This window comes from Hypanus sabinus, chromosome 7 (assembly GCF_030144855.1).
Source record: "Hypanus sabinus isolate sHypSab1 chromosome 7, sHypSab1.hap1, whole genome shotgun sequence".
In the NCBI taxonomy this organism is placed as follows: Eukaryota; Metazoa; Chordata; class Chondrichthyes; order Myliobatiformes; family Dasyatidae; genus Hypanus; species Hypanus sabinus.
Genome location: NC_082712.1, coordinates 14,297,792 through 14,359,289, shown reverse-complemented (window position 1 = coordinate 14,359,289; position 61,498 = coordinate 14,297,792). Strand labels below are relative to the sequence as shown.

The 61,498-nt window shown below is 44.4% G+C and overlaps 1 protein-coding gene across 8 annotated transcripts; it reads left to right on the top strand.

Moving 5' to 3' along the window:
* The first annotated feature begins 5,466 nt into the window (after positions 1-5,466).
* On the top strand, positions 5,467-40,090 carry c7h5orf34 (chromosome 7 C5orf34 homolog). 8 transcript variants are annotated; one of them, XM_059974228.1, is made up of 14 exons: positions 5,467-5,522; positions 7,406-7,629; positions 8,836-8,925; positions 10,794-11,419; positions 12,561-12,656; positions 13,143-13,244; positions 16,507-16,627; positions 20,242-20,333; positions 24,537-24,603; positions 26,050-26,238; positions 27,280-27,413; positions 28,454-28,561; positions 33,985-34,025; positions 36,794-40,090. In XM_059974228.1, the coding sequence occupies exons 2-14, from the start codon at positions 7,435-7,437 to the stop codon at positions 37,048-37,050; spliced, it is 2,118 nt and encodes a 705-aa protein (XP_059830211.1). In that variant the 5' UTR covers positions 5,467-5,522; positions 7,406-7,434; the 3' UTR covers positions 37,051-40,090. The 8 variants fall into 8 exon arrangements, 5 of the variants coding, with proteins under 5 accessions (XP_059830211.1, XP_059830213.1, XP_059830212.1 ...); XM_059974230.1 differs by lacking the exon at positions 5,467-5,522 and having other exon boundaries at positions 6,277-7,629; positions 36,794-36,928; positions 39,612-40,090; XM_059974229.1 differs by lacking the exon at positions 5,467-5,522 and adding an exon at positions 6,280-6,936.
* Positions 40,091-61,498: the final 21,408 nt, after the last annotated feature.

The following is a 61,498-nucleotide window of genomic DNA, read 5'->3' as shown; positions in this document are numbered from 1 at the left end:
CTTCAACTCATCCAATGGTTAGAGGCAGCAAAATCTCCAGAGACACCCCCGACAAACACTCTCCTTATTTCAGCCCATTATGTCCCAGTCTCTTCCCACTCACCCTCCTCTGTCTAGCTTCTTGAGTAGTGCCTTCCACCATGAACCATCCATTCTGCTTGGAGAATTGATTGGTGGCTTTGTCTCAGACTAGCAGCAGTTCCAGGCAGAATTGAACACAATGAAAGTAGTCACCTTTCTTCTTCAGCAGACACAGCATCTGAACAGTGCCTTTATTTAGCAGTCTAATTTACTTGAATTGTAGATGTTTACAACTTTCTTTAAATTGTACATAACAATGCATGAAACAACCTTGTGATTTTCCTTCCCTTCTGCAATTCCTGATAAATAAATTTTGATGTGTTTGTATATGGTTTGTGGTCTATGCTTTTTGTAAATATTTTAACAGCTTACTTGGTAGTCAACAAGAGTTGGCACATTAATCACGTTATGGCGATCAAGCAAGTGCTGTGAGTGAGGGAAAGTTTAGATGGCTTGAACATGAAGTCTGTGAGTCACAAGGCGACAGTTCAATAGAAATGGTGAGGTTGGGAAGAGTAAAAATGAAATGAGTGGAGAAGGAGTTTGGGAGAGAGGATATGGGCTGTGTGTCTCAGTCTGCAGACAGCTGTCAGGTAACATAGTATTAGCATAACACTTTACAGAGCCAGAGCTGGGTTCATTTCCCACTGTTGTCTGTAAGGCATGCTCTCCCTGTGACTGCATGGGATTCTTTCTGGGTCCTCCCAGATTCCAAAGATATATGGGTTAAAGTTAATGAGTTGTGGCCATGCTATGTTGGTGCTGTAAGCTTGATGACACTTACAGGCTGCCCCCAGCATAATGTTTGACACAAAGCATTTTATTGTACATTTTGGTGTATATGTGACAAATAAAGCTAATCTTTATCTTAATATGAGGGGTGTGTACTCAGCAGCAAAGCTCCTTTGAGGCAATGACTAAAGCTGCGATACCAGTCTTCTCTGTTCATCTGGGGGGGGGGGGGGGGGTTGCTGTTGATCATGGTGCTTGACCGTAAATGCTGGAAAGATCTTTCTCCATTAAAGATTCTACAACCACAGAATCAATCACATCAATCAGCACTGACCTATGTATTGAAAATCGCTACACAATGGCAGTAAAGTGCAATACATAAAATTATCAAGTTACAGAAATAACGCAGAAGATGAATAATGAGTTACTGTTCACAGGTTTATGGCTTGTTCAGAAATCTAATGACGGAAGGGAAGAAACGCAAATTATTGAGGCTCTTGTACCTCCTTCCTGATAACGAGAAGGGGGTATATCCTGGGTGGTAAGGGTTCTTAATGATCAATGCCACCTTCCTGAGGTACCACTACCTCATGAGGATCTCCTCAGTGCTGGGGAGAGTTTTACCCGTGATGGAGCTGGCTGAGTCTACAACTCAGTCATAAGGTTGTTCTGAGAGCTTGGCAGCAACTTGTTGAGTCAAAAGGCCTATGGTATGAAAAATTATTGGAATCTTTTTAATCCATACAAGAGTCAATGATAATTCAAGATTGTTTAATGTCATTTCCAGTACACAAGTGTAAAGGAGAATAACTGTTACTGATGCAGCACAAAAAGAAACAAGATAAAGAACACAATAAATATGTACATAAGATAGCTTATATCCATAGATTATATGTCCATAGTGACACTAGGTACAAGAATGTCTGTATGTAAAGTGTCTGATAGGGAATGATCAGAGCAACAGGTCCACAGTCGATGCCATCTCATTGCCTCTTCACACAACCCTGGAAAATCTAGACAGCAAAGAGGCATACATCAGAATGCTCTTTATCGATTACAGCTCAACATTCAATACCATCATCCCTCAAAACTGATCAATAAGCTCCTGAATCTGGGTCTCAAAACCTTGTGCAATTGGATCCTGATTTCCTCACTTGTAGACCCCCATCATTTTGGATTGGCAATAACACCTCCTCCACCAGCAGAGGTACATCACAGGGCCGTGAGCTTAGCCCCATGCTCCACTCGCTTTACACCTGACTCTGGTTAAGCACAGCTCCAACTCCATATTCAAGTTTGCTGATGACATCACTGTTGTGGGCCATATCGAAGCTGGTGATGAATCAACAAACATGAGGGAGATTGGGTGGTGTCACAACAACCTCACTCAATGTCAGGTCGACCAAGGAACTGAATGTGGACCTCTGGAGAGGTCCATGAGCCAGTCCTAATTGGAGGATCCGAGGTGGAGAGGGTTAGAATTCTTGGATGTTACAATTTCAGAGGACCCAGTACGAAAATGGTCTACTTCTGCACCTATTGTCTATTGAAAATGCAATTGCGAAGAAACACAGCAGCGCCTCTACTTCCTCAGGAGTCAGTGGGGATACGGCATGACATCAAAAACTTTGAATAATTCCTATAGATGTGTAGTGGAGAACATATTGATTGGTTGTATCATAGCCTAGTATGGAAACACCAATACCTCTGACTGAATGGAAGATCCTACAGTCCTTCAGAAGCCCTCCCAACCACTGAACACATCTACATGAAATACTGTCAAAGGACAGCAGAATCTATCATCAGAGATACTCACAACCAGACTATGCTATTTCTCACTGCTGCCATAAGGTAGCCTCAGAACACACACTGTTAGTTTCAAGAACAGTTAGCTACCTCTCAACCATCAAGTTCTTGAACAAAAGGGAATAACTACACTCACTTGCCTATCTAGTGAATTGTTCCCACAACTAATGATCTCACTTTAAGGAATCTTTATCTTGTTATTTCATGTTCTTGTTATTTATTGCAATTTATTTAAATTTGTATTTGCACAAATTTGTTGCCTTCTGCACTGTGGTTGATCTTTCGTTGATCCTGTTATAGTTACTATTCTATGGATTTGCTAAGTATGCCCACAGGAAAATGAATCTCAGGGTTGTAAGCGATGATATCTATAATAAAATTTACTTTGAACTTTAAAGTAGTCATTGTGGGTTAGTGGGTGGAGAGGTGGGTTAGTATGTGGAGGAGTTGATCAGCCTCACTGGAGAAAGTACAGTGGATTCTGGTTAGTTTGCCATTGGTTAAATGGGCCAACGATTTATTTGGGACAACTCTTAAAGAACAAAGCCTAATCAAGAAAATAGCTGCGATTCTCTTCGTATATTGGAGGACATTGTTAATTGGGATAGGACACTGTTGCTGAACAGTTTCTAACTAGCATCAGTAGTGCACACTTGTGTGGCTGTAGACACTACACTGTGCTTTTTTTAAACTGGTATCAGTTGCGTGTGTTTGTGTAAAAAAAAGTGACTTTTGTCAATGATGGTTGGCGAGAAATAAGCAGAAAGACAATTCAGAACTGTTTTGCTCACAGTGGTTTCAAGCATTCAGGCTTGGAGCCAGAAAGAGACAGATGAAAATGCAAATGAAACTATTTCACTATTTCAACAAGTTAGGTACTACAAAGAATTTGAAGGTATCGGCAATCAGCTTGAAAATCATCTTACAATGAAAATAAATATTTGGCGGATGCAATCGTTGATAGCATTATATGAAGGCAGTCCATTATCTGCACTAGGTGTTTGTACTGATTTTGTTCATTTACACACTTCAAAAGGACACGGCAGGATACACTAGATGAGTTCCTCCACTGATAATTATACAGTTTTATAGTGCTGTAGTACTATATTCTAATTTGTTCTGCATTCATTTAAATACACCATTTGTTACTCAGTTTGTATTGTTTTAATTTTTCAACTATTTGAATGAAACTTTGGCTAACTGGGGCAGCTGCTTAATTGAGGCCAAAGTTCACTGGTCCTGATGCATCCCAATTAACTGGAATCCACTGTAATTATTTTTGTGTCAGGTATTCCTGGCATGGATGTGACATGGGAAGAGTGGTGGGAAAGGGAGGTTGAATCAACTGAAATTATTTAATTATGATGCTGGTTAAAGGGGGCAGACTAGTCTGTTCCTGCTATTTTTTTAATCTTGTGTACAATATTGGAAATTAAATAGTCACTTCCTTCACAGGTGGTTGCTACAGATACTTAAGACAGATCGGAAGAAACCCTGTAGCCAATGCGACCATTTAACTAATGGCTGAATAAAAAGCAGCACGGGGAATACATGTTGCAAATATACAGCAGATCAGGCAGCATCTGTGAAAAGAGTTAACAGTTAACATTTCATGGCGTGCCCTGTTCTGGGCCAGCACACAGATGCAATCACAAAGAACACCAGTGGAGTTCTGGGACCCCTACTCTTTGTGATTTTTATAAATGACTTGAATGAAGAAGTGGAAGGGTGAGTTAGTAAGTTTGTAGATGACACCCATCTTGGTGGTGGTGTGGATACTGTAGAAGGTTGTTGCAGGTTACAGTGGGATATTGCTGGGATGGAAAGTGGCAGATGGAGTCCAAATGAAAAAGTGTTAAGTGATACACTATGAAAGGTCAAACTTAATGACAGAATACAGGTTTAATGGCAGGATGTTTAGTTCAAAGTATACAATATACATTCTTGTGATTTATCTTTAGTGGCAGTCACAAAACAGTGAAACTCATTTGATCCTATTAAAAATGAAGAGCATCAAACACTCAATGTGCAAGAAAACAAATCACGTAAACAAGTAAGCAAATAACATTTACAGCCTATGCTCATCAAAGCCAGTCACAGCAAATCCAAGAGCCCGACAGTTGCATGGTTCAGCGCAGAGATGAGTAAACCTCACCAAGCAGCTGTTCAACACTGGCCTTGAAAGCCCAGCTTTTTCAATCTGGCCCTACCAAACCTCAGCTTGTTACTCCCTCTCAGACCCAGGGCCGGTGTAGAGGAACAGAGGGATTTTGTGGTCCACATCTATAGACCCCTCTCTAAAGCACAACTATATAATTAAATAGCGTTAAAACATTTGTGTCTACGTATGAAATGTTATGTGGGGGGGGGGGGGGGAGTTATTTCTGGGGCCCATCTGCACTTTCTGAACATTCTTGTCAAATTCCAGTCTCTGAGACAGAAAATGGCAAGGTCAACACCCGCGTCCACCACAAGGAGAGTCTACTCAGCCCGGCAGAACCAATTCTACCACTAGCAGAGGGGCAAAGGTGCCTTAATCTCCAAATGGGGCTCAACAACCGTGGTTGGCAGCTCATCCAGAAGATCTAGAGATCTCTGATCTCAAACTTCCGATACCCAGCAAGTCTGTTAGCCTCTGTGGAGAGAGACTGAGTTACCGTCTCAATTTGACCCCACTCCCAGGGTCGTATCCCACCCACCCGAAAATCTCCACTCTCCCTGGACCGGGCCGAACTTTACCTCGGGCCCGGCGCCTGGAGCGCACAGCCTGAAAAGCGGGCCTCACTCGCGTTGTCCGGGTTACCAGTCGCGGCGTGACGCAACCTCGGCGTGCAGCCAATGGCAGGCTGGCGTCAAGCGCGGGCTGGGGAAAGGGGACCAAGGAAGAGCGGGCTGCGGCGGCGGTGAGTGTGGTCCGGAGTCCGGGCTCCGGGGGAATAGAGAGAGAGGGGGTGGGGTGGGGTCAGAGGGGTCCGGGGATGAGAGGGGAGGGAGGGATCGATCGATCAGTGGGGTCCATGGAGTCCGGAGTTGGGGAGTGGTCAGCGGGGTTCGGGTGGGAAAGGGATAGGAGAGAGGGGGTCAGTGTCCTGGGGAAAGGGGAAGGGGGCAGTGTGATCTGGGGGTTGGAAGGGGAGGGAGGAAGGGGTTATAGTGGGGTCCGGGGTGGGAAGCGAAGGAGGGAGGGTCAGTGGGGTCTGGAGGTGGGGCGGGAGAGTGTGGTCAGTGCGGTCCAGGGGGAAGGAGGGGGTCTGGGAGGGGAGGGTTGGAATGGTCAGTGGGATTCAGGATGCAGGGATGAGAGGGATCTAGGGGATAGAGGACAGGGGTGTGTTCAGTGGGGTCTGGGGGGAATCCAGAGCAAGAGAGAGGGAGTGGTGAGTGGGGCCAGGGGGAGGGATAGAGAGCGGGAGTGGGAGGGGTTAGTGGGTCCAGGGGGTAGAGTGCAGGGTGAGGGTAGGTGAGTGGGGTCTTGGGGGAAGAGAAAGTGGGGGGACAGTAGTGAGTGGAGTCTGGGGGGGGGATGGAGAATGGGGTGAGGGAGGTATGCGTGGGGGCATGAAGGGGTGAGTGTCTCCTGGGGAAGGAGTGGGGTCCGGGGGTTAAAAAGTCAATTTGGAAAGATTGAGAATGGCCTCTGCTGGACAGTGGGTCCAAAGCCTATCGCTGCGGCAGGGCAGGGCCAGGGTTCTCGTGGGGGGGTGCGATCTGGTGTTTGGATGGTTTAAATGCTGGCCCAGGTAGACTGAAAAGGCAGGGTCAGACCGATTCTCCTCACTCTGCTGCAACACTTACTCGTACCTTTGCGGTGCTGAGGCTTTGTGTTTACAAGCTTTACGGCAACTTGGCCTGCTGTGTGATGAACTGAGGCTGTGGGACTGCTCTGGATTCCTGGTCTATGGACTCAGTTTGGTTCTTATTGTTTGCATGAGTTGTGTCTCTTCTCTGCACATTGGGTGTTGGTTTTTCTTTTTTTAATTGGGCTCTTTTGGGTTTCTTGCTTTGTGGCTGCCTGTAAGCAGATGAATCTCAAGACTGCAATTTATAAATACTTTGATAATAACTGTACTTTGAACTTGGAAAAAAATATTCTCTTACGTTCATTTGGTGATCTACAATCCTGCACTGTTCTGTGGATTCTGCAGTATTACAGTGCCCCCCTCATAAAAATAGAAATTAGTTCAATGTCTATAAAATTGTTTTCAAAAGGCCTGAGTTCTTTGTACAATAATAATGCAAGTATTCTTTTTTCTTTCCGTATGTTACAAGGATGTTTCAGGGACTGGAGGACCTGAACTATGAGGAAAGATTGAATAGGTTAGGACTTTATTCCCTGGAGTATATGACAATGAGGGGAGCTTTGATAAAGGTATACAAAGTTATGAGGGATATTTGTGGGGTAAGTGCAAGCTTGCTTTTTCCACTGACTTTGGGTGAGGCTTGAACTAGAGGCCATGGGTTAGGGGTGAAAGGTAAAATGTTTAAGAGGAACATGAGTGGGAACTTCTTCACTCGGAGGGTGGTAAGAGTTTGGAGCGAGCTGCCAGCAGAAGTGGTGGATGTGGGTTCCACTGGAACATTAAAGCGAAGTCTGGATAAATACGTGGATACAAGGGGTATGGAGGGCTCTGGTCAGGGTGTGGGACTATGGAAGGCAGGATCACAGGTCAGCTTGGACAAGATGGACCAAAGGGCCTGTTTCTGTGCTTTAGTGCTGTATGTCTCTGTAGATGTTATTTTTAAGCACTGTTTACTTTGAATGTGTAACAATGAGTGTTGGGAATAGTTTTCCAGCAGACGCCCCTTTGGTTTGCCATGGCCTTGGTGAGTCTGATGGTCACCTACGAGGATGACTCTGTGGAAGTTCGGTTTACAGATGGCTCCAGCCTGCAGCTCTCTCCTTGCGGATCAGAGTTTATGGTTGAGAAGGGTCCTACACAGAACTTGCACCCTTTGCAGAGCAGCTGCCGGGTCCGGCAGCGAACGCCATTCGTCATCAGCATTTACAAGGTGGGGCAGCCAACTCCTGATTTCGCAAAGCCTTGAACTGCTGTTAGCAACTGTAATAACTCTAACCCACTTTATAATTCAACTCATTTGAAGTAAATTTGGACAAGAATCTGGATGAAGACTCTTGGCCCAAAATATCGACAAGTTTATTCCTCTCCATAGTTGTTGACTGATCTGCTGAGTTCTTCCAGCATTCTGTGAATGTTAATCTACATAAGAACATAAAAAATAGGAGCAGGAGTAGGCCATCTGGCTCATCGAGCCTGCTCCAGCATTCAACAAAATCATGGCTGATCTGGCCATGGACTCATCTCCACATACTTGCCTTTTCTCTGTAACCCCTAATTCCCTGCTATGCAAAAATCTGTCCAACTTTGTCTTAAATATATATACTAAGGTAGCCTCCACAGCTTCATTGGGCAGAGAATTCCACAGATTCACCACTCTCTGGGAATAGCAGTTCCTCCTCATCTCTGTCCTAAATCTACTCCCTCAAATCTTGAGGCTATGTCCCCTAGTTCGAGTCTCACCTACCAGTGGAAACAACTTTCCTGCCTCTATCTTACCTATCCTTTTTATAATTTTATATGTTTCTTTAAGATCTCCTCTCAAAGTTGTCATTGTACAGTACGTGCCTCAACTACCCTAGCAGCTGACCTCTCTCACCTTCAACCTATACCCTCTCGTTCTTTATTCCCCAACTCTTGGAGAAAAACTGAGCGCACTCACTCTATCTATGCACCTCATGACTTTATACACTTCTATAAGATCACCTCACAGTCTGCTATGTACTAAGGAATAAAGTTCCTAACCTGTCCAACCTCTCCCTATGATTCAGTCCTGGCAGCATCCATGTAAGTCTTTAATGCATTCTTTCCAGTTTAATAACCCCTTTCCCACAGCAGGCCAACCAAAACTGAACATAATACTCCAAAAGTGCAGTCTCACCAGCTTCCTGTACAATCGCACCCTGACATCCCAACTTTTATCCTTTATGCCCTGACTATGAATACAGGGATAAGGACCATCTGCAGGCAGAATAGAATTAGTTTAACTTGCCATGATGCTTGGCATGGACAATGTGGGCTGAATGGCCTGTTCCTCTTCTGTGTACTAGGTCTTTCATAGTAAATGCTGACTTTCCACCATTTTTGTTTTAGGTGCAAACATTGTCTGAGTATTCTGTGCTAACTGTCTTTCTTTTAGGAGCAAGTGCTACATGCATTGGAATTCAGGAATCGGTTTGCTTCACGGCCTTACCTCCCCGCAAATCTGATCACTGCAGACAAGCTGTTGGTGAGTTCTGCAGCCTCTCTGATGATCAATCTCCCTGAACCATAATCCACACACAGTATCTTGCTGCACTAGGCTCAGAATAGTACATTGCACAAAAGGCCAGTCGTAAACACAAGAGATTCTCTGGATGCTGGAAATCCAGACCAACATAAAAAATGTTGGAGGAACTCAACAAGCTGCCTGACCTGCCAAGTTCCTCCAGCATATTGTGTGTTACGTAAGGCCAGTAATTTTTTCCTAAGATCAATCCTAGAAACATTGGCTTTCTCATTTGGCTTCATCAGTTGTATCTCACAAATAAAGACTGCACACAGAATATTAATTTATTTTTTCTGTGTCATTCCTGAGAGTTCTTTATTTCAAGTTCAAGTTTATTGTCATTCAACCCGTATGCATGTATACTGTCAAATGAAGCAATGTTCCTCTGGACCAAGGTGCACCATACAGTACATATAACTCGCATACGTAGCACATACAGTAATGTTACCACAAATAAATTAACAAATAATAAGGTGCATTTATGAGACAAGTTAAAAAGTAAATGGTATAACACTACTGCCACTTCATACGTGATGAGACCTGAGTGGTGGCAGGGATTTCACTGGTCTCACATTCTGGAGGAAGAACCTGTTTCCCATCCTGACAGTTCTTGTCCTAATTTCTATGGTATCTTCTGCCTGATGGTAGGGCTCTAAATAGATTGCTGGACAGATGGAAGAGTTCTTCAATGATGCTAAGGGCTCTGTGTAGGTTGTGCTCTTGATAAATTTCTCTGATGGGTGGAAGAGACCCCAATGAGAGACCTCTCAGCAATTCTCACAATGCTTGTAATCAGATGCCTTACAGTCCTGTACCAAATGGTAATGCAGCTGGTCAGGACAGCCGATGGTATAAATTACTTATTTACAAATTGGGTGGTGTTTGCAATCCATAAGACCATTCAACTTATCGATCTATTCGCCATTCAATCATGGCTGATTTTATTTTTGAACCCAATATTTCCTCCTCCTCCTCCCCCTCCCCATAACCCTTGACTGTATTACCAATTAAGAACCTTTTAGTCTTTGCCTTAAAGAAACCCCGTGACCTCGGCCTCCACAGCCCTGTGTTGCAACAAATTCACCAACCTTTGGCTGAAGAAATTGCTCCTCATCTCATCTCTGAAGTGACATCCAGTATTGTGAGTCTGCACCTTAGACCCTAGTTCCTCCCATTGATGCAAACATCCTGTTCACATCCACTCTATCCAGGTCTCTCAGTGGCTTTAAATGAAAGCAGAGGTGTTGATGTTGGCAGAACCGAGTCTGCAGGCCCCAGTCCATGTCGACTTGAGGCCTGTCCTGGGATTAAAGGACTGTGTATGTCTGTGGGTAGTGGGGAGGAACAGGGCTTGTTTTTGCTGATGTTTGTAGCTTCTTGTGCTCTGCATTGTTCTGCCAAGCATTATGGACATACTATGTTGGACAGGATGTGTGGCAACACTTGTGAGCTATCCCAGCACATCCTTGAGTGTTTTGGTAGTTAACACAAGCAGCGCTGTTCAATAAATTTGAACCTTGAAATGATCTCCATCATCCTTCTGAACCCCACAGCACTGACCTAGAGACATGAAATGCTCCCCGTGTGGGATTGAGAGAGGTAATAATTGGGCATGATAGAATTGTGGAGCTGATGCGATGGGCTGAATGGCCTTATCCAGCTCCTAGATCTTATGGTGTTAAATGATCCACTATCATATTAATAGTGATCTCAGAGTGTATGATCTTTCCTGTGACAACTTGATCTTAAAAACTGCTGTGTACATTTAAGTTTTTTTTCCTCTGATTAATCTATGTTCAAACTTCTGCTCTTTTCCCACGCCTTTGCAGAATGTGTTCTACGATATTTCTAAAGTGAGGTGGCCCGGTGCCAGTAATGAAGGTGCGGTGACAGTTGCTGGTGATGGTCGGGTTACAGTCTGCTCTCTGGGAGGTTTCGCCTTCCTCCACTTATCTCCCTCTCGGCTTGAGTTCACTGTGGATTTCCTGGCACGAGTCAGCCAGTCTGCCTCGAGCAAGTCACATCGTAAACTGGAATCAGCACAGAACGATGAACATTACAAAAATCAGGAAAATGTGGAGCCCGTAGGACTGACCTCTGGGCACGATGTTTCGGAGAGAAGAGCCCAGAGTCGGCAGAGTGAAGCCTCAGCAGCCACTCGTCCCCATGGTTCACACCTCAAGGGCAGAGGGCCAACAGGGATCCATTCCAAGCACATGTACCAGTACACCTGGGTGGTTCAGCACCACACTGTGTCCTGGTGCCCACCAGAGTGGCGGCACCCTCTGCATCTGGCACTTCACTATAATCGCCAGCAGGATAAATCACCAGACCCAAGTGGGATGGGTGACCACACGGGCAGTCCTGGCACACTGGTGCCTGCTGCAGTGCCAGAAGTGACAACTGTCCTTCGAGGTTCACTGCCCCTTAACTGCCCAGCCCCACATCTTCACAGGTAGGTTCTCTTAGCACTTGATCAGGGGCTGTTTACCACACCCTCTCTGTAAGGGGCTGTAAGCATTTGGGGGCAGAGGCACAGTATATCTTTATTTCTCAAGGGTTGTGCATGCTCTCTCTCAAGTCGAGTTTATTGCCCTGTGCATAGGTACATTGTGCCACAGGTACAATGAAAAACTCGTTTGCAACAGCGTCGTAGACAGGTACAAAGTTCAAAGTAAATTTATTGTTAAAGTAGATATCATCATCATGTACTGTGTCGTATGATGTGGGCAATCGTGGTCTATCAATGACCATGATTGTTCTTGGCAAATTTTTATGTAGCTGTTTGCCATTGCCGTCTTCTGGGCAGTGTCTTTACAAGATGGGTGACCCCAGCCATTACCAACATATTAGAGGCCATTACCAACATATTAGAGAATGTCTGCCTGGTGTCAGTGGTCGCACAACCAGTTGTGATATGCACCGGCTGCTCATACATATATGTCACCACAAACAACCGTGAGGTGTGTTTCCTTGCGGGCATACACAGTAAATCCAAGAAATGTAATAGAATCAAAGAAAGACCGCACCCAACAGGAGGGACAAACAGGTAAAGTGCAAAAGGCAACAAACTGTGCAAATACAAAAATTAATAATAATAAATATCGAGGACATGAGATGAAGAATCCTTGAAAGTGAGTCCATAGGTTGTGGAATCAGTTCAATGTTGGAGTGAGTGGGTAAAGATAACATACAGAACATAAAAATACATAAAATTATTATATAGAGAGATGAGAGAAGAAAAGACTGCAAAAGCAAGACTGAAGTGCAAAATCAAAACAAAGATGCGATCAAAGACACGTCTATGATAGTCAAGAGCTGTTCCTGAATATGGTGGTGTGGAACTTCAGGCTTTTGTACCTCCTGCACGGCAGTAACAGCAAGAGATTGGTGTGGGCCAGTTGGTGGTTTTCTTCCACACATCTTCTTGAGGTAGCATCTCATGTAGATGCTGTCAGAGGTGGAGAGGCATGTGCCCATGATGGACCAGGTTGTGCCTCTTGTGTTGGAATGGCTGGATATTGAAATGCCTACATGTGCTATTGTCTAATTGCCATACCTAGTCATGTTAAAACCAGTCTGGATTCTGTTACCAGCTTCAGTATCGTGTGGACTGCAGCCTACCATAGTCGAAGTTGTGGTAAGGCAAGGGTTACCGTAATATCCAGGCACAGAGCGTACAGACAGCTCAGGCAAGAAACAGTTGCTTTACTAACTTCAAAGTATCATTAGTTGTCAGCTTGTAGTTTCTATTGATTTTAACACCTGTATTGTCAAAGGTGACTGAGCTTGCAAATAAGAAATTCAAACATACTGAGTTTACCAAATGGTCAGTATCTGTAACTCCTAGTTAATTGTGCATAAAAGTGGCATTTTGCTGTTCTGAATTCAGAACCGTGTGGGTGACAGGGGCCATGCTGATCTCAATGCACAAGTAAAGTATGTTTGAGTTGAGGAGTGCATTCAGTGTCCAGTTATTTTACTATCGGCGACGACACCGTCTCTCTAAGTTGTCAAACTACAATTAATGAAGAGGTAAGAAAAACATTAACTATGCAGAGCATTTTTAGAAAGCTCCTTGGTATTTAGACTATCATAATAGTGATAGTGATGCAATTCCCTTTGCTTGCTGTTGATTAACGATGCCGGTCAGTAGTGACTCCTGTTTCTGCTCCCAGGTGGCGATATAGAAATGTGCTGAATCCAAGAGTGCTGGACCTGGAGAGCTGCCTGTGTTCAGAGCCAGTGAAAATGATTTGGTACCAAGGGGTGGTCTACAGGTAAGAGCCACTAGGGACTTGAAATGATGCTGCATTAACAAGGCTGTTTCCATTTCAGTGGGGTATGTTGAGTGTTAAGAGTTGGAGATCTGTGTGTGAGGGTAGAATGGGACTTGTTCTGCTATTGTTTTGTTGTATTCTGTATTGTTCTGCCAAGCATTGTGGCTATTTATGTTGGCATTAGACATGTGGTGACAGTTGCAGGCACATCCTTGAGTGTGTTGGTTGTTAACGCAAACGGCGCATTTCACTTTACAGTATGTTTTAATGTGCTTGCGATAAATAAATCTGAAATCTATTGTGGTGGAATGGATGTTTAAGTGGCTCCGTGGGGTGCCAGTCAAGCAGGAGGAGGAAGGAAACTATTTAATCAGGCTGATTTGTAGTAAACAGAAAATCTCTGAAGAGTCAAGAGTCTGATTTGCTTTAGTAATGTTAATTAAAGTTCAATTTACCAAAGACCTCCAGTTGATGGGCTGGGGGGAGGTATGGCACTAACACTATTGAACATCGTGAAGGTAGGCATAGAGCATTATGGACCCTTCTGCCCACCACACTCAGCATATAGTTAGTGTTGACTTTCCACTGGCTTGATCATGCCAAGAAAGTGGCTTTCTCTCAATTTGTCCAGGATATTGGTGCCTGCTAATCTTGACAATTATGTCTGTGAGTGAACAGCAAATCGCAAGATGAGAAGCCACTAGGCCTGCCCCTTTTATTACTGCAGTCACTAGGTGGACAGGACCACCAGACCATTGGTTCAAATCAGTATTTAAATTAAAAACTGCACATGCTGGAAATCTCATATGAAAGCAGAAATTTCTGGAAACACTCAGCAAGTCGAGCAGCATCTTTGGAAAGAGAATCAGAAGTTAATGTCTCGGGACCAAGGCCCTTTGTCAGAATTATTCAGTTGAGTTATAGTGACCTTCACCTCAAATTGTCCCTGCTATCCAAGTTGCCTACCTGAGGTAGTCCCATTTAGAGTTATTCAGCACTACAGTACAGAATCAGGCCCTTCAGCCCATCTACTCCATGCCTGTCATTCTGCCTAGTGCTATCGATCTGCACCTGGACCATACCCCTCCCCCATCCACACACTTAGCCAAACCTCTTGTGTTGTGTTGAACTCGCTTCTATCACTTCCACTGACAGCTCATTCTACATGCCCACCACCCTCTGAGTGGAAAAACTTGTCCCTCAGTTCAAATCTGTTGTTGGCTGAATCAAATGATGTGATGAATCAGCATAAAGGAAGGAAATTGAAAACCCGACTCAGTGGTGCCATAACAACAACCTCAATGTAGGTTGAGGTTAATGTTAGCAAGACCAGGGAGCTATTTATTGACCTAAGGAGTAGGAAACCAGAGGTCCATGAGCCAGTCCTTATCAGTGGATCAGAGGTGGAGAGATCAGCAACTTTAAATTCTTTAGTGTTATCATTTTGGAGGACCTTTCCTGGGCCCAGCATGTATTACGAAGAAAGCACCTCTACTTCCTTAGGAATTTGCAAAGACTTGGTGTGATATCTAAAACTTTGACAAACTTCTATCAGCGCTTGGTGGAGAGCATATTGACTGGTTGCATCACAGCCTAGAATGGCAGCACCAATGCCCTTGAATGGAAAATCCTACCAAAAGTAGTGGATACGGGCCAGTCCATCATGTGTAGAGTCTTGCCCATCATTGAAGACATCTACATGGAGCGTTGTTGTGGGAAACCAGCATCCATCATCAGGAACCCCAACCACCCAGGTCATGCGCTCTTCTCGCTACTGCCAAACAAGTAATGGATACAGAAGCTTCAGGAGTCACAACACCAGGTTCGGGAACAGTTATTACCCCTCAACCATCAGGCTCTTGAACCAGAGAGGATAATGTCACTCAACTTCACTTGCCCCATCACTGAAATGTTCTCACTTTCAAGGACTCTTCATCTCATGTTCTTGATATTTATTGCTTATTTATAATTATTTCTTTTTTTTTCTTTCTCTTTTTATTTTCACTTTGTTGTCTTTTCCACACTGGTTGTCCATCCTGTTGGTGGGATCTTTCATTTCCTATTATGGTTATTGGATTTATTGAGTATGCTTGCAAGAAAATGAATCTCAGGGTTGTAAATGGTGACATATATGTACTTAGATTATAAATTTAATTTGAACTTTTTGAACTTTGAACTTTTACATCTTTCCTCTCTCACCCCAAATGTGTGCCTTCTAGTTTTTGACCATTCACCTTCTCTATAGCCCTCAGCCTCCTTTTCTCCAGGGGAAGAAGCCCCATTCTGTCCAGTCCCTCCTTATATCTGGGGTCTTGTAGTCCTGTTAAAACTCTTGTTAAGCTTCCCTCTGCACTTTCCAGCTTTAATGACTTCTTCTTCTTATGGCAACTAGAAAGGTTCCTGACTGGAAACGTTATTTCTGTTTCTTTTTCCTCGACTGCCTGATGTGCTGGCTTCCTACATTGTCTTTGTTTGATTCAAGTCAACAGCTTGCAATTTATTAGTGTGTAATTTTAAAAAATGTGATTCACCTAATGAGAGTTAATGAGCAAAAGATTTACAGTATTTATTTGGAGATACAACATGGTTAAAGGCCCTTATACTGCCCATGTGACCATTTAACCTACTATCCGGTACACCTTTGGGATGTGGGAGGAAACCAGAGCACCGAGGGGAAAACCACACAGTCACAAGAGAACATGCAAACTCCCCTTATAGACAGCAATGGAATCGGTGACCATTGTAATAGCATCACTGCTCTCCCGTGCCGTGCCCCCACTTGTAAGGAGATGACGGATGGCTTTTAAAGACGATCCTGGATACTGTTGGGTTGGCATATTAGTGAGGCGGATAGCATAATACGGTTATAGTAGCAGTGACTCAGGTTCAGTTCCCAACGTTGCCTGTAAGGAGTTTGTATGTTCTCCTTGTGACTGGGTTCTCCGGTTTCCACGCGCATTCCAAAGACATTCAAATTAGTAGTTTAATTGGTCACATAGGTGTAATTGGGCTTCATGGGCTTGTTAGGCTGGAAGGGTCTGTTACTGCGCTGTATCTCTAAATTTAAAAAAAAATGTAGATTAAAATAATAAAATTTAAAAATTACTTGATTGTCAATTTCCCAACTGCCAAGGTGGGATTTGAACTTGTATCTCTAGATTACCAGTTCAAAGTTCAGGTTGCTACTTAAGCACTGAGATACTGTCAGTGATGCTTGTGACTTCCAGGTGTCAGTCTGTTCAAATTTCTGGTTCTTCTTCAGGGTTATTGCTGGGTCAGTGACCTCTGTGGAAATTTACCCAGGAGATGGTTCTGTTCTCAAGCCCCACGATGCCACGAACAGCTACTTCACTCATTATTGGCCAGGATGCGCTGGTGAGCAGGTAAATGAGTTCTAACTTTCCATGAACAAAGCCGTGCTTTCTGTTTGGTTATCCAGTGGCTCTGAGCTTTAATGGTCTGACCTGGTCTGGTAGTGAGGCAACAAAGACCCCCAGGGCTAATCCTCTGTGCTGTTTGCGATTGGGTGGGAGACGGAGAACCCCAGGCCAGGGACTGAAGTGTGTGGATAATAGAAAGGGCAGCACGGTAGCATAGCGGTTAGTGCAATGCTGTCACACCAGCCATCACCAATTGCAGTTTGTAAGTTCTCCCTGTTTCCTCTCTCATTTCAAAGATAAACAGGTTAGGGTTAGTGAGTTGTGGGGATACTATATACTTGTGCCAGAAGTGTGGTGAGGTTTTTGGGCTGCCTATCTAAATCCATGTTAATTTAATGCAAATGATGCGTTTCACTGTATGTTTCAATGTATATATGACAAATAAAGCTAGTATTTATCTTTTGTTTAAAAATAAAGCCAGTTTGGATTCAACCTCTGGTTCGTCATTGCCTCCTGGTGGAAAGTGCATTGTGTGGTTGCCAGGCAGTGTAATACATCCTCTGTATTACATATGTGGAATGGTCACTTGGATAAAGTACAAAGGAAGGTAGATCGAGATTTCAAAGTTCAAAGTAAATTTATTATCAAAGTAATATATGTCACCAAATACAACCCTGAGATTCATTTTCCAGTCGGCTTTCAAATTAGATACAAAGAAACACAATAGAGTCAATAGGAAAAAAACTGTACCCAAGATGAACGAACAAACAATGAGTGTGATAAAGAGAACAAACCGTGGCAAGTACAAATAGTAACAAACAAAATAATAAACAAACAAACAAGCAATAACTTCAAGAGCATGAGATGAAGAGTTCCTGAAAGTGAGTCCATAGGTTGTGGGAACAGTTCAGTGATGGGGCAAATGGAGTTGAGTGGTTATCATCTTTGGTTGAAAAGCCTGATGGTTGAGGGGTGATAACTGCTACTGAACCTAGTGGTGTTGGTCCTGAGGCTCCTGTTCCTTCCTGATGGTAGCAGTAAGAAGAGAGCATGACTTGGGTGGTGGGGTTCTGATGGGTGCTGCTTCCTGAGGCAGCACACTTGGTGGATGTGCTCAGTAATGAGGAAGGCTTTACCTGTGTTGGACTGTGCCATATCCATTATTTTATTTCCCAAGGGCATAGGTGTGTCCGTACCAGGCCGTGGTGCAATCAGTTTATATACTCTCCAGCATGCTGCAATAGAGGTTTGTCAAAGTTTTTGATAAAATGCCAAATCTTGGCAACCTTGTAAGAAAGTAGTCATAGAATCACAGCCCTTTAGCCCTTCTAGTCCGTACCAAGCCAGATACACGGTTCAGGACACTAGTCTCATCACGCACAGCCTTTTGATTCCTGACTTTGTCTGAGGTCTTACCAACATCTGCCTCCACAACCTCTCCACTAACTGTTCAGGCAATCTGGTCCCCATCACCCTGCAACTCCAGGTTATGTATGTTATTCAGACATGGGAGTTGAATAATTGCCACCTTCAAATTACCTCCCAGATCAAGAATCTTCAAAATATGGAGAGAAGGAAAGGGCAGTTTAGTCAAGAGTCAGTAATAACTGGACCACACCATCTCTGGTCCTTTTAATAGCACCAGTTTAGTTCTACTAATCATTATAATCTCAATGGCAAATCATGTTAACGTGCAGCGACATTCACTCATATAGCTAAGATTATATTTGAGTGAAGGGTGGCACGGTAGCATGGTGGTCAGCATAGCGCTATTACAGCGACAGCAAAACAGTTTCAGTTCCCGCAGGAGTTGGTAAGGAGTTGGTAAGTACGTCTTCCCTGTGACTGTGTGGGTGATCTCTGGTTTCCTCCCGAATTGCAAAGATGAACAGGTTAGTGGGTTAATTGGTCATGTGGATATAATGACTCGTTACCGTGCTGTATCTCTGACATCTCTCTGCCTGTTTCATCTGTGTACAAACTCCCTCATCTGCCTGTAACACAGACTCACCGGGCACATCTTGTCACTATCTCCCAGCTCAATACAGGCCCAAGCTAAAGACACACATGCAAGATGCAGGAAATCTGAAATAAAAATAGAAGTGCTCTGAATCAGGCACAGTCTAGATTTCAGGTTCAGAATTAAGATGCATTTATTTGTTTTATGCAGGGTACTGTGCAAAAGTCTTAAGCACATATATATATAAAGCTAGGGTGTCTTAAGACTTTTGCACAGTACTGTATTTGGCAATGCGGAGCAGAGAGTGAGTTTGTAAATGTGGCAGAAGCGAGGGATGTTGGGAATGGTGAGGGTGGGGCGCCGCGGAGGGGGTGTGAGACAGGTGGCAGAGAAAGGGAGCCAGGGGCAGAGGGTGGGCTGGGTGCAGACACACCCAGCCCTGAGACACCAGGCAAGGTCATTAGATCCCAAACAATTGGTTTATTGATTAATACAGAATGTCTTTCTGGTGCTTTCCACTCCCTCTCCTCTCCCTGCTCTCTTCCCACTCTCAGTTCTCAATAGAGAACCATATCAGAATCAGATTTATCATCACTCAACGTATATCATTTTTTTTGTAGCAGTAGTACAAAGTATAAGACTTTTGCACTGTACTGCAGAACAAACGTAAACACATAGAGATTCTGCAGATGCTGGAATAGGGTCGATGTTTTGGATAAGATCCTTCATCTGATGAGTGATCTAATGTGTCTGATGAAGGGTCTCAGCCCAAAGGATCAAATCTTTATTTCTCTCCATAGATGCTACCTGACCTGCTGAATTCCTCCAGCACTCAGTATCAGCAAGTCCAAGCAGCTGATTATAGACATCAGGAAAGGAAACCCGAGGTCCATGAACCTCTCCTCATTGGAGAGGGTTCGCAACTTTAGATTCCTAGGTGTTAGTATTTCGGCAAACTTGTCCTGGCCCAGCATGCAAGAATTACGAAGAAAGCAGGGCAGCGCCTCCACTTCCTTAGGAGTTTGCGGATATTCGACCTGACATCTAAAACTTTGACAAACTTCTGTAGATGTGTAATGGAGAGTATATTGACCTGCTGCATTACAAGTCTGGTATGGAAACACCAATGTCCTTGAACAGAAAATCCAACAAAAAGTCGTGGAACGGTTATTATCTCTCAACCATCAGGCTCTTGAACCAAGGGGAATAACTTCATTTGCCTCATCACTGAACTGCTCCTACTCACTTTCAAGGATTCTTTACCTCATGTTCTCAATATTTATTGCATATTTTATTTATTATCGGTGTTTTTTTTTGTTGTGTTTGCTTTTGTTGTGTCTGCATGCAATGCCCAAGGTGGGTGGTCTTTTATTCTTTCTGTTTTAGTTATTATTCTTTAGATTTGTTGAGTATTCCCACAAGAAAATGAATCTCAGGGTTGTATGTGGTGACGTGTGTACTTTGATAATAAAAGTTTATTTTGAAGTTGCGCTGTAATTAGGTTGTGTTTGTTCAGACTCTTGGGGTTGCTGGGGCATTATGACTCGAAGAGCCTACTCTGTGCAAACCTCTTGCAGGTTTATCAGATTTAAATCCAGGTGTTCCCAGTATTTCTGTGTGTGAGCTTCACTGGATGTCCTTTCTGTTTCTGGCTCAGGGAGAAGAGAGAATGTACAGAGTGAGCAGCCTTCCTCCGGACATACCAGGCTCCAAATACTCCATCTGTTCCTTGGTCACGCATGCAGTCAGGTACTCTGCTCCCAAAACTTAAACTACTAAATTTAAAATGTGTTCTTTGTTGTGGGTTCAACATTAGTGCCTATCCCTAATGGCCCTTGAAAAGGTGATTGAAACTACAACGATTTTTCCCATGCTGCTAGACCATTAGATGTAGAAGCAGAATTAGGCTTTTAGCCCATCGTGTCTTGTCATGGCAGATTTATTTTCCCTCTCAACCCTATTCTCCTGCCTTCCCCTCATAACCTTTGACACCCTGGCTACTCAAAAACCTATCAATCTCCACTTTAAATACAAGACCATAAGAAATAGGAGCAGAATTAGGCTGTCTGACCCATCAAGTCTGCACTGCTCAACCTCCTGCCTTCTCCCCATATCCCTTCATACCCTGACCAATCAATAATATATCAACCTCTGGCTTAAATATACATAAAGGCTTGGCCTGCACAGCTGCCTGTGGCAATGAGTTCCACAGATTCACCACTCTCTGGCTTAAGAAATTCTTCTTCATTTCTGTTACAAAGGGATGTCCCTCAATTCTGAGTCTGTGTAATCTTAGCCTGTCCCACCATAGGAAACATCCTCTCAACATCCACCTTTCACCATTTGATAGGTCTCAAAGAGATCACCCCTCAATCATATAAACCATATGACACATATAACAACTATAGCACAGAAACTTACCATCTCGGCCCTTCTAGTCCGTGCCAAACGCTTACTCTCACCTAGTCCCACTGACTTGCATTCCATCTTTTCCTTCTTAATGACTTATTTAGTTGCCTTCTGTTTGTTCTTAAAAGCTTCCCAACCCTCTAGCTTCCCATTAATTTTTGCTCTATTAATGCCCTCTCTTTGGCTTTTATGTTGGTTTTGATTTCTCTTGTTAGCCACAGTTGTGTCATCTTGCCTTTAGAATGTTTCTTCCTCTTTGGGATGTAAATATCCAGTGTTTTCCGAATTGTTTCCAGAAATTCCAGTCATTGCTGCTCTGCCGTCATCCCTGCCAGTGTTCTTTCCATTTGATTTAGGCCAACTCCTCTCTCATGCCTCTGTAATTCCCTTTATTCCATTGCAGCACTGATATATCTGACTTTGGTTTCTCCTTCTCAAATTTCAAGGTGAATTCAATCATATTATGATCACTTGCAATATTAAGGATTCTCTTACCTTAAGCTCTCTGTAATCAATTCTGGTTCATTGCACATAGGGTAAATGCAGGCAGGCTTTTTCCACTGTGGTTGGGTGGGTCTACAACTAGAGGTCATAGTTTAGGGTAAATGGTGAAATGTTTAATGGGAACATGAGGGGAAACGTCTTCACACCCAATCTAGAATAGCTGATCCCCTATTGGGCTGAACCATAAGCTGCTCTGAAAAGCCATCTCATAGACAGTCTAGAAATTCTTCCTCTTCGTCCAGCACCAACCTAATTTTCCCAGTCTACCTGTGTATTGAAATCCCCCATGATTATTGTAACATTGCAAATGGCATGCATTTTGTAGCTCCCATTGTAATTTGTAAACCACATCCTTGCTACTGTTTGCAGGTCTGTATACAACTCCCATCAGGGTCTTTTACCCTTGCTCTTCCTTAGTTCTATCCACAACAATTCAACAACGTCTGACCCTCTGTCACCTCTTTCTGATGATTTGATTTAATCTTATACCAATAAAGGCCATTTTCCTGTTCTTTCGATACAATGTGTATCATTGGACATTAAGCTCCCAGCGATAATCTTCCTTCAGCCACAACATCATTTGTGCAAATCTGTAACTGCAACAGTTTCATCGACCTTATTCAGTAGACTGCATGTATCAGATGTAATTCCTCCAGTACTGTCACCTTTTTTGATTTTGTCTGCCCTTTACATTGCAACTCATCCTGTTGACTGCAATTTTCGCCCTGTCATCAGCCTCTCCTTGCTTGGAGTCGTACTACAGATGCCTTTGTAAACCAACTACTTCATCCTCATCAGTATCACTCTGGTTCCCATCCCCCTGTGAAATTAGTTTAAACCCTCCTGAGTAACTCTAGCAAACCTGTTCACAAGGATTTTGGACCCCCTTGGGTTCAGGTATACCCGTCCCTTTTATATTGGTCATACTTTTCCCAGAAGAGATCCCAATGATCCTTAAATCTCCTCAATCACACATTCACCTGCCAAATCATCCTGTTCTTATCCTCACTGGTGTGTGTTACAGGCAGCAATCCAGAGATTACTATCCTGGAGAAAGTTTTGCAGCTTTCTACCTAGCTCCCTGAAGTCTTCCCTCAGATCCTCTGCACATTGTCTACTTTTTCATTGGTGCTAATATGCACCAAGACCCTTGCCTTTCAGAATGAATCGACCTTATTCAGTAGACTGCATGTATCAGATGTAACTCCTCCAGTACTGTCACCTTTTTTGATTTTGTCTGCCCTTTACATTGCAACTCATCCTGTTGACTGCAATTTTCCTTGGCACTTTCCATTCCTGACCTTGGCACCAGCAAGGCAACATACCATCCGGTTGTTTCCATCATGCCCACACAATCTCTTCATTATTCCTCTGACTAAGGGATCTCCTCTCAACTCTGCAGTCCTCTTCACCTCTCTGCTCTTCTGAGCCAGAGCGCCAGACTCGGTGCCAGAGACCCGGTCACTGTGACTCCTCAATGGCAGGTTGTCCCACTCAATGCTATCTCAAGTTGTATACTTATTATCGAGGGGAACAGCCACAGGTGTACTCTGCACTGGCTGTACATTGCCCCTCCTTTTCCTGACAGTCACCCAATTACCTGTCCACTGCAACCGAGGAGTGACTACCTCCCTGTAGCTCCTATCTATCACTCTGTCATTTTGAATGAGTTGAAGGTCATTGAGCTGCAGCTCCAGTTCCTCAATACATATTCTCTCAGGAGCTGCAGCTCGGTGCACCTGGTAGAGATGTGTTTATCCGGGAGACTGGAGATCCCACATTCCACACACAGTACAAAACACTGCCCCGGAGCCATTCTCACTACACTGCATTGCCCTAACAGACAAGAAATGAACAAAAAGAGGGAAACCTACGGGATACTTCACCTCGTCCAAGCATGATGAGTGAAAACCACTCTAAACATTGGCACACTCACAACAGTGGCGGCTCCATTTGCACTTGCCTTATTTTTATTGGCCTTTTCTAACGAATCCCTCTTAGTGACTGGTTGCTGTCCAACTCAGTGAAACTGCCACGAAGCTCTGCCTTGTAAATCTTGATCGTTGATTATCCAACTCGGTGAAACTGCCGATATACCCAATAACTTGGCCTTCACAGCTCTCTGCAGCAATGAATTTTACAGAATCTCCACTCTCTGACGGAAGGAAGTGTTCTGAAGGGATTTGGAGGAGTGTTGTTTTCATTGCTGATACTGGCAGAGGTTATGGTTTGGGGGGGTGAGTTCTGTCAGAGTAGTCTGGTCAAGGAACCGCACTTGTTAGTGATATTCACTGTAGCTAGGGCAGGCAGTTAGCGTAACTATTACTGTGCCAACAACCCAGGTCCATTTCCGCCACTGTCCGTAAGGTTTTAGTGCATTTGCCCGGTGACTGCAAGGGTTTCCTCCCGGTGCTTCAGTTTTCTCCCACTTTTCAAAGATGTATGGTTAGGGTTAGCAAGTTATGGACATGTTGTGTTGGTGCTAGAAATATTTGCAGGCTGCTCTCAGCACGTCCTCGGACTGTGTTGATTGTTGACACAAAGAAATTTCACTGTATGCTTCAATACAAATGTGATAAATAAAGCTAACCTTTCATTTTTAGTCTCAGCGTTCCTCAGTCCACCAGGTGGGGCGGCAGTAGCATAACGGTTAACGCTAGTGATTACAGATCCGGGTTCATTCCCTCTGCTGTCTGTAAGGAGTATGGATATTCTTCCATCACCGTGTGGGTTCCCTCCCACAGTGCAAAGTTGTACAGGCTTGTAGATTAATTAGTCACAGGGGTGTAATAGGGTGGCGTGGGCTTGTTGGACCTGAAGGGCCTGTCTCTGAGTACATAAAATAGAATCTACAGTGACCAGTGAATGGGTTTGGAGGATGTAGAGTGGCGAGAGAGGGGTGGAATGGGGAAGCATATTTTAAATAAATAAATCTTTCATGTCCTCACAGCTGTGTTCTCCCTGAAGTAATAGCGTTGGTAATAATTGAGAATGCATTTACCTTTCCCTGTTTTCTCGGCTGTGTGTCATGTTTTGCAGGATTCTGCAGTTCCAGAACCAGTTGAAGCTGTCTCTCAAACTGCTCGGGATGTGCTGCTGGCAAACGGTGAGTGTCCCTACTGCCCTGGCCCTCGGCTTGTGACAGAGCACCCTCTTCTGTAACGCAGGATGGCCCTGGCTGGCCAGGCAGCCCACAGTGAGATTGGGGTTCGATTCCCATCGCTGTCTGTAAAGAGTTAATACAGCCAAGTCATTGGGTATATTTAAAGTGAAGGTTGATGGGTACTTATTGAGTAAGGGTGTCAAAGGTTACAGGAGAATGAGGTTGACAAGGATAGTAAATCAGCCAAGATTGAATGGTAGAGCAGACTTAATGGGCTGAATGGCCTAATTCTGCCCGTATGTCTTCTGGTGTTCTATAGACCATTCCACCTCCAGGCCTCTGGGGTGGGTTCAAAGTCTGTCTGGTGACCAGTAATCACTGCTAATGGATTTGTCCTTTCTCTGTTCCAGTGTTTTTCTTCCCTTCCTACCCTGATGCTCATTTCTGTTGCTGGATATGTCTGCCAAGTGACCATTCATTGCAGAGTGGAGGGTCTTTCCAGTCAGGCTAATTAAGATGGGTTGAATGGTCCATAATTATCTCCTGTGAAAGTACACTTGCATATTTACACATATTTTATTCAATATCCGTACTTTACCCTCTAACTTCATTTTTATATCATTCTTTATTCTTTATAATTGTCAAATGTTTATTTTTATTTAGAAATGGGTGCAGAATAGGTCCTTCTGGCCCAACAACCCTAGCCTAATCACAGGACAATTTACGATGATTAATTTGGACTGTGGAGGGAAACCCATGCAGTTCACAGCGAGAACATACAAACTGCTTACAGATAGCACCAGAACTGAACTCCGAAATCTGGAACACTTTCCCTGTCTCTCCCCACCCCCCTTGATTTGTGATAATGTTGCAGTAACCACTACACTACATGGCGCCCCATGTAAAATGTTTCTTGTTGCATGTTGCACCAACACACCACAGCAAATTCCTAATACTATGGTGAATATACTGACCCTTGACTTACTGGGAATGTCTGATAAAATCATGTTAAATAAATCCTCTTTTTGGTAGTGTACCTGGGTCTCTAGATTGGGGAAGGATGCCCGGGTCCCTGTAGAATTGGGCTCACAGAGTTCAAGATAGTTTAATGTCATTTCCAGTATACAAGCGTAAAGGAGAATGAAATAATTGTTACTCAAGTTCCAGTGCAACACCAAAAAAACCCACAATAAATATAAATAAATACTGTAACATTGCTTGCATGACCATAAAGTGAGACTAGGCACAAGGTGACTGGCAGGAAGTGATAAAGTAGTGCGGTGCAGGAGTGGTGTGGCACAGCAGTGGAAACTGTGAGCAGTTTCAAACTCCTGGGAGTGCACATCTTGCACAACCTCTCATGATCCCTGAGTCAGGAAAGCTCACCATTGCCTCTCCTCTCTACTTTGAGGAGTCTGTAGATAATGAATTTCCTGTCTCTCTTTGCAGGAGGAGTTCCAGCCAGGCCATTCTAACCAGCTCCCACTTGTTCTCACTGAGAAAGTGATTGAGAATGTTGGAAGATTCCTGGCATTCTCCGATGGACGCGTCCACATCAGTTTCTGCAACGGTGTGAGACTGAACACGTCCTGGGACTCTGGGTCGCAGCACAGGCGAAAGGAGCAGGCCTCGTCTTCGGTCAGTTTGTCAGCGCAGCTGGTGAAGTGTCAGAGAATCAGGTTTACTATCACGTACAGTACTTTGTGAGATTCGTTGTCTTGTGGCAGCAGTACAGTGTAATACATAAACTAGTAATAAATGATTACCATTAATAGCATTAAGATTATAAAATAGTGCAAAAAGAGCAAAATAGTGAGTAACACAAACAAAAGAGGAACTCAGTGGGTCAGGCAGCATCTGTGGAAGGGAATAAAGAGTCGATGTTTTGGGCTGAAACTGGAAAGGAAGGGAGGAGAAGCCAGAATAAGAAGGTCGGCGGGGGTGGGGGGGGGGGAGACGGGAAGGAGTACAAACTGGCAGGTGATAGGTGAGACCGGGTAGGTGGGTGGGAGGAAGGATTAAATGAGAAAGTGGAAGAGGTAAAGGGCTAAAGAAGAAGGTGCACATGCCAGTCTTCACCAAGGGACCAGGAGTGGAAAGGGAAGGCTGTTTCAAGTTCCTGGGTGTCAATATCTCTGAGGATCTTTCCTGGACCCAATATCGATGCATTTACAAAGAAGGCATGCCAGCTGCTATATTTCATTGAGAGTTTGAGGAGAATTAGTATGTCACCAAAGACACTTGCAAATTTCTACTGAGGTACCGTGGAGAGCGTTCTGACTGGCTGCATCACCATCTGGTGTGGAGGGGTGACTGCGCAGGTTCAGAAAAGGCTGCAGAAAGTTTCAAACTGGTCCGGCTCCATCATGGCTATCAACCTGCATTGGGAACACAAAGACAAACACTCAACAGCTTCTTCCCTTCTGCCATCAGATTTCTGAAAGAACATTGAACCCATGAACACTACTTCACTACTCTTCTCTCATTTTGCACTACTTATGTAACTTAATTCTTAATATATACATCATTGTAATTTATTAACATTATTTATTGCAATGTACTGCTGCCACGTTGCAACAGATTTTGTAACATACTTCAGCGATATTAAACCTGATTCTGATCATCAAATCTGCTTCTTCAGTGCTTGCAATAATGCGAGTCTTCGATTTTACTTTTCAGCAGTGGAATCCCTTGATCTTGCCTGTGGTGTTAAGTGAACCAGAAACAGACATGAAGCCTGGTTGGTTCCAGTTACTGTTCCCAGATGGATCCTCCCGAGTGGTGCAATTGCATTCTGCTGGAAGCTACAAGAGGTGGGAACCAGTACTTCTATATCGTGCACATGTCTCATTTCACCTCCCCCACCCCCCCATGTCCCACTACTCCTGAAAACACACAAAGGAGGAGTGCTTGTTGGTCACTTGAGACCTCAAGCCTGCTGATTTAAATATAAAGATAAAAATTAGCTTTATTTGTCACATTTACATTGAAGGATCGAACCATCCAGTGAAATGTGAAACGTTGACTCTTTATTCCCCTTTATAGATGCTGAGTTCCTCCAGCTTTTTGTGTGCCCCTCAAGATTTCCATCATCTCGTGTTTAAGATAAAGATCAAATTTATTTGTCACATGAAAAATGGAAACATCCAGTGAAATGTGAAGAGTTAGTCGCAATCAGTTCTCAAGAACACATCCGTGTGTAACTTGGAGACTGCCTGTGTAGCTGGCTGTATATCTAGCCCACAGCTCTGCAGAGAGCTTTCACCAGAAGGACTGCAGCAGTTCAAGGACGTGGCTTAACCTAAACTTCTCAAAAGGTGGGCAATAAATACCCTGGTACTCACACCCTGGGATCGGTTACTAAAATGCCATACTGAGCTGCTGGACTAAGGCCCTCCCCAGAATTTTCCCAGATTCTTGGAACTACAAGTATCAAAGTGTGAAGAAAACACTTTACACAGAACACTACAGTATAGTAAAGGCCCTTTGGCCTATGATATTGTGCCAATCCTTCAACCTACTCTAAAAATCAATTTAACCTTTCCCCATAGCCCTCCATTTTTCTTTCATTGATGTGCCTAAGAGTGTCTTAAATGTCCATAACGCATCTGCCTCTGCCACCACCCCTGACAGAGCATTCCAGGCACCACTCTCTATATTAAAAAAAACATACATCACTCATTTCTCTTCCCCCCTCCCCCCCCCCATATTTTACTCCAATCACCTTAAAGTCATGCTCCCCCTTGTATTGGCCATTTCTGCCTCGGAAAATGCTCTTATCACCTTGTGTGTTTAGAGGGGAAATTGATGGTAGTGGGCATGTGAGTGATAGCTTTCTCTCCTGCCAGCGTAGGTACGTTGCTGCTGCAGCTGACTGGTGTCGACATCTGAGTGACAACCCACAGCAGAGGAAATCCTTGGACGAGCCCAAACTACAGGCGTGTGGGCAGCGCCACAATTGGTGAGGTGATTGTTCCATGGTCTTCACGTGACTGTAAGAGACCTCTGCTCCAAATATACCTTGTCTTAGTCTGTAACCATGACCGTTAACTGAGGCGTGTCTCTCCTTGCTCTGCCAAATTTCTGGATCCACCACTGTATAGAGTCGCGGAGGGAGGCCTCTCTGTCCAACCTTACTTGGCATTATTTGTTTGTTTGTATGTCTACCTGTCGCAAAATAGTAATTTTCACACCTTACATGGTACTGCTGCTGAGGCACAAGGATGTGCTGGGGGCAGCCCGTGAGTGTCACCGAGCTTCATGCCCACAGCTTGCTCACTTAAACCTGTACGTTTTTGGAACGTCCGGAGGAAACCCACATAGTTAAGGGGAGAAAGTAAAAGCTTCTGCCAGACGAGTGGGAATTGATCCCCTGTAGTTGCGCGCAACACGCTACTGAAGAAACACACGGAGGCAGAGAGAGCTGAACTCAGAATGCCTTTACATTCAAAATCGTGCGCTTAAATCTCCCCTCCCATGGGCCTCTGCGACCCGCAGGGCGGACGGACATCAGACTGTACCCAGAAGGTACGCCCCGAGCAGGTAGTTTCAAACGCGCTACCGTGTGCCCGCGGCTCCCGATGACGGTTTCTGTCCCACGTGTGCGGGCTGCCACACCCCCCTTCCAGAAACGGCCATCGGGGAGTGGAGACCCCAGTCTGGGTGGCCGGCCTTGCCGGCGCGGTTCGGGTACCCTCACTGGTTGCTCAATGACGCCGGTTTGAGGCGGTCCACTGTAAAAGTCTCTTCCCGGCCACCCACCTCCACGACACACGTGGTTCCGTTGTGCCGGATCACCTTGAAGGGTCCCTCGTATAGCAGCTGTAGAGGTGACCTGTGCATGCCCCTGTGAATAAAAACATACTCACAGTCTCGGAGGTCTTTAGGGGTGAAGGATGGCATGGGACCATGCCTCGAGGTCGGGACCGGTGCCAGGGTCCATACCTTGTCCCGCAGCCTCGTTAGCACTGCCGCTGGAGTTTCTTCCGAACCTCGGGCCTCTGGTACGAACTCGCCTGGGACCATCAGGGTGGTGCCATAGACCAGTTCCGCCAAGGAGGTGTCCAGGTCCTCCTTGGGGGCTTTGCGGATGCCTAGTAGGACCCAGGGAAACTCATCTGGTCAGTTGGGGCCCCTGAGGCACGGCATCAGGGCTGACTTGAGATGCTGGTGGAATTGCTCTACCAAACCGTTGGACTGGGGATGGTACACTGTGGTGTGATGCAGCTGGGAGCCCAGGAGCTGCACCAGTGCTGTCCACAAACCAGACGTGAACTGCGCCCCTCTGTCGGAGGTGATGTCCGTTGGGAGGCCGAACCTGGCGATCCAGTTTGCAATGAGCGTCCTGGCGCAGGACTCAATGGACGTGTCTGCCAGCGGTACGGCTTCCGGCCATCTGGTGAACCTGTTCACCATGGTAAAGATATACTTGGTGCCCCGGGAGACTGGCAGGGGGCCATAGATGTCCATATGGATGTGTTGGAACCTCCTGTGCATCGGCTGGAACTGCTGGAGGGGAGCCTTCACGTGCCGCTGGACTTTGGCAGTCTGGCAGTGTACGCAGGTCCTGGCCCAGTGTCCGACCTGTTTGCGCAAACCGTGCCAGATGAATCTGTCCACTACCAGCTTGATGGACGCCCGGATTGACGGGTGGGCCAGGTCATGCAGCGTGTCGAGCACTCGGTGCCTCCATGCTGCTGGTACCATGGGTCGGAGTTGGCTGGTAGACACATCGCACAGGAGCTAGTGGAAACATCCTCAATTGGAGCCCCGAAATGGTGGTGCAGTAAGCCGGGATCTCGGTGTCTGACCATTGTGCTTCCACCAGTGCTGCGTAGTCTGTTCCTGAAGACGATATGCCTACTGAGTGGAGGCAGAGGCGAGACAGTGTGTCGGCGACAACGTTGTTCTTCCCTGTGATGTGGCGGACGTCCGTGGTGAATTCTGAAATAAAGGACAGATGCCTCTGCTGCCGAGCCGACCGTGGGTCCGATACCTTGGCCAGTGCGAAGGTGAGGGGCTTGTGGTCCATATACACAGTGAACTCCCCTCGAGGAAGTACCGGAAATGCCGTACAGACAGATAGAGCGCTAGCAACTCTGTCGAAGGCACTATACTTCACCTCTGGTGCCGGCTGAAGAAAGCAAGTGGTCGCCACTGGTCCTCGATGAGCTGCTCCAGGACTCCGCCGACTGTCGTGTCGAAAGCATCAACTATGAGTGCCATGAGTACATCGACTCTTGGGTGCACTAGGAGGGCCGCCTTTGCTAGTGCCTCCTTGGTCTGCTCGAACGCCTCTGTGGACTCTGCGTCCCATGCCACTTCTTTGGCCTTGCCAGCCATCTGGCTGAACAAGGGTCTCATGATGCGTGCCGGCATGAACCGATGATAAAGGTTGACCATCCCTATGAACTCCTGCAGGCCCTTGACTTGCTGGGCTTGGGGGAACTGGCGGATGGCCATGTTGGTTGACTCTGTGGCCCAAGAAGTTGATCTCCGTCAGCCTGAACTGGCACTTGGCCAAATTGATTGCCAGTCTGTGGTCGCTCAGGCGTTGGCAGAGCTGGCACAAATGTGCCACGTGCTCTTGGTGCGAACTGCTGGCCACCAGGATACCGTCCAAGTAAATGAAAACGAAATCCAGGCCGCGTCCCACCGAGTCCATGAGCCTTTGGAAAGTTTTGGCTGCATTCTTAAGACTGAAAGGCATCCTCAGGAATTCGAACAAGCCAAACGGGGTGATGAAGACTGTCTTGGGTATCCCCTGAGCAGGTTGGTTTTTGAGAAGATGGTTGCTCCGTGCAGGAGTGCCTTAAGCTTAGTGTACCTGTCCTCTGTTGGTGGCTGGCGTAGGAAGTCGATGATCCGGCCTGCCGTCTCCTGGTCGAGCGTGCTGACCACGTAGTAGTACCACATGGCGTCGGCTGTAATGTCTGATATTGAACTGGGCCTCAGCCTGCTCGAACCAAACGTGGGGCTGAGTGGCCCAGAAAGTCGGGAGCTTCAGAGAGACCATGCTGTGCGAGTTGCTCGAGCTCATGGCTGGCCACTGAGTTGCTGGCTCCAGACGCCGTCTGGAACGTCGGGGTCACCAGTGTAGTCGTGCGTAACGCGCTACTAAAGAAACACACGGAGGCAGAGAGAGCTGAACTCAGAATGCCTTTACTGATTCAAAATTGCACAGTTAAATCTCCCCTCCCATGGGCCACTGCGACCCGCAGGGCGGACATGACGTCAGACTGTCCCCGGGAGGTCCGCCCTGAGCGGGTAGTTCCAAACGCGCTACTGCGTGTCTGCCCGCGGCTCCCAATGGTGGTTCGAGTCCCATGTGTGCGGGCTGCCACACCCCGGTTATTATTGCTGGTGCTGTAAAACAATACCGCCATCAGTGTCAGTACAATAAACCTGATCCTGATTCTGAAACTGGTCCATGCTGACCACAGTGTCTTTTTTGCTCGTCCCAGTTCACCTCATAACCACCCAAGCCATGTACCAATCCAAATGCCTCTTAAATGTCACAATCCTGCCACTGTAGCTTGGCAGTTCTCACAATGCTATTACAGCTCAGGGCATTGGAGTTCAGAGTTCATTTCTGGCACCATCTGTAAGGAGCTCGTGTGTCCTCCCCATGATCGCATGTGCTTCCTCTGGGTGCTCCAGTTCCCTCCCACAGTCCAAAGGGTTGGTGGGTTGCTGGACAGTGCAGCTCGCTGATCTGAAGGTCCTGTTCCCCGCTGAATCTCGAAATAAAATAAATAAAGTTGTACCCAGCCCAGCCACGTCCTCTGGCTGAATGCCTCAGGTGAAACTTTGTTATTGATTGTTACTTTATACTTGATAGTTATGATTAATATTAATTTTCATTGGTTTAATTTTGCTTCATAAATATTTTCATTTAATATTAATCCTATTAACAAGACTTCTTGACTTCATCTCCCACCGTCCTTGACCCTTTCTCAACCCATTCTGTCTGTCTGTATGTCTTCTGTCTCCTACCTGGCAACCTCCAAACACTCCTTTTGTTTCCTTGAACATCCACATTCCAAAGGCTTGTGTTGATACTAAAACCGATTCTGATCTGTATGAACAATATGCAAGACAAGAATTTTCGCTGCGTCTCGGTACAGGTGACAATAATAAACCATTTCCAATGAAAGAGTGCAGAGAAAATTTACAAGCATGTTGCTAGGAATTGAGGATTTGTTATGTGGAAAGGTTGAATAGGTTAAGACTTTATTCCCTGGAAGGTTAATGAATGAGGTGAGATTTGATAGAGGCATATTATGAGGGGGATGATAGGGTTAATGCAAACAGGCCTTTTCCACTGAAGTTGGCTGAGTCTAGAACTAGAGGTCAAGGGTTAAGGGTGAAGGTGGATTTTGAGAGGAAGCTTATTCACTCGGGGTGGTGAGAGTGTGAAATGAGCTGCCAGTGGAAGTGGTGGATGTGGGTTTGATTTCAACACTTAAGAGAAATTTGGATAAGTGCATGGATGGGAAGGGTGTGGAGTGCTATGGTCTGGGTGTGGGTTGATGAGACTAAGCAGGTTAATAGTTTGGCTTAGACTAGATGGGCTGAAGGACCTGTTTCTATGCTGTAGTGTTCTATGAAAAACATGCTTCTTGAAAGCCTGCGTTTTGAAGTCAAAAAATCATATAACCATGTAGATTCTGGGACTCTGAACTGAACACAGGAATTAGTCTACCCTGTCCCCCTCTCCTCTTTCAGGATAGCTTTGTCATGTATGGAAACAAGCAGTGAAATGCATCATTTGTGTCAACAACCAGCAGCATCTGTGACAAGAGAAACTGTTGACAATTTCAGGTCAATGCTCTGGTGAAAGGCTGTTGATCTGACACACTAACTCTTTCCTCCTTCACAGATGCTGCCTTCCAGCACCTTCAGATTTTTGTTTCTAATGTGTGACTGAATGAAACAGATCGGTCGAGCCATGTTAACCTACCAAACACTTCAAGCTTCATTTTCCTGTGGGCATTCACAGCTGACACAAAGAAACACGATGGAATCAATGGAAAACTATACACAAACAAAGACTAATTGAAAACACAACAAATTATGCAAGTACAAAAAGAGAAATAAAATATTAATAATAAATTAACAAGTAATAATATTGTGGGCATGAGTAGAAAGGAGTCCTTAAAAGTGAGTGCACAGGTTGTGGAAGCAGTTCAGAGTAGTAGTGGTGAGTGAAGTTATCCTCATTGGTTCAGGAGCCTGATGGTTGAGGGCTAAACCAGAACGTGGTGGTGTGGGACTAAGGCTGCTGTACCTCCTTTCAGATGGCTGCAGTGAGAAGAGAGCGTACACTTTGTGTCCTGCGGGCAAAGACTTTCCTTGTATTTCATGAGCTTTTGTATTTTCCAGGTCTGTCATCTCAGAACTTCAAAAAATCCAAAGGTTTAACTGTATCCTTTATGCTATATATATCATTATCAGCTGTGTCACTATATGTGTATGTGTTTCATTAGACCATAAAGACATTGGGGTAGAATCAAGCCATTTGGCCCATTGAGTCTTCTGCCATTCCATCATGGCTGATTTATTATCCCTCTCAACTCCGTTCTCCTGCCTTCTGTCTGTAATCTTTGATGTCCTGACAAATCACAAACTATCAACTTCCACTTTAAATATACCCAATTGCTTGGCCTCCACAGCCATCCATTGCAATGAATTCCACAGATTCACTGACCTCCTAGGAAGGAATTTCCAAGGTTAGACTCCAACCATTTAAAGATATCAGGAAGCATGTTGAAACCCACCCGATACAGAAAGACCAGGACAGAGGGAATGTAAAGAGGATGTTTCCATTAGTAAGGGAGTCTAGGATCCAAAGGCATGACTTCAGAATAAAGGAACATTCCTTCAAAACCAAGATGAGTAAGAGTTTGATCAGCTAGAGGGTGGTGAATCTGTTGAATTCACTGCCACAGTTATTAGGTGTATTTAAGGCAAATGTTGATATATTCCTGATTGGTAAGCGGATTACAGATTATGGGGAGAAGGCAGGAGAACAGGCTTGGAAAAAAAAAATCAGCCATGGCTGGATGATGGCACAGACACAATGGCCTAAATCTGACAGGAAATCAGTGGTGTGCCACAGGGATCAGTGCTGGGTCCATTGTTGTTTGTCATCTATATCAATGATCTGGATGATACTGTGGTAAATTGGATCAGCAAATTTGATGATGATACAAAGATTGGAGGTGTAGGAAGATTTTCAAAGCTTGCAGAGGGATTTGGACCAGCTGGGGAAATGGGCTAAAAAATGGCAAATGGAGTTTAATGCAGACAAGTGTGAGATATTGCACTTTGGAAGGACAAACCAAGGTAGAACATACAAGTTAAATGGTAGGATACTAAGGAGTGCAGTAGAACAGAGGGATCTGGGAATACAGATACATAATTCCCTAAAAGTGGTGTCACAGTTAGATAGGGTTGTAAAGAGAGCTTTTGGTACATTGGCCTTTATAAATCAAAGTATTGAGTATAAGAGTTGGAATGTTATGGTGAGGTTGTATAAGATATTGGTGAGGCTGAATTTGGAGTATTGTGAGCAGTTTTGGTCACCTAATTACAGGAAGGATATTAATAAGGTTGAAAGAGTGCAGAGGTGTATAAGGATGTTGCCTAGACTTGAGAAACTGAGTTATAGAGAAAGGTTGAATAGGTTAGGACTTTATTCCCTGGAGCATAGAAGAATGAGGGGAGTTTTGATAGCGGTGTATAAAATTATGATGGGTATAGATAGAGTGAATGCAAGCAGGCTTTTTCCACTGAGACTAGGGGAGAAAAAAACCAGAGGACATGGGTTAAGGGTGAATGGGGAAAAGTTCAAAGGGAATATTGGGGGGTGGGCTTCTTCATACAGAGAGAGAGGTGGGAGTGTAGAATGATCTGCCAGATGAAGTGGTAAATGCAGGCTCACCTTTAACATTTAAGAAAATCTTGGACAGGTACATGGGTGAGGTGTATGGAGGGATATGGTCCAGGTGCAGGTCAGTGGAACTAGGCAGAAAAATGGTTCGGCACAGCCAAGAAGGGCCAAAAGGCCTGTTTATGTGCTGTAATGTTCTATGGAAACCAGAACGCTGTAGGGATGGTTAAACAGGGTTGGGGTTCCCAACCTGGGGTCCATGGACCCTTTAGTTAATGGTAGGGGTCCATAGCATAAAAAAATGTTAGGAACCCCTGGTTTCGGGCATTAGGGGTTCTTGAACAGAAGCTGGTAAATGGATCTCCTGTGATATGATACAAATTGAATTGAATTGACTTTTATTTCTTACATCCTTCATCTACATGAGGTGTAAAAATCTTTGTTACGTCCCTGTGTAAATATGCAATCACAGTAATTTATAATAAACAAAATAGTCAGTGTAACATAGAAATACACTCAAATCAGCTTGAGTTAATCAGCCTGATGTCCTGGTGGAAGAAGCTGTCCCGGAGCCTGTTGGTCCTGGCTTTTATGCTGAGGTACCATTTCCCGGATGGTAGCAGCTGGAATAGATGGTGGAACAGTTGGGGTGACTGGTCCCCAGTGATCCTTTGGGCCCTTTTCTCACACCTGTCCTGAATCATGGAAGTTCATGTCTACAGATAAGGGGTCAGCACAACATTGTGGGCCAAAAAGGTCTGTACTCTGCTGTACACTCTGAAGTTATTTATTTAGAGAAACTATGCTAACAGGCCCTTCCAGCACAATGAGTCCCATGCCACCCAACTAACCTACATCTTTGGAATGTGGGAGGAAACTCAGGCGGTCACACGGAGAACATACAAACTCTTTACAGCGCTGGAAATTGAATCCCAGTCACTGGCACTATAAATCGATGCGCTCACTGCTACGCTGCCGTGCAAACATGTTACATGGAAATCTACAGCACGTTACAGGCCCTTCAGCCCACAATGTTGTACCGATCATGTGACCTCTAGAAACTGCCTAGAATTACCCTACCTCATAGCCCTCTATTTTTCTAAGCTCCATGTACCTATCTAAGAGGCTCTTAAAAGACCCTATTGTACACAATTTGTCATTGTAGGTTTTAATTGTCAGTTAACAATGGAACATATAGTTTCCACATTGGCATCGTGTTCACTGGTGGGGTTGGAGGTGTGGTTTGTCTAAATTTGTCCAATCTCTCGTTACAGTTTTTTTTAACACATGTCCTTGTAGTTCTGCTAGAGAATTCCAGCTGTCTGAAGCGAGAGCCCTCATCGCTTGACCATTCTGTCACTCAGCGGCCTGAGGAGACCAGCCACTCGGAGGCAGAGGAGGGCTGGAGCGTCGAGGGAGCGCTGACAAAGACAGGCAGGGCGATCCAAGATATCGAGCTACTGCTAGAGGCGAACCGGGAAGTGCAGAGGGAAAAGTCACGGAAGAGAGGCAAAGAGTTGAGCACTATCAGGGAAACAAAGGGGTGCAGCGGGTAACAGATCAATGTCCCCTGGTCTGAGGTTGAAGCGGGGAAGGCCAGATCAAAGAACCTAACCCAGGGATTTGATCAGTTACATTGCTTGTCACTGTGCATTCAAAGGCGTATCGTGAACTTCGGGGTAATGGACTCTCCATCTAGTTGAATTCCATGTGATTATGGTGCCCTCTTGGTCTTTAGAAGATGCACAAATACTGCAGAGATGAGGGTTCCGAGGTGGTGGAGGCACATGAGACTGCGGACCTGAAACAATGCACAATCTGGTGGAGGATCAGCAGATCGAGCAGCTGCTGCGGGGAGAAGAATTGTCAACGTTTCAGGTGGAAACCCTGTGCCACAGGGGAGGGAGAAGAGTGGAGTCAGGTAGAGGAGGGGAGTGATAGAATTGGGGAATGGGCAGGTAGACGGAGCCAGGTAGAGGGTGAGGGTGCAACAGCAAAACTCCACCTCCCTATGGTGACCATGGGGGTGGTCATGTGGCTGTCCGAAGCTGCAACAGATGGGAACCACCGTTTGGGGTGTCAGAATTCAATACTGCGAGGAGTCTGTACATCCTCCTGTGGGATGTGTGGGTTTCCTCCAGGTCTTCCGGTTTCCTATAGTCCAAAGGTTAGTAGGTGATTGTAAATTGCCCGTGATTAGGCTAGGGTTAAATTGGGGAGGGCCAGAAGGGCCTGTTCCGCGCTGTTTCTCCAAATAAACAAACAGTCGTGCATGGTTTATTATAGGGAGGTTTTACCAGGATGTTGCCCGGACTTGGGGATCTGAGTTACAAGGAGGGGTTGTGTGTACTCTGGGACTTTATTCCTTGCAACAAGAGTGACCTGATAGATCATAAGGGGTTTAGTCAGGGTGAAAGCACATCGTCATTTTCTCGGGGGGGGGGGGGTGTAGGTGTCAGACAAAGGTGAGAGATTAGGAGCAACTCCTTCACAAAAAAAGTGGTGTGTATTTGAAATGACCTGCCAGAAGTGGTGGTTGAGGTAGGTACATTAGCAATATATAAAAGCCTTCCAGATAAATACATGGACTGCAAAGGGTAAAGAGGGATATGGACCAAACACAGGCAGCAGGACTTGCTGGCAGGGCAACTAAGTCGGCAGGTAAGGGCATGTTTCCCTGCTGTGGAATCTGTGACCAATATGCAGTGCAGTCAGAGACTATCGTTCACTTGAGACACAAAGAACATCTCTCCTCTGATGGACAAGAATGGGGATATTAGTACCAGCCAGTGTTTATTCTTCAACCAACAACACTTAAAGATTCAAGATTGTTTAATATCATTTGCAATATACAAGTGTAAACAAAAACAAAATAATTATTATTCCAGATCAGATGCAATGCAAAAAAAAACCCACAAAGGAGCACAATAATAATTCTAAAAACACTCTTAAATATAAATACATAAGATAACTGAAATATGTAGATTATGTCCATAAACTAACACTAGGCACACGTATCTGTACATAAAGTGACTGACAGGTGGTTGGGGATGTGGAGAGGTGGGTTAATGGATAGACGTTGTTGATCAGAACTGCCGCTTGGAGAAAGTAACTGTCTGAGTCTGGTGGTCCTGGCGTGGATGCTGTATAGTCTCCTCCCTGATGGGAGTGGGACAGACAGTCCATGAGCAGGGTGGGGGAAATCCGTCATGATGTTGCTGGCCCTTTCTGCGTATATGTCCTTGGTGGTGGGTGGGCTGGTGCCAGTGATGGGTTGGGCAGTTTTGACTACCTGTTACTAATGAAACCTGGCAGCTTCCTACAATAATGATTGTATGCAGAGCAAAGCCCTGGTCGTAGACTGCTCTGGACACCCTGATGTGAGTGAAACCTTGCTGTTGCGGGTACTCTGCACCAGCTGGTGTGTCTTGCACAGACCTGTCCCTAGTCTATCCTCTCGATGTTGTAGAAATTAATCATAGTCTTGCTTCAGGACAGTGGACTCCCCATTTTACCCAGTAGGATCCACAAATACCAGTGCAGTTACTGATCACTTAAGGGTGGGAAGTAGTCTGCAGGCCATCCACGCTCTGAGAGGGAAATAAATCTTAAAGCTCGACAGCAGACAGTTCTCATCTATCTGTATAGTCCTTTTCCTAGGGGCAGGGAAGTCTAAAGCCAGAGAGCATAGGCTTAAGGTGAAAGGAGAAAAATTTCAAGTTGTTTAATGCATTTCCAGTTCACGAGTGTAAGGGAGAATAAAGTAAGATCTGATTCAGCACACAAAAACATAATAAGATAGTGTTTCCACCGAGGGTGGTGGTTACGTAGTGTGACCTGCCAGAGGAAACTATAGAAGTGAATGTAATCACAATGTTTAAGAGACATTGCACAGGTATGTGTATCAGAGGTTTAGTGGGGTATGGGCCAAGTGCAGGCAAGGAGGACTTGCCTAGACAGGACAGAACAGCACAGAACCTTTGGCCACAATGTTGTGCTGAACCAGTCAAATGGCTAACTAATCTCTCCTGCCTACACGTTGTCCATGTCCCTCCATTTTCCTCACATTCAAGTGCCTATCTGAATGTCTTAAAAATCCATGTCTCTGCTTCTACAGCCATTGCAGGCAGCAGATTCCAGATGCCCACCACCGTCTGTGTAGAGAGTTAGCCAAGATGGACAACATGGACTGTGTGAATACTGTGGTGCTCTGGATCCATTCAATGAATAACTGCACTTTGCAAACCCCTTCCAGGGAAAGGTTAAAGCTTCAAAGGTTCCCAGCTCCAGGAAATAATTGTGGATTCTTTCAGCAAGAACGTAGGAAGAATTTCCTACTTAAAGGTGGGGCAGGGTGGGGGAAGAGAGGCCACACCGCAAAGTAACTTGTATGTGAGTGTTTTGACTTAGAATGAGATTTAATATAAATGCTAATCTTTCTTGCGGTCTCTTGCACTACTACAGGTTGGCCTCAAAAGCAGAAGTGAAAGCACATGTTTTGGATATATATACTGATGATTTTTGCAAGTTCTGTAGATTGTATTGTGCCATTCTGTACCTTATAGTGAATAAAATGTGGGGGTTGTTTATTTCAAATCATTTATTGAAGTAGTGAGTTCTGTTGCATTCAATGTTTTGCCCAAGACTTCCACCTTGAATGCATGGTAGAAAAGGCTTGGGTGCTCATAAGAGCAGAAAATCTATGCTGTTGTCTCCAGGAGAAGCTCTCAGTTGTCGGAAATACAGGCAGTGATGGGAATATCTGTTGTTCTTCCATCATCAATTCTCTTGGTCATCTCTTCAAAAACATCAGATTCTACAACTGAACATCACAGATACCCTGTCCTGGTCCAACCATGTTGACACCACAGTTATACTCAACAAGGCTGAAGAAATTCAACATATTCCCTTTAACCCTCACCTAACATATCAGTGCACCATAGAAAGCATCCTATCCTGGTGTAACAACTACTCTGCACATGACCACAAGCAACTGTAGAGTTGTGGGCATCACAGAAACCAGCCTCTACTCTACGGACTCGACCTACAGTTATCACCGCCTCAGAAAAGCAACCAGCATAATCTGGACGTAGGGCAGAAGATAAATACCACTGTATTAAATAATCCACTAGTACAATAAGGTGGGCTCTTGACCTCACAATCTACCATGTTATGACCTTACAAATATCTGTGCTGCATGGCACTCTGTAACTATAGCACTTCATTATGCATTCTGTTAATGCTTTCCATTGTACTAATTTGATGCGCTGTTGTAATGAATGGTTATGTATGAATAGTTTGTCACATTACCAAATACCAACAGCGATGTCCTATGACTCTCAGCTCCCAACAACCATTGTCACCACATCATGGGCAGAAAGGGAGTTTCCTTTTACCTGATCTAAGTGACTTGGATATGTTGATTTTTTGTTTTGTGTGCTGCTGAGAGAGGGGTCAGGGCCTATGATAAAATGCATCAAGGTTCAACTTTTCAACATCTGTTGGAGTTTTTTGAGGGTGTAACAAGGATTCTGTTGGAGTTTTTTTTGAGGGTGTAACAAGGATGTTAGACGAGGGTAAGCCAGTAGATGTTGTGTACCTAGATTTTCAGAAGGCATTCGATAAGGTGCCACATAGGAGATTGGTGAGTAAAATCAGAGCTCATGGCATTGGGGGCAGGGTTTCAACATGGATAGAAAACTGGTTGGCAGGTAGAAAGCAAAGGGTAGCAGTGAATGGGTGTTTCTCAGACTGGCTGGAGGTGACTAGTGGGGTACCACAGGGCTCTGTATTGGGACCACAGCTCTTTAAGATTTATGTCAATGATTTAGATGAGGGCATTGAAAACTATCAGCAAGTTTGCTGACGATACTAAACTGGGTGGCAGTGTGACATGCGAAGAGGACGTTAGGAGAATACAGGGAGACTTGGATAGGCTGAGTGAGTGGGCAGATACTTGGCAGATGTCATTCAATGTGAATAAATGTGAAGTTATCTACTTTGGAAGCTGGAACAAGAGGGCAGAGTATTGTCTGAATGGTGTCGAGTTAGGTAAGGGAGAAATGCAAAGAGACCTAGGAGTCCTAGTTAAGTCAATGAAGGTGAATGAGCAAGTGCAACAGGCAGTGAAGAGGGCAAATGGAATGTTGGCCTTTGTTACAAGGGGAATTGAATACAAGAGCAAGGATATTCTTTTGCATTTGTACAGGGCCCTGGTGAGACCACACCTGGAATATTGTGTACAGTTTTGGTCTCCAGGTTTAAGGAAGGACATTCTGGCAATTGAAGTGCAGCGTAGATTCACTAGGTTGATTCCTGGGATGGCAGGGCTGTCTTACGCAGAGAGATTGGAGAGATTGGGCTTGTACACTCTGGAATTGAGGAGATTGAGAGGGGATCTGATTGAAACGTTTAAGATAATTAAAGGATTTGATAGGATTGAGGCAGGAAATATGTTCCAGATGTTGGGAGAGTCCAGTACCAGAGGGCATGGATTGAGAATAAGAGGTCAGTTATTTAAAACAGAGTTGAGGAAGAGCTTCTTCTCCCAGAGAGTTGTGGAGGTGTGGAATGCACTGCCTCGGAAGACAGTGGAGGCCAATTCTCTGGATGCTTTCAAGAAGGAGCTGGATAGATATCTGATGGATAGGGGAATCAAGGGATATGGGGACAAGGCAGGGACTGGGTATTGATAGTGAATGATCAGCCATGATCTCAGAATGGCGGTGCAGACTCGAGGGGCCGAATGGTCTACTTCTGCACCTATTGTCTATCTGTGTGTATTAGGAATTTGCTGTGGTGTGTTGGTGTGTCATGGTTCAACAATTAGAATTATATAAAAATTAAAGTTAAACGTTGAAATGCAGATATGTGCATAAATACCAGCAAGTATGTACAATATAAATGGTTTACAGTACAGTGGTGGGAGGAGTAGGGTGGGGGCAGGGGCTAACTAGGACAGTTGATCAGATTAGCTGCATGGGGGAAAGAAACACTTCGGATGGTGTAAAGCCCTGTAGCACTTTTGAAGGTCATGCAGCGCAATAGGGAAGTCACGACATGTACACAAGGGATGGATTACACCAGAAACTAAGGGGATCGATATCCTTGCGGCCAAGTTTGCTAGAGCTGTGGGGGAAGGTTTAAACTAATTTGGCAGGGGGTGGGAACTGGAGTGATAGAGCTGAGGATGGGGCAGTTGATCTTCAATAGACAATAGGTGCAGAAGTAGACCATTTGGCCCTTCAAGCCTGCAACAAACAGAATGTGCAGTGAGACTGCTAGCAAGGACAGGCTGATTAATAACAGGATGAGTTACAATGTAAAAGGGTCAAATCATAAAAGGTGATCAATATAGAAGAACTGAATAATAGACAATAGGTGCAAAAGTAGACCATTCGGCCCTTTGAGACTGCACCGCCATTCTGAGATCATGGCTGATCATCTACTATCAATACCTGGTTCCTGCTTTGTCTCCATATCCCTTGATTCTCCTATCCATCAGATACCTATCAAGCTCCTTGAAAGCATCCAGAGAATTGGCCTCCACTGCCTTCAGAGGCAGTGCATTCCACACCCCCACAACTCTCTGGGAGAAGAAGTTTTTCCTTAACTCTGTCCTAAATGACCTACCTACTCAAACCATGCCCTCTGGTACTGGACTCTCCCAGCATCTGGAACATATGTCCTGCCTCTATCTTGTCCAATCCCTTAATAATCTTATATGTTGCAATCAGATCCCCTCTCAATCTCCTTAATTCCAGTGTGTACAAACCCAGTCTCTCTAAACTCTCCGCGTAAGACAGTCCGGACATCCCAGGAATTAACCTTGTGAATCTATGCTGCACTTCCTCTACAGCCAGGATGTCCTTCCTTAACCCTGGAGACCAAAACTGTACACAATACTCCAGGTGTGGTCTCACCAGGGCCCTGTACAAATGCAAAAGGATTTCCTTGCTCTTGTACTCAATTCCCTTTGTAATAAAGGCCAACATCCCATTAGCCTTCTTCACTGCCTGCTGCACTTGCTCATTCACCTTCAGTGACTGATGAACAAGGACTCCTAGATCTCTTTGTATTTCTCCTTTACCTAACTCTACACCGTTCAGATAATAATCTGCCTTCCTGTTCTTACTCCCAAAGTGGATAACCTCACACTTATTCACATTAAACGTCATCTGCCCACTCACCCAGCCTATCCAAGTCACCCTGAATTCTCCTAACATCTTCATCACATGTCACACTGCCACCCAGCTTAGTATCATCAGCAAACTTGCTGATGTTATTCTCAATGCCTTCATCTAAATCATAAACAGATGTGGTCCCAATACCGAGCCCTGTGGCACCCCACTAGTCACCACCTGCCATTCCGAGAAACACCCATTCACTGCTACCCTTTGCTTTCTATCTGTCAATCAGTTTTCTATCCATGTCAATATCTTCCCCCCAATGCCATGAGCTCTGATTTTACCCACCAATCTTCTATGTGGGACCTTATCAAATGCTTTCTGAAAATTGAGGTACACTACATCCACTGGATCTCCCTTGTCTAACTTCCTGGTTACATCCTCAAAAAACTCCAATGGATTAGTCAAGCATGATTTGCTCTTGGTAAATCCATGCTGGCTCGGCCCAATCCTATCACTGCTATCTAGATATGCCACTATTTCATCTTTAATAATGGACTCTAGAATCTTCCCCACTACTGATGTTAGGCTGACAGGACAATAGTTCTGTTTTCTTCCTCCCTCCTTTCTTAAAAAGTGGGATAACATTAGCCATTCTCCAATCCTCAGGAACTGATCCTGAATCTAAGGAACATTGGAAAATGATTACCAATGCATCCCCAATTTCCAGAGCCGCCACCTTTAGTACCCTAGGATGCAGGCCATCTGGACCTGGGGATTTGTTAGCCTTCAGTCCCTTCAGTCTACTCATCACCATTTCCTTCCTAATGTCAAATCTGTTTCATTTCCTCTGTTACCCTATGTCCTTGGCCCATCCATACATCTGGGAGATTGCTTGTGTCTTCCCCAGTGAAGACAGATCTAAAGTACTTATTAAATTCTTCTGCCATAACAATTTCACCCAATTCATTCTTCAAGGGCCCAACATTGTTCTTAACTATCTTCTTTCTCTTCACATACCTAAAAAAGCTTTTGCTATCCTTTATATTCCTGGCTAGCTTGCGTTCGTAACTCATTTTTTCTCCCCATATTGCCTTTTTAGTTAAGTTCTGTTGTTCCTTAAAAATTTCCCAATCATCTGTCTTCCCACTCACCTTAGCTCTATCATACTTTTTTTAAATTCAATGCAATCTCTGACTTCCTTTGTCAACCACTGTGGCCCCTCCCCCCCCTTTGAATCCTTCCTTCTACAGGAATGTGTTACATTTGAATGCATGCAGTATATAAAATAAGGTAGATGAACTTGAAGCATAGTTAATTAGCAGGAATGATGTGGGCTTCTCCGAGTTAGACCATAAGACATAGGAGCAGAATTAGGCCATTTGGCCCATTGATTCTGCTCCACCATTCAATTATGGCTGATCCTTTTCTCCCCCTCCTCAGCCTCAATCCTGGGTCTTCTCCCCATAACCTTTGATGCCATATCCAAATCAAGAACCTATCAATCAGTCCCTTAAATACCCCCGATGACCTGGCCTCCACAGCTGCCTGTGGTAACAAATTCCACAGATTCACCACCCTCTGGCTAAAGAAATTTCTCCACAACTATTTTAAATGGACACCCCTCTGTTCTGAGACTGTGCCCCCTTGTTCTAGACTCTCCCATGACGCAAATCATCTTTTCCACATCTACTCTGTCTTGGCCTTTCAACATTCGAAAGGTTTCAATGAGATCCCCCCTCATCCTTCTGAATTCCAGTGAGTACAGACTCAGAGCTTGTATGATAACCCTTTCATTCCCAGAATTATCCTTGTGAACCTCCTCTGAACCCTCTCCAATGCCAGCACATCTTTTCTAAGATGAGGAGCCCAAAACTGTTCACAATATACTGAGGTCTTATAAAGCCTCAGCATCACATCCCTGCTCTTGTATTCTAGACCTCTTGAAATGAATGCTTACATGGCATTTGCCTTCCTCACCACTGAATCTACCTGCAAATTAACCTTTAGTGTGTTCTGCACAAGAACTCCCAAGTCCCTATGCAACTCAGATTTTTGTATTTTCTCCGTTTAGAAATAAATGCACATTTATTTCTGCTACCAAAGTGCATGACAGTTTGCCACTCTCTTGCCCATTCTCCTAATCTGTTCAAGTCCTTCTGCAGCCTACCTGTTTCCTCAGCACTATCTGCGCCTCCACCAATTTTTGTATCATCTGCAAAATTAGCAACAAAGCTGTCTATTCCATTATCTACAAATGAGAAAATCTGCAGATGCTGGAAATACAAGCAACACACACAAACTGCTGGAGGATCTCAGCAGGCCAGGCAGCATCTATGGAAAAGAGTACAGTCGAGGTCTCAGCCTGAAAGGTCGACTATACTCTTTTCCATAGATGCTGCCTGGCCTACCGAGTTCCTCCAGCAGTTTGTGTTTTCCATCATCTAAGTCATTTATATACAGCATAAAAAGAAGTGATCCCAACATCAACCCCTGCAGGACACCTCTAGTCACTGACAGCCAACCAGAAAAGGATCCTTTTATTCCCACTCACTGCCTCCTACCAATGAGCCAATGCTCTGATCATGCCAGTAACTTTCCTGTAAACTTGATTTGGTAAGCAAGTTGTGGCTGAAAGAAAATTTTAGTTGGGAGCTTAACATCCAAGGGTGTACATTGTATGGAGAGAGGAGGTGGGTGGCTCTGTTGGTTTGAAAAAGAGAAAGTGAAATCTAATTAGAAAGTGACAGCATCAGGTGTAGAGTTATTGTGGGTAGAGCTAAGAAATTGCAAGGATAAAAAGACCCAGATGGCAGTTACATACAGACCTCTGAATAGTAGTAAAGATGAGGGCTACAAATTACAACAGGAGATAGTGTTACAATGGTCTTGGGGATTTCCATATGCAGGTAGATTGAGAAAATCAGTTTGGTGCTGGATCCCAAAGGGGAGAATTTGTAGAATGCCTACAAGATGGCTTTTCAGAGCAGCTTGTGGTTGAGCCCACCAGGGGATCTGCTATTCTGGATGGGGTGTTCTCCAATGAACTGGAGTTGATTTGAGAGTATAAGATTAAGGAACCTTGGGGAACAAGTGATCACAATATGATCAAGTTCGCCCTGCAATTTGAGAAGGAGAAGCTAAAGTCAGTATTACAATGGAGTAAAGGGAATTTACTGAGGCATGAGAGAGGAGCTGACCAAAGTTAACTAGCAGGGAAGATGGCAGAGCAACTATAGCTGTAGTTTCCAGGATCAATTCAGACAGCATAGGATAGAATCATTGAATGTTACAGTACATAAACAAGCCTTTTGGCCCTTCTTGGCTGTGCTGAACCATTTTTCTGCCTAGTCCCACTGACCTGCACCCAGCCCATATCCCTCCATACACCTCTCATCCGTGTACCTGTCCAAGTTTTTCTTAAATGTTAAAAATGAGCCCGCATTTACAACTTCATTTGGCAGCTCATTCCACACTCCCACCACTCTGTGTGTGAAGAAGCCCCCCCCTCAATGTTCCCTTTAAACTTTTGCCCCTTCACCCTCAACCCATGTCCTCTGGTTTTTTCTCCCCTAGCCTCACTGGAAAAAGCCTGCTTGCATTCACTCTATCTATACCCATCATAATTTTATATACCTCTATCAAATCTCCCCTCATTCTTCTACGCTCCAGGGAATAAAGTCCTAACCTATTCAACTCTGTAACTCAGTTTCTCAAGTCCCAACAACATCCTTGTAAACCTTCTCTGCACTCTTTCAACCTTATTAATATCCTTCCTGTAATTCAGTGACCAAAACAGCACACAATACTCCAAATTCGGCCTCACCATTGCCCTATACAACCTCACCATAATAACTTCAACTCTTATACTCAGTACTTTGACTTATAAAGCCCAATGTACCAAAAGCTCTCTTTACTACCCCGTCCATCTGTGATGCCACTTTTACAGAATTTTGTATCTGTATTCCTAGATTGGATAGATACATCCCAAAGTAGTAGTATTCTAAAGGCAGGGTGATCTAACTAGCTGACAAGAGAAGTCAAAGTCAACATAAAAGCAAAAGAAGACATATAATAGAGTAAAACTTAGTGGGAAGTTAGAGGATCAGGAAGCTTTTAAAAACCAGCAGGTTTACTAAATGGTCGTAAAGATGGAATACAAAGGTAGGCTAGCCAAAACTATCAGAGCATACCAAAAGTTTCTTCAGATATTTAAAGTGGTTATTGAACCATTGGAAAATGATGCTGGAGAGCAAGTAATGGGGGACACTGAATAAGTATTTTGCATCTGTCTTTGCTGTAGAAGAGTCTAGCGGGATGCCAGAAGTTCAAGAGTGTCAGGGACAGAAGTGAGTGTTTTAACTATTACTGAGGAGAAGGTTCTTGGGAAACCAAGGGGCTGAAAGTAGCTAAGTCATCGGGATCAGATGGTGTACACCCCAGGGTTCTGAAAGAGGTGGCTGAAGAGATTATGGAAGCATTAATGATCTTGCATGTGTCAGTTGATTCTGGAGGAATGGAAAATGAAAATCTCACTCCACTCTTCAAGAAGGGGAAAGAAGCAGAAGAAAGGAAATTCCAGGCCAGTTAGACTGACCTCAGTGGTTTGGAAGATGTTGGAGTCGATTCTTAAGGTTGTGCTTTTGGTGTATTGGAGGCACATAAAAGGGCAAAATCAACTTGATTTCCTTAAGGAAAATCTTGCCTGACAAATCTATTGGAATTCTGTGAAGAAGTAACAAGCAGGATAGACAGAAGAGAATCAGTGGATTTTCAGAAGGTATTTGACAAGGTGCTGCACACGAGGCTGCTTAACAAGTTAAGGGCCTGTGGTATCAATATCAGGTTCAATATCGTTGGCATATGTTGTGAAACGTGTTAACGTTATGGCAATAGTACAGTGAAATACACAATAGAGGGAAAAAACTGAATTACAGTATGTATATGTGTTTATGTGTATATATATATATATATATATTCAATTAAATAGTTAAGTTCAAATGAGGTGCAAAAAGAAACCCCAAACAAAAACATAGTGAGGTAGTGTTCACAGGTTCAATGTCTAATCAGAAATCGGATGGCAGAGGGGAAGAAGCTGTTCCTGAATTGTTGAGTGTGTGCCTTAAGGCTTCTGTACCTCCTCGACAGTAACAGTGAGAAGAGAGTATGTTCTGGGTGGTGGGGATCCTTAAAGATGGGTGTTGCCTTCCTAAGGCACTGCTCCTTGAAGATGTCTTGGATACTAGGGAGGCTGGTGCCCATGATAGAGCTGACTAATTTTACAAGTTTCTGCAAGTTATTTCTATCTTGTGTAGTAGCCCTCTCCCACCCCCATACTAGACAGTGATGCTGTCAGCCAGAATGCTCACCAAGGTACATTTGTAGAAGTTCTTGAATGGTTTTGTTAACAAACCAAATCTCAAGCGCCTAATGAAATATAGCTGCTGTATTGTCTTCTTTATAGCTCCATCATTATGTTGCATCTATGTTAGGTCCTCAGAGATATTGGCTCTACGCCTGTACTCTCTGGAATTCAGAAGAATGGAGAGGGATCTCATTGAAACCTATTGAATGTTGAAAGGCCTAGACAGAGTGGATGTGGAGAGGATATTTCCTATGGTGAGGGCTTTAGGACCAGAGGGCACTACCTCGGAATAGAGGGGATGTCCATTTAGAACAGAAATAAGGAATTTCATTAGCCAGAGGGTGGTGAATCTGTGGAATTTGTTGCCACAGGCAGCTGTGGAGGCTGCCATTGGGTTAATTTAAGCCAGGGGTTGATAAGGCATAAAGGAACATTGCAGAGAAGGTAGGAAATTGGGGCTGAGATAGAAATGGATCAGCCATGTTGAAATGGTGGAGCAGACTCGATGGGACAAGTAGCCTAATTTTGCTCCTACATCTTAAGCTAGCTTTAATTGTAAGGGGACTGGAATGCAGTGTGACTGTACCTGAGGCACTGTACGGTTTTGATCTCCTGTATCTAGGGATAATTGCCTTAGGCATAAAGCAAGATGGATTCCTGGGATTCAGACCAGTAAGAATGGTCTATCCTCACTGGTGTTTGGAAGAATGGGAGATCTCATGGGTTGGTTCAAAGTACATTTACCATCAAAGAATGTTTAGCATATAAATCTTGCAGGCAGCTACAAAACAAACAAGTCCATTAAAATCCATAGAAAAACCCACACCACATCACACTACAAAGACAGTAATACATGAAAGAATTTTTTAAGAAGCAAACAAAACCCACAGAACATGAACGACAAAGTGCCTGAAAGCCAGTCCATAGCCACAGAGCCAGTTCAGTGCTGAAGCTGGTTCAGGAGCCCAATGGCTGTAGGCCACAGCTGTGGAGCCAGGTTCAGCACTGAGACGAGTAAAGCCTCCCATACTAGTGAGATGAACACTGGTTTGTTCTCCACCCTCAGCCTTGACACCTTAATCTTTTAAACTTTACTCAGTGCTTAAATGTGCTAAAAATTGGTTCATTATCTGCTCTTGGCCTGGGCTCTGCCACTTCAGTAGGGCCCTAAGTCCGCTCCAATAATAGCCACAGTAGCTGTACCTGCAGTCAAGGATACCAGTATCCTTTCGAAAGATTACATTAGCTTTATCTGTCACAGATACTTAAAAACATACAGTGAAATGTGTTGTTTGTACAGGGGCAACTGGCAGGGGCTGCCATGCTTCTGTGACTTACTAAACCCAACTGCACGGTTTGGAATGTGGGAAGAAACCCATGGGGCGGGTGCACTAACTCCTTACGGACAGCAATGGGAATTGAAGCCCAATCTTCCGGTCGCTGGCATTACACTGACTGCTTTGCTACGTGCCACCCCCCTCCCCCCGTTTCATTTATAAATGAGCTGTTGTATAACAGGAATGAAATTCATTGGAGTATGACCCATTACCATTTCTCTGACTACGAGGATGAGAAGGGGACATGAGAGAGATGAAAAGGACTGATTAATAGACCATAAAACACATGAGCAAAATCAGGTCATTTGGTCGATTGAGAATGCTCCACATTCAATCATAGCTGATTTATTACCCCTCTCATCCCCATTCTCCAGCCTTCTCCCTGTTACCTTTGACACCATGACTAATCAAGAACATATCAACTTTCTTTTTAATTATGCCCAATTATATGGCTTCCACAGCCATCTGTGCCAATGAATTCCACAGATTTACCATCCCATGGCCTCATCTCTGTTCTAAAGAGACTTCTCTCTGTTCCAGGGGTTGGCAACCTTTTTGCCTCTGTGGGCCGGATTGCATATTAATGAGTAGACGGTGAGACAGATAAATGCCATAAATCATTACCATATAACCATATAACAATCACAGCACGGAAACAGGCCATCTTGGCCCTCCTAGTCCGTGCCGAACCCTTAATCTCACCTAGTCCCACCTACCCGCACTCAGCCCATAACCCTCCACTCCTTTCCTGTCCATATACCTATCCAATTTTACCTTAAATGACACAACTGAACTGGCCTCTACTACTTCTACAGGAAGCTCATTCCACACAGCTATCACTCTTTGAGTAAAGAAATACCCCCTCGTGTTTCCCTTAAACTTCTGCCCCCTAACTCTCAAATCATGTCCTCTAGTTTGAATCTCCTCTACTCTCAATGGAAACAGCCTGTTCACGTCAACTCTATCTATCTCTCTCAAAATTTTAAATACCTCGATCAAATCCCCCCTCAACCTTCTACGCTCCAATGAATAGAGACCTAACTTGTTCAACCTTTCTCTGTAACTTAATTGCTGAAACCCAGGTAACATCCTAGTAAATCGTCTCTGCACTCTCTCTAATTTATTGATATCTTTCCTATAATTCGGTGACCAGAACTGCACACAATATTCCAAATTTGGCCTTACCAATGCCTTGTACAACTTTAGCATTACATCCCAACTTCTGTACTCAATGCTTTGATTTATAAAGGCCAGCATTCCAAAAGCCCTCTTCACCACCCTATCTACATGAGACTCCACTTTCAGGGAACTATGCACAGTTATTCCTAGATCTCTCTGTTCCTCTGCATTCCTCAATGCCCTACCATTTACTCTGTATGTTCTATTTGGATTATTCCTGCCAAAATGTAGAACCTCACACTTCTCAGCATTAAACTCCATCTGCCAACGTTCAGCCCATTCTTCTAAACGGCATAAATCTCTCTGCAAGCTTTGAAAATCCACCTCATTATCCACAACACCTCCTACCTTAGTATCATCAGCATACTTACTAATCCAATTTACCACCCCATCATCCAGATCATTTATGTATATTACAAACAACATTGGGCCCAAAACAGATCCCTGAGGCACCCCGCTAGTCACCGGCCTCCATCCCGATAAACAATTATCCACCACTACTCTCTGGCATCTCCCATCTAGCCACTGTTGAATCCATTTTATTACTCCAGCATTAATACCTAACGACTGAACCTTCTTAACTAACCTTCCATGTGGAACTTTGTCAAAGGCTTTGCTGAAGTCCATATAGACTACATCCACTGCCTTACCCTCATCAATATTCCTCGTAACTTCTTCAAAAAATTCAATAAGGTTTGTCAAACACGACCTTCCACGCACAAATCCATGCTGGCTACTTCTAATCAGATCCCGTCTATCCAGATAATTATAAATACTATCTCTAAGAATACTTTCCATTAATTTACCCACCACTGATATCAAACTGACAGGTCTATAATTGCTAGGCTTCCTTCTAGAACCCTTTTTAAACAATGGAACCACATGAGCAATACGCCAATCCTCCGGCACAATCCCCATTTCTAATGACATATTAAAGATCTCCGTCAGAGCTCCTGCTATTTCTACACAAACTTCCCTCAAGGTCCTGGGGAATATCCTGTCAGGACCCGGAGATTTATCCACTTTTAAATTTCTTAAATGCGCCAGTACCTCCACCTCTTTAATTGTCATAGGTTCCATAACTTCCTTACTTGTTTCCCACACCTTAGACAATTCAATATCCTTCTCCTTAGTGAATATCGAAGAGAAGAAATCATTCAAAATCTCTCCCATCTCCTTCGGTTCCACACATAGCTGACCACTCTGATTCTCTAAGGGGCCAATTTTATCCCTCACTATCCTCTTGCTTTTAATATAACTGTAGAAACCTTTCGGATTTACTTTCACCTTATTTGCCAAACCAACCTCGTATCTTCTTTTAGCTTTTCTAATCTCTTTCTTGAGATTCCTTTTACATTCTTTACATTCCTCGAGCAATTCCTTTACTCCATGCTGCCTATATCTATTGTAGACATCCCTCTTTTTCTGAACCAAATTTCTAATATCCCTTGAAAACCATGGTGCTCTCAAACCTTTAACCTTTCCTTTCACCCTAACAGGAACATAAAGATTCTGTACCCTCATAATTTCACCCTTAAATGACCTCCATTTCTCTATTACATCCTTCCCATAAAACAACTTGACCCAATCCACTCTCTCTAAATCCCTTCGCATCCCCTCAAAGTTAGCCTTTTTCCAATCAAAAATCTCAACTCTAGGTCCAGTCCTGTCCTTCTCCATAATTATATTGAAGCTAATGCTATTGTGATCACTGGACCCGAAGTGCTCCCCAACACATACATCTGTCAGCTGACCTATCGCATTCCCTAACAGGAGATCCAACACTGCCCCATCTCTAGTCGGTACTTTTATGTATTATTGCAAAAAACTATCCTGCACACATTTCACAAACTCTAAACCATCCAGCCCTTTTACAGAATGAGCTTCCCAGTCTACGTGTGGAAAATTAAAATCTCCCACAATCACCACCTTGTGTTTACTACAAATATCTGCTATCTCCTTACACATTTGCTCTTCCAACTCACGCGCCCCATTAGGTGGCCTATAATACACTCCTATCAGTGTTACTGCACCTTTCCCATTCTTCAATTCCACCCAAATGGCCTCCCTAGAGGAGCTCTCTAATCTATCCTTCCAAAGCACCGCCATAAGATTTTCTCGGACAAGCAATGCAACACCTCCTCCTCTGGCCCCTCCTACTCTATCACACCTGAAGCAACTAAATCCAGGAATATTTAGTTGCCAATCACACCCTCCTGCAACCATGTTTCACTAGTAGCTACAACATCATAATTCCAGGTATCAATCCACGCTTTAAGCTCATCCACCTTTCTTACAATGCTCCTAGCATTAAAATAGATACATTTAAGATACTCTCCATCTCCTCCTCTCTTTCCATCCCTAACAATGCATTCAAATTTATTATCCTTTTCTTTCTTCTCCCCTACATCTTCGGGCTGAGCGCATCCCTTCTCCATCACCTGCCTTTCCTCCCTCACACATAAAAAACTTGAAGTATGGGAATAATCCATTTAAATACATCTAGTTATGTTTTGCCTCAAATTAATGAATAACGCAAGCTAGAAAATCATTTGTGCTTAAGGTTGCCTACCCCTGCGGTCTATTCTGAGGCTGTGCCCTCTGGTCCAAGGCTCCCCTACTATAGGAAACATCCTCTCCATCTCCACTCTACTTGGACCTTTGACAGAAACGCGAGCATAAAGAAGAATGGTTGATATACACAGCAGTAAAAGATTACAGACAGCTTACCAAGGGATTGCAGAACCGGCAATCCATTCCAATCAAAGTTCATTATCACAGGCTTCTATAAATGACAAGACAATTTGCTTTTTGCAGCAGCATAGTATATTACACACACTAACAAACTGTATGCTCAGTGGCCACTTTATTAGATAACTGTTATACCTAATAAAGTGCTCACTGAGTGTATGTTTGGGGGATTCAACAGGTTGTGTGTTCAGAGATGCTATTCAGCACACTACTGTTGTAACATATGGTTATTTGAGTTACTGTCCCTTTCCTCTCAGCTTGAACCAGTCCAACCATCCTCCTCAGACCTCTCTCATTAACAAAGCAATTGTACCACAGAACTGGATTTTTCTTTTTATTTTTCACACCATTCTCTGTAAATTCTAGAAACTGTTCTGCATGAAAATCCCAGGAAATCAGCAGTTTCTGAGATACTAAAACCTCCCCATCTGGCACCAACAATCATTCCACAGTCAAAGTCACTTAGATCACATTTCTTCACCATTCTGCTGATTGGTCTGAATACTGACTGAACCTCTTGACCATGACTGCATGCAATTTTGTGTTGAGTTGCTGCCATTAATGCAAATTATATTTTTAAATAATTTTAAATTTGATATTTTTAAATAATAAAGAATAAACAATTGTAAAAGTAAGTTAGAGTTTAAAGTGTGGATATAGAATAAAATATGCATAAATACCCAAGAACCAGCATATATTTACAATGTGAGCAGCATTATAAACCGTGGTTTACGGTGTAGTGGGGGCTAGCTAGAATGGTTGTTCAGATGAGAAGTTTTTGTTTTAATAGTCCTATAGCACTTTACAGAAGGGAGATTTTGGAAAAGGCAGTTTGCTGAGTGGGAGATAGCTGCAATTGTTTTCAGAGTCACAGAGTAATAGAAAACTACAGCACAGAAACAGGCCCTTCAGTCCATCTAGTCCATGGCAAAACCATTTAAACTGCCCACTCCCATAGACCTGCGCCGGGACCATAAGCCTCCCTATAATCCATATACCTATCCAAACTTCTCTTAGATGTTGAAATCGAGCTCACATACACCACATGTATAGACAGCTCATTCCACACTCTCAGGACCCTCAGAGTGAAGTTCCCCCTCATATTCCCCCTAAACTTTCACGTTTTACCTTTAACCCATGACCTTTGGTTGTAGTTCCACCCATCCTCAGTGGAAAAAACCAGCTTACATTTACCCAATCGCTATCCCTCATAATTTTGTATGCTCTAACAAATCTCTCAGTCTTCAACTTTTTAAGGAATACAGTCCTAGCCTATTCAATCTTTCCTCATATTTCAGGTCTTCCAGATATGGCAACATCCCTGTAAATTTTCTTTGTACTCTTTCAACCTTATTTTCATCTTTTCCTGTAGGTCGGTGACCAAAGCTGCACATAATACTCCAAATTAAGCCTCACCAATGTCTTATGCAACTTCAACATAACATTCCCATCTCCTGTACTCAGTACATTCGACACTGTGCAAAGAGAGCTCTTAAGGGATGTCTTCCTCAGATTTGGCTGTTCCAATAAATTTGTTAACATCCTCTGCCAGTTCCATGATGGGATGACTGCTCAGGTGACCATAGGAGGACAAGAGCCTGAGCCCTTCCTTGTACGCACAGGGGAGAGGCAGAGGTGTGTGCTAGCACCAATGCTCTTTAACATCTTCCTCTTGTGTGTTGCCAAGCCTCTCCACAACGAGATCGAGGATAGCAGTGGTGTGACAGTGGACGTCAGATTAGATGACAACCTCTTTGACATCAGGAGGCTCCACACAGCCACCAAACTCCATAGAGAGCAGGTCCTGGGGCTGCAGTATGCAGACGACTGTGCTCTTGTGGCCCATACTGCAGAGGATCTTCAGACTGTCCTTGCTGTGGCGGTGAGAGCGTACAGCAGGATGGGGCTGACTGTCAATACCACCAAGACAGAAGTGGTTTGCCAATGGAGTATCAGTGTCCCACCCACCTTACCTGCCGTCACTGTTGGTGATGAAAAGCTGTCAGAAGTGCCATCTTTCAAATATCTGGGGAGCATTCTCTCTGAGGATAGTGGCATTGGCAATGACACCCAGAGCCGCATTAAACAGGCATCAGCTGCCTTTGGGAGACTTCGGTGTAGAGTCTTTCAGAACAGGAGCCTTCGTCCCTCCACAAAGGTCGCTGTATACCAAGCGGTCTGTGTCACCACCCTCCTTTATGGCTGTGAAGCTTGGGTAACCTACAGCTTTTACATCAAGTCCTTGGAGTGCTTCCACATAAGCTGCCTTCAGCGCATCCTGGGAATTACATGGCGTGAGTGGGTGCCTCATACTGAAATATTTGTAAAGATCAACTGCAGAAGTATTGAGGCCATGATCACCCAGAGTCAGCTGCAGTGTCTGGGGCACGTGATAAGGATGTCCCCATGTAGGCTACCCCGCAGAGTGTTATACGGCCAGCTACGTCATGGTTGATGCTCAGCTGGAGGGCCGATGAAGCCAAGAAGGATCAGATGAAGAATGCTTTAAGGAAGTGCAAGATCAGACCTGAGGACCTGGAGGATGTTGCTGCCGACCATAACACTTGGCGACAGCTGTGTAGGGACGGGGTTCATATTCTGGAGATGGAATGGGGTTCGTACTCTGGAGATGGAAAGAACAACCAGAAGACAGCAGAAGAGAGCCAGGAGAAATGCAGCCATGGTTGCCATCACTACCACCACTACCACATATACAAGTCCCAGCTGCAATAGAGCTTGTGGGTCCAGGATAGGACTGTATAGTCAACGATCTCACCGTTAAAGGAGTGGATGTCGTCATCGGATTCCAAGGGACAACTGAAGTAGTAGAAGACTCAGTACATTAATTTATGAAGGCCGATGTGGCAAAAGCTTTCTTTACCATCTTCACTACCTGTGTCACCACTTTTAACAAACGATGGACCTGTATTCCCAGATCCCTTTGTTCTACCACACTGCTCAGTGCCCTCCTGTTCACTGTGTTCGATCTACCCTAGTTGGTCCTACTGAACTGCAACACCTCACACTTGTCTGCATTAAGTTCCATCTGCCGTTTTTCAGCCCACTTTTCCATCTGTCCAGATCCTGCTGCAAATTCTGATAGTCTTCCTCACTGTCCACTACACCCCCAGTCTTGGTGTCATCCGCAAATCTGCTAATCCAGTTAACCACATTAACCTCTAGATCATTGGTATAGATGACAAACAAGAAAGGACCCGCATCAATCCCTGTGGCACACCAGTAGTCACAGTCAGAGAGACAACCATCTACTACCACTCTCTGGTTTCTTCCAAAACCATTGTCTAATCCAATTTACTACCTCAACCTGAATCGCAAACAACTGAACCTTCTTGACCAGCCTCCCATGCAGGACCTTGTCAAATGCCATACTAATGTCCATGTAGACAACATCCACCATCTTGTTTTCATTCACTTTCATGGTAACTTCCTCAAAACACTCTCGAAGATTGGTTAGACATGACCATGACCTACGAGGCTCAAAGCTATGCTGACTACCCTTAATCAGTCCATGTCTATTCAAATACTTATACATCCAGTCCCCTAGAATACCTTCCAACAACTTTCTCCCAACAGATATCAGACTCACCGGCCTATAACTTCCTGGTTTATGTTTAGAAACTTTCTTTCCTGGCCATTTCTTTGTCCTGAACACATAGAAGTCTTTCTGTGATGGTAGACCGCTGAGGATGACCTTTTCTGCTGACCTGAAAGCTTGCTGTAGTTTCTGTATACTGTATTGTGAGAGGGTGCTACACCGAACCAGGCAGGAATGGTTTTTGTGAGGATGCTCCCTGTGATGCCACTGAAGAATTGCATCAGTATGTTCTGGGGAAGATGGGAGTGAAACATCGCCTGAGAAGCAGAGCCAAGGCAGAACGTAAAATGGAGCCAGAAATGCAGAGCTGACCGCCAGAGAACAGTGCCAGAAGGCAGACAGCAGAGTCTGGATGGGGAGCCAGAGCCACACCACACATCTGCTGAAGAGAACTGCTAACCACACAAAGAAGAGCTACTACCATGAACTGGAAGCAACATCATCTCAAGTTTTTAAAAAAACACATCTGGTTGGCAACCAACAAGCACATTACTTTTCCATCCCTTAACTCTGGTCCTTTTTTTTTCCCTTGTCTCTGAACACTTGTCCCATGTAATTGAACAAAATAGAATACTACAGCACCGCACACACCCTTCGGCCCACAATGTTGTGCCAGCTTTATAACCTACTCCAAGATCAATCTAACCCTTCCCTCAAGCATTACCCTCCATTTTTCTGTCACCCATGCTCCCATCTAAGAGTTTGTTAAATGTCCTGAATGTATCTGCCTCCACCACTGCCTAGCAGCACGTCCCTTGCACCCAGTGCACTCTATAAAAAACCTACCTCTCCACATCCACACTATCTAGGCCTAACTGGATTCAAGTTAAGCCTCACCGATGTTTTACACACCTTTAACATGACACCCCAACCTCTGTACTCAGTACTTTGATTTATGGGGGTGGGAGAGGAGGGAGGGAAGAGAGATAGAGTTGTGAAGAGGATTACAGTGATTTAAGGTGAGAGGGCCTAAGTTTGAATAAATATGGGGCAAGCATTTTTTCCCCTGAGGGTGCAGCATGGTAGAGTATTGGTTAGCACTACACTTTACAGTGCCAGCGATCAGGGTTCAATTCCTGCCACTTTCTCGAAGAACTTTGTACATTCTCCCCATGACTGTATGGGTTTCCTATCACATTCTAAACACTTCTGGGTTAGGGTTAGTAAGTTGTAGGCATATTATGTTGGTGCCAGAGCATGGTGACTCTTGGGCTGCCCCCAGCAAATCTTTGGACTGTGTAGGTTGTTGACATAATTCACCGTATGTCTTGATGTAGAAATAAAGATAAAATTTTTCTTTATTTCACCAGCCTGTTCCAGGCACCAACTCTGGCACCACTTTACGTTTAAAAAAAACCTTGCCCTACCTCCACATCTCCATTAGTCTGTCCCAAGACCGGTGCTTATGCCGTGAAGTGACTGAGAGTATGAGATAGGATGCTAGTCTATCGTGAGGTTAATCCCCAGCATTTTGCCAGTACCCATTTTCAACTGGGTGGCCTTGCTCAAGGACAAAACACACTGCCTCAGCTGGGGCTTGAACTCACAACCTTCAGATCACTAGTCCAACACCTTAACCACTTAGCCATGCATCATACACTCCTTTAAATATCCTGGTGAAGGGTCACAGCCTGAAACATCAACAGTTTCATCCAATTTATAGATTCTGCCTGACTTGCTGAGTGCTTCCAGCATTGTGTGTGTGTTGCTTTGGATTTCCAGCATCTGTAGAATCTCTAGTGTTTATCCTTTAAACTTTTCCCTACTTTCACTCTGGGGAAAGGACTTTGGCTTCTACCCTATTATAAACCAGCATCAGTTGTGTCCTTGTCCCAACTAAGGGACTCGAGCACAGTATCCAAATTCAAGTTTATTGTCATCTGACTGTACATATATACAACCAAACAACATTCCTCCTCACCCACAAAACATATTGCACACAGCACATAAAACAAAATATGACCACAAATAAGCTGTTAACATATAATTCAAAGTACATGTAGTGCACAGCTCAGGTTGGCAGCGTGTTCCATGCACCCACCACTGTGTAAAAAAAAATCCCTCTGTACTCTCCTCCAGTCACCTTAAAGTCATGTCCCTCCTATTAGCCATTGCTACACTGGGGAAAAAAGTCTCTTCTGTCCACTCTCATGCCTCTTCTCATCTTGGACACATCTCATCCTCCTTCACTCCAAAGAGAAAAGCCCAACCTCACTCAACCTATCCTCATAAAACATGCTCTCTAATCCAGGCAGCATCCTGGTAAATCTCCTCTGCACCCTCTCTAAAGCTTCCACGTCCTTCCTACAATGAGGCGACTCGAGCCGAACTGAACTTCAGACAAGTTACGAGGGTAAACGATACAGAAATGTGTGAGGACTGGTATGGGGCAGGCTTGTTAAGCAGGGCACAGTTACAGGTCCTATGCCAACACAGAGAGCAGCGAGCTGATGATCATTATCCAACGACTGGGACTGGATAGTTGCCCAGTCTGAATTCATCTGGTGTTCATAAGCCACACTAGCAGAGCTTCACATATAAGCCTGTTTATTTACTTTTCTTTGACGGCGGACGGTTCCAGCTGGAGTTAAAAGTAGTGGGGAAGTTCAGTGAGAAACCCAGGGTCCGACGGACTTCATATCTCTGATACAAGTTAAATTATCCATTTATCATTTAGCGACACCGCATGGATTTCACCCTCCCAGCCATTCGAATCACACTGCCCCAACAACCCCTGACAACCTAATTTAACCCTGATCTAATCACGGGACAATTTACAATGACAAATTCGCCTGCTGTGGGAAGAAACCGGAGCACTGGAGGAAAACCCAGGCATTCCACCAGGAGGCGGTACACGGAGACTCCGGGATTGAACTCGGATCTCTGGAACGCCCCGAACTGTAATAGCGTCGCTCTAACCACTACGCTAAAGATTAGTTTTATTCGCCATGTGTACATCAAAACATACAGGGAAACACATTGTTTTGTAGCAGCGACCAACACAGCACATGCCCAGAACTCACTAACCCTAATCCGTACGACTGTCGACAGTGGGCGGAAACCCAGTGGTCACAGGGAGAATGAACCCTGACCGCTGGAGTTATAGAGCGTTATGCTAACCAGTACATTACTGTGCCTAAATTAAATGGACTTGTCATTTAGAGCCATAAATAAACTAAAGGACAGAATATAAAACATGGAACACAGCCTGCAAACTTGTGCCAACACAATTAAACTCATGCCGCCTAATCTACACTATGCCCATAGCCCCTCCATTCTCTGCATATTCACACGCCTTTCCACAAGCCTCTTGTCATGAGGTGTCTGCCAGCACCTCTACTCTGCCGGCACGCTCCAGGTGTCTATTACCTACCATTTGGTATTAACAATATAACCCATATCCCTCCATTCCCTGTATATTCAAGGTTCACGTTATAGCTTCTTAAACACCTCTATTGTCTTTGCCTCCATGTCGTGAGCTCTGTGACGAGCCATAGCCGCTGGGCTTCTAGTTTCCTCGAGCACCTGTATCTTCTAACTATTGTCTTAACTAGAATGGTTAAGCCCTTGTGCTTTCAGTTTAATCTCATCAAGTTAATTGTGACTGCACGGGTTTTCTACATCCTATGA

Coding starts and splice junctions, on each gene's coding strand:
- c7h5orf34 (XM_059974228.1), top strand. CDS start 7,435: ATGGCCTTGGTGAGTCTGATGGTCACCTACGAGGATGACTCTGTGGAA. Junction 24,604..26,049: donor GGATGTGCTGCTGGCAAACG/GTGAGTGTCCCT, acceptor CTCTCTTTGCAG/GAGGAGTTCCAGCCAGGCCA. Junction 26,239..27,279: donor AGGAGCAGGCCTCGTCTTCG/GTCAGTTTGTCA, acceptor TTTACTTTTCAG/CAGTGGAATCCCTTGATCTT.